Genomic DNA, 72,089 nt, shown 5'->3' with positions numbered 1-72,089 from the left:
CCAATAAGTTGGTTGCTCGCTCCATTGTTCCTGAGAGCGGAGTCTTGGTCATTTTACCCATGAGGCATGGTTCGCACGTGTCAAATGATTCGTAATCAAGAGACTCTAAAAGTCCATCTGCATGGAGCTTCTTCATGCGTTTGACACCTATGTGACCAAGGCGGCAGTGCCACAAGTATGTGGGACTATCATTATCAACCTTACATCTTTTGGTATTCACACTATGAATATGTGTAACATTACGCTCGAGATTCATTAAGAATAAACCATTCACCAACGGAGCATGACCATAAAACATATCTCTCATATAAATAGAACAACCATTATTCTCGGATTTAAATGAGTAGCCATCTCGAATTAAACGAGATCCTGATATAATGTTCATGCTCAAAGCTGGCACTAAATAACAATTATTGAGGTTTAAAACTAATCCCGTAGGTAAATGTAGAGGCAGCGTGCCGACGGCGATCACATCGACCTTGGAACCATTCCCGACGCGCATCGTCACCTCGTCCTTCGCTAGTCTCCGTTTATTCCACAGCTCCTGCTTTGAGTTACAAATGTGAGCAGCCGCACCGGTATCAAATACCCAGGAGCTACTATGAGTACTGGTAAGGTACACATCAATTACATGTATATCACATATACCTTTAGTGTTGCCGGCCTTCTTGTCTGCTAAGTATTTGGGGCAGTTCCGCTTCCAGTGACCACTTCCCTTGCAATAAAAACACTCAGTCTCGGGCTTGGGTCCATTCTTTGGCTTCTTCCCCGCAGCTTGCTTACCGGGCGCGGCAACTCCCTTGTCGTCCTTCTTGAAGTTCTTTTTACCCTTGCCTTTCTTGAACTTAGTGGTTTTATTCACCATCAACACTTGATGTTCCTTTTTGATTTCCACCTCTGCTGATTTCAGCATTGAATACACCTCAGGAATGGTCTTTTCCATCCCCTGCATATTGAAGTTCATCACAAAGCTTTTGTAGCTCGGTGGAAGCGACTGAAGGATTCTGTCAATGACCGCGTCATCCAGGAGATTAACTCCCAGCTGAGTCAAGCGGTTATGCAACCCAGACATTCTGAGTATGTGCTCACTGACAGAACTATTTTCCTCCATCTTACAGCTGAAGAACTTGTCGGAGACTTCATATCTCTCGACCCGGGCATGAGCTTGAAAAACCATTTTCAGCTCTTCGAACATCTCATATGCTCTGTGTCTCTCAAAACGCTTTTGGAGCCAAGGTTCTAAACTGTAAAGCATGCCGCACTGAACGAGGGAGTAATCATCAGCACGTGACTGCCAAGAGTTCATAACGTCTTGGTTCTCTGGGACAGGTGCGTCACCTAGCGGTGCTTCTAGGACATAATCTTTCTTGGCAGCTATGAGGATGATCCTCAGATTCTGGACCCAGTCTGTATAGTTGCTACCATCGTCTTTCAGCTTGGTTTTCTCTAGGAACGCGTGGAAGTTGAGGACAACGTGGGCCATTTGATCTACAAGACATATTGTAAATATTTTAGACTAAGTTCATGATAATTAAGTTCATCTAATCAAATTATTCAATGAACTCCCACTCAGATAGACATCCCTCCAGTCATCTAAGTGAAACATGATCCGAGTTAACTAGGTCGTGTCCGATCATCACGTGAGACGGACTAGCCAACATCGGTGAACATCTTCATGTTGATCGTATCTTCTATACGACTCATGCTCGACCTTTCGGTCTTCCGTGTTCCGAGGCCATGTCTGTACATGCTAGGCTCGTCAAGTCAACCTAAGTGTATTGCGTGTGTAAATCTGGCTTACACCCGTTGTATTCAAACGTTAGAATCTATCACACCCGATCATCACGTGGTGCTTCAAAACAATGAACCTTCGCAATGGTGCACAGTTAGGGGGGACACTTTCTTGAAATTATTACGAGGGATCATCTTATTTAAGCTACCGTCGTTCTAAGCAAATAAGATGTAAAACATGATAAACATCACATGCAATCAAATAATGACATGATATGGCCAATATCATTTGCTCCTTTTGATCTCCATCTTCGGGGCTTCATGATCATCGTTGTCACCGGCATGACACCATGATCTCCATCATCGTGTCTTCTTGAAGTTGTCTCGTCATCTATTACTACTAAGGCTAACACTTTAGCAATAAAGTAAAGTAATTACATGACGTTTATGTTGACACGCAGGTCATAAATAAATAAAGACAACTCCTATGGCTCCTGCCGGTTGTCATACTCATCGACATGCAAGTCGTGATTCCTATTACAAGAACATGATCATCTCATACATCACATATATCGTTCATCACATCCTTTGGCCATATCACATCACAAAACACTTGCTGCAAAAACAAGTTAGACGTCCTCTAATTGTTGTTGCAAGTTTTTACGTGGCTGCTAAAGGTTTCTAGCAAGAACATTTCTTACCTACGCCAAAACCACAACGTGAATTGCCAATTTCTATTTACCCTTCATAAGGACCCTGTTCACCGAATCCGATCCGACAAAAGTGGGAGAGACAGACACCCGCCAGCCACCTTATGCAACTAGTGCATATCAATCGGTGGAACCAGTCTCACGTAAGCGTACGTGTAAGGTCGGTCCGGGCCGCTTCATCCCGCGATGCCACCGAATCAAGATAAGACTAGTAACGGCAAGCAAATTGACAATATCGACGCCCACAACTACTTTGTGTTCTACTCGTGCATAGTAACTACGCATAGACCTAGCTCATGATGCCACTGTTGGGGAACGTAGCAGAATTTTAAAATTTTCTACGCATCACCAAGATCAATCTATGGAGTCATCTAGCAACGAGGGAGAGAGGAGTGCATCTACATACCCTTGCAGATCGCGTGCGGAAGCGTTCAAGAGAACAGGGTTGATGGAGTCGTACTCGACGTGATCCAAATCACCGATGACCAAGTGTCGAACGAACAGCATCTCCGCGTTCAACACATGTATGATTGGGAGACGTATCCTCCTTCTTGATCCAGCAGGGGGAAAGGAGAGGTTGATGAAGATCCAGCAGCACGACGGCGTGGTGGTGGATGCAGCAGGATCCCGGCAGGGCTTCGCCAAGCGCAAGCGGGAAGGAGAGGTGTAATGGAGGGAGAGGGAGGCTCCAAGAGCAAGGGGTGCGGCTGCCCTCCCTCCCCCCCTCTTTATATAGGGGCCTTGGGGGGGCCCTAGGGAGATGGATCTCCAAGGGGCGGCGGCCAAGGGGTGGCTTCCCCCCCAAGCCAAGTGGGGGGCGCCCCCACCCCTAGGGTTTCCCAACCCTAGGCGCAGGGGAGGCCCAAGGGGGGCGCACCAGCCCACTAGGGGCTGGTTCCCCACCCAACTCAGCCCATGGGGCCCTCCGGGATGGGTGGACCCACCCGGTGGACCCCCGGGACCCTTCCGGTGGTCCCGGTACAATACCGGTGACCCCTGAAACCTTCCCGATGGCCGAAACCGGACTTCCTATATATAAATATTTACCTCCGGACCATTCCGGAACTCCTCGTGACGTCTGGGATCTCATCCGGGACTCAGAACAACTTTTGGCTTACTGCATACTAATATCTCTACAACCCTAGCGTCACCGAAGCTTAAGTGTGTAGACCCTACGGGTTCGGGAGACATGCAAACATGACCGAGACGCCTCTCCGGTCAATAACCAACAGCGGGATCTGGATACCCATGTTGGCTCCCATATGCTCCATGATGATCTCATCGGATGAACCACGATGTCGAGGATTCAATCAATCCGTATACAATTCCCTTTGTCAATCGGTATGTTACTTGCCCGAGACTCAATCGTCGGTATCCCAATACCTCGTTCAATCTCGTTACCGGCAAGTCACTTTACTCATACCGTAATGCATGATCCCATGATCAACCACTTGGTCACATTGAGCTCATTATGATGATGCATTACCGAGTGGGCCCAGAGATACCTCTCCGTCATACGGAGTGACAAATCCCAGTCTCGATTCGTGCCAACCCAACAAACACTTTCGGAGATACCTGTAATGTACCTTTATAGTCACCCAGTTACGTTGTGACGTTTGGCACACCCAAGGCACTCCTACGGTATCCGGGAGTTGCACAATCTCATGGTCTAAGGAAATGATACTTGACATTCAGAAAATCTACAACAAACGAACTACACGATCTTTGAGCTATGCTTAGGATTGGGTCTTGTCCATCACATCATTCTCCTAATGATGTGATCCTGTTATCAATGACATCCAATGTCCATAGTCAGGAAACCATGACTATCTTTTGATCAACGAGCTAGTCAACTAGAGGCTCACTAGGGACGTGTTGTGGTCTATGTATTCACACATGTATTACGATTTCCGGATAGCACAATTATAGCATGAACAATATACAATTATCATGAACAAAGAAATATAATAATAACCATTTTATTATTGCCTCTAGGGCATATTTCCAATAGCGTGTGCATAGGAAATTTTTTGAAATTACTACGTTCCCCATCACACGGCGCACGTACTCCCGTCTCTTTCCCAACCACACCCGCGTGGGTACACGGTGGAGCTCATTTCGGTACGAAAAAGGCAGCCCACGTGGTAATTTGGCACGTGTACTGGCTGTCCACTTGGTGGAGGGAGGATCGTCTACCACGGGTGAACAAACAAATTGCAACTTGACGCGTTATGTTAAATTAAAAAAAGAGGCAAACCATGTGGGGCCTACCTTAGAGACAAGGCTCTATACACCGGAGTACTTTTGATGTGTCCCGTCAACTCGCAGAACAAGGAGAAGCTTGCTTAGTACGCCGTCTCCCCCGCCCACGGGCGCGGTGGCTCGCAGGATGAGGTGAAGCTTGCTTACCACGCCTTACGCCCGCTCCCTCGCCCACGCAGCCCGAGGAGAAATTTTTACTACTCCCTCCGTTTACTCCTCGTCCCTACTACGTACTTTGGTTAGTACTCCCTCCATTTACTTATACAAGGCCACTATAAAAAATACATTTTGCATCTATACAAGGCCACAAATAGTAATTGAGACAAAAGTTACTACTCCCTCCTTTTTAGTTTATGGCTCAATTTCAAAATCTCTCCAACCAAGGTAGACGGTGAGTGGTCGAATTAATTTTGTAGTTTGCACAAGTAATTAGTACGCTCATTTTTCTCAAGAAGTTGTGTTTACCGAGGCATTAATTAGAACGAATGCATGAATGACCACTAAATTTCCATGAACTTGTACATGCATTGATTAGTTTCCTCTTGACATTGCTTGCGTCGGGTGATCTAACGCACCTCGAAATCCAACATGTAATGGTACTACTACTAGTATAGTACTCCCTCTGTCCCAGAATATAAGAACGTTTTTGATACTATGTTAGTGTTAAAAACGTTCTTATATTTTGGGACGGAGGGAGTAGAATTGAGACTTATCAAACGAAAAAACTAATGTTTTTTAGATGAGCCCTATAAACCCTAGTGGGTACGTACTCCGTAAAAACAGATTTTTTCCAAAACTAAGTCGCTCCCTTTCATGAATTCTGTAGTAGTATACTCCTCCGTCGACGCTCCCTTTCATGAATTCTGTACTTCCTGTCGCCGACATGTGGGACATATAGCAACTGGGTCGACGTGTCAAGCACCAAATAATAGTGCAGAACAGCAGGGGGGACGCACCCCACTCGTACCGGCCTAGTAGTAGTAATGAGCAATGAGACGTCAAATCACAATGCCGCACTTCCCCAGACGGACGAAGCAACCCTTATTTCACACTTCGGTTCGCCATCATCTCAAACAACGTACTAGTATGGATTCTGCCTCAAGAGGGACACGCGCATTGCCTTGGTACATCATGACACGTGGGACCGCATGACAGGCCATGCTCCCCCGCCGATCGCTCGGTAAAATCACCTCATTTTTATTATACTTCCTCCGTATCGGTTTACTACATGGCATGCACGTCGTTCTAGGTTGAGAATTTAACTGGCTATATATGTGATGAACAGTACTCTAGCCTTTTAAAAAATGTATACTCTTGTACAGTAGTACTATCGATGGATTGCGCCATGGAGCAAAACTTGAAATTAAAAGAAAGGTGGTACATATAGAGAGCGCTCGTCGCCAAATTATGCATATAGTACTATTAAAAAAGCTAGTACGTGCTTAATTGGGGTGCTAAATTCAATTGAAGAAATACTAGTAGTATGTACATACTGAAGAGTTAAAGTAACGAGAAGAAACATAACATAGTTCCACTGGGGGTTAGCACAACACACCCCTCAAATTAAACTAAGCACACCTGAAATTAAACTATGCAAGTAATCCGGTAGACACTGCATTAGAAGTTTAGAACCACCATGAGCAACGACACTGCCACCTTACTCGGAGTCCTCGTCCACGTCCTCAACTTCGTCCTTGTCCCTATTCCTCTAGGCCGATACTTCTTTGCTTGAACCGCACACTTGGCTGTTGCTCTTCATCCAACCCTTGTAGATATTGAAGCAAAGGTAGCCATCCATTGCAGCATAGTGGATGTGGTCTATATCTAGTACATTCCGCTGCCATGCATGACGATGAAACGTGTATGGAGGTTTCACCAGTTTACCGTACGAAGGATGAACCATGGCTCATGCCAGGGTCAGCATTGAAGGCTGACGAGAGGGCACCAGCTGATTCTTCTGGAGGTCGAAGGGGTTGCCTACAACGAGGCCTATCCGACCCAGGATTTCTTTGTCGTTACCAAAGTCTACAGTAACGAATTTGACTAGGTTGCTCCCGAGGAAGTCCTTAAAATCCTGGCACTCAACGTCGGCATGGCATATGTGGTAGACCAAGCATAAGTCATGCACGCAAACCTGGATCACGGCGGGCTTCTTCCTCTCTTCATCCTTTAGATCCTTCTCTCGTCCCAGGACTGTGGTGTACTCAACATCTAGCCCAGCGACCCACTCATCATCTGAGTTTTTGAACATGCGTCTGAAGTGAGAAAGGCATCCTTTCACCGTCGCGGAAGAACGGGTGTAGATGACGTCGAACTCATCGCCGGTGATGGTTCTAACCTTGTACTCACCGCCGATCATGGATATTTGGATGCCATGGATTTGGGAGGAGGGTTAGGATTAGTGGAACTGCCATAATGTGAATGGACGGGACGACTAGGAGCGAACCGCCGTAGTATTGAAGGACGTGCGGGGATGAGTAGGAGCAAACTGCCAACGTGCGAACGGTAGGGTAGTGGCTTTCCATTCTCCCATGATGCGGGCTTCCGAGAGCCCTTGGATCTGAGATCGAACGGTTGCATGGCGTGATTCTAGACCTATGGGTGAATATCCTATCCTGGAGGGTTATTCTGCAAATTTTCAGCAACTTAGCATGCGACCGTTTGATCTCAGATCCAAGGGCTGCCAGCAGCCCGTATCATGGTCGCGCCTACCACAACCGTTGCGTCGCTCGCGCGGTCGCGCCCTTGGAGATTTAACACGGTGAGTTAGGCTATCTGATGTTGGCATGTCATACATAGTCATCACTTAGTCACTCATACTACAACAAGGTTGGCTATAAGTGTATTTTTTGTTACTCCTCTCTATCTCTTTCTTCCTACTCAAGGAATAAACGATGCTAGTAAGCGCGTGTATTTATTGCATTTGCCAAGGAGTGACCTATTCCAATGAAATGGTGTTGCTAAGTTTGCTTCATTTAATTAGCTATAGACTCAAAATTGTCTTTTCACCTAGGTACACGCGCTTAGCACCGTTTCTTCCTTGGGTCACCAAACTAGTCTCTCTCTTCTTGATTAACTTGCCACATCAGACTTTATGCCTATGTGGCAAGCTTAAGCACCTGTAGGAGCAAGTAAAAGTAAGTACAATAGTGCGCTTTACATGGCATTTTTGCATATGTGGAGGAAAGAGAGGCAAGGAAAAAGTGGAGAAGTGGGCTCTCATGCAAGAGCCAGCCTCTACTACATGGTGAAGCATTGGGAGAGGCACTTGTATGGAGGTGGTCAGGAATCTGGGAGACTCACGCCGGTCGTAGCGCCGCAGTTAAAATGATAATGGCAAGTCAAATCACGGGGCCCCACCTGCCAGCAGTAACTCGCTGTCAAATTACACAGCCCTACGTTTGCAGCAGCTACTCCCTCGTCTTCTCACATCTTTGTCGAACCGAGTAGGTGGAACTGCCCCGCCGCCTACCGCGCAGGAAAAGCCCCGCCCTCGACTTTTAAATACAACTACATCCGCTTAAGAATCCAATGATATACTTTTTGTGACATAGTAACTCCTATTTAGTTAGTCAAATGGATGACCTAGAACTACGTGCAAGCCCTATAAACCGAGATGCCTAAAAATAAAAAAACTGAGACGGAGAGGGTAGTTCAGCACGTATCTTTTTAGATAAATATAGTCGGGATTCACCAAGGAGCAAAACCAAGTGGTAGGCTGCTCCTGTCGTGTTGGCGTAGCAACTCAAGCAGGGTCAGTCCACACACGAAATGGCGACACACTTAACAGGACCCCTTTGGCCGACATGTGGCTCATCCACCGTCTTGTTCCACGTGCAATGCACCAAATTACAGTTCAGAGTAGCGGTTGGAATTGGAGGCACCCCGGTCGTAGCGCCGCAGTAGTAGAAAATGAGCGGCGAGGGGTCAAATCACAAAGCCCCACCTTTCCCGCATTAAGCTGGACGGACGAAGCAACCATCATTTCACTCTAGGGCGCAAGAGCATAAAGAAAAGAGAAAACAATGATGCATGCGGCAGCTACCTAGGGCACCCTAGGGTAGGGGTCTCCACTGCAGATCCTTTTTTCTGAAAGCGCCTCCACTACAAATCGGCTTCTCCCTCGTCCTCTTGAAGAAAACCGATGGTGAGTGCGGCGGTAGGGTTTGTAGGAGTACTACAGCGTGCGGGGCCACGTCGTAGTAAACGGGTTCAAGCCGACACCTTAAATATGTGTGGGCCGCTTGGTTTTACGGGAACGAGGTAGCATTTTGGGTTTGGGGACCAGTGGAGATATAGTACGTACAAAAAATTGTGGACGTAGGTTCGACCGAAAGGCAATGATGCATGGGCCCTGCATTTTGATATACCCGGGGCCGCGTGAAATTTGCTACTCTACTCAAAACTACTAGTAAGGTACTCCCTCCGTCCATGAATAAGTGTACTTCTAGCTTTTGTCTTAAGTCAAAGTTTTAAAACCTTGACCAACTTTATAGGGAAAAGTAGCAGCATTTATGACACTAAATTAGTATCACTAGATTCATTTTGAATTGTAATTTCATAATATATCAATTTTATGTCATATATGTTACTACTCTTTTGTATATATTTGGTCAAAATTTTAAAACTTTGACTTAGAACAAAGGCTAGAAGTACACTTATTCGCGGACGGAGGGAGTACACATGTATTGAACGTATGAGATTTCGAAACCAAATTATGAATAAATACACACTATAGCATGTAAAGCTTTAAGTCATATATGCATGATGTAGATGTTCGTTTAGTTCTTATAGTTCATCTCATTCAAAATCAATAAGTTTTATAAAAATGTTAAGATTCATGGGGTTGTGCATTGTACTCCCTCCGTTCCAAAATAAATGACCCAACTTTGCACTAACTTTGAGTTAGTGCAAAGTTGAGTCATCTATTTTGCAACGGAGGGAGTAAATCATAAAGTAAAAAAATGGCAATTCATTTAGAAAAAAATAATCAATTATGATACAGAAGATTCTAGAACAAAGGAGAAGTGCTTGTGTTTTGAGGTTTGTGCATTATGCTTAAGTTCAACCATGGAGTCTTCTAAATTGTACATGTGGCAGATCTGCTGGAATGTTGATGATATCCAAAGGCCAGTAGTGCTCGGATTTGCCTATCTCTGCACTATCGGGTTAGCTTCATCCAGCGACCATCTTTCAAAGTTATTGACACACTATATAGTTCTTGTGCCATAGTTGCATGTTTTGGAAAAAAGCTACTAGTGGGTTGTACTATCTATTTAGGAATAGAAGATGTATACATGGAAGTTGTAGGGAAAGAGATGACATGGAGCATCTCAATTCCTATGAGTAGGGATTGGAAAAGAGATGTCATTTGGTTCACATCATAGGAACTTTTTTATTGAATCTAGAGATGACATGTATCTCAATTCCTATGAGGAGGGATTAGAAAAGAGATGTAATTTGGTTCATATCATAGGAACTTTTCTATTGAATATATGCTAATGTTTATTTTCTTTTGAAATTAAGGGAGTGTAGGAATCCATTCATATGAACCAAGTGGCTCTAAAGCTATAGAAATGATATCATGTTTATTTCCTTTGAAATGTGGAGTATATGAATATATTCCTATGAACCAATTGGCTCTAAAGGAAAAAATCCTATAAAAATCATATCATATAGAGTTCATATGATATTCCTCGACACTAAAGGATGCTTGAAATTGTTGCGGGTGATACGATGGTCTTTCTTTTTAGACTCCTCACCCAACTTTATAGTTACCTCTCGAAGATGAATGAAATGACATATACATGGTATTCTACATGTGCAATTTGGTACACGAAAACTCGGTAAAAGTTTGCAAGGTTCGAATTTTCAATAAAGCTATATGCACTGCATTTCGGAATGGATGGAGCATACGACAGTTGCTAACACTCACGTGGAAGATTTGTGTGTAGGAGGAGTGGCTGTTCTGTTAAATGACATGGCAAAACTGACACTGTCGGATGCCGATCTAACGGTTCTTACGGCGTTCGTCAGGAAAAGGCTTGTGGCAAACGTTTGTCGGATAATGATTTACGGACACATGCATTGCATTGATACGTGCCCCCCTCTCTCTCACGCACACGCACCCTCACGAGTCACGACTCTCCCGAGTCCTCTCGTAGACTCGCACGTCGCACCCACCGTCTATCTGCAGGTAGACGTCACGCACATATGTGCTCTTCACACCCTACCCTCAGAGCTTCTAAAAAACAAAAGACGGCGCGCACATTTTATTTTAGCTCACACGTCACACACTTGTACTATTACTCTTGCGGCGAACGTTCTTTGGGCATAGTATATTGTACTCTCACGAAGAGAAGCGGTGCATGAACGCACTAGTTCTCTCACACCCACTCGCGGATACACGTAGGAGCGCATTTTTTTGAAGCTGGTACAACAAAATCACTCCACTATATATAAAAGCAAGAGCCTTAGCGCTTGCTTTACTAGGGTTCCTCTCGTTCACTCTCTCATGCTCTCCAGATCTAAGCAACACATAGGTGGCCACACTCTCTCTCAGCTCATGGCTGGTCACAAATCCGGCCGGACAACCTCGACCGGGGCAGGGGTGTAGGTGCATCGTTCACGCTGTCGTCGGCGGCGAGGGAGGAGACCAATGGCTGCCCGCGCGTCCCGATCGGCGACCGTGCCGTTCTCTCTGAGAGAGCGCCGGCTCAGGAGGGCCTCCGATCCCTTCTTCCTCCCTGTGGTATTATGGCCAAGATGCGGCCTCCCGACGCCGTCTTTGCGACATGCCGACGACCCTCATGTATATATTCCTTCGAAACCTACCTTGCTCTACTGCCCTAGCTCCCTTCGTGTGGATCCTTTTCTACTTTCGTCCGTTGTTCCAAAGCCACCTAGACTTCTACTATTATCAGAAGTAAAGCCATTTCATACAGTCGACTCAAAGCGTTGGTTCAAACAGGGAAGAAAGTGGGAAAAGCTGTAGCATGAATCTAGGACTTGGTTCTAAGAGGAAACAGGGGAAGTAGTAATATCTGTCACTGTTTAAATAATCGTAGTTCTTATTTGCGCAAACAGGGATGTCTGTCTCCATATCGTTTCGGGATGTCTGTCTCCATATCGTTTCTATCCGCGCAATCAAAAGCACACACCTCAGTTTTAGTACAACTGCGCAAAATGACATGGCTATCCCTCATTGCCGTCGTCTAACCTCCCGTCTTCAAGGTATCCCTACATTGGTAGTAACTAAGGTAGAATGACCAACGCAATCTAAAAGAAGCTGATTCGTACGTTTTACTTCCTGATTGCAGTGTAGGGACGAGCGAAAACAACTGCATCCTAGTCCGGAATGCACTTTCTACCAGTTCATCCATGGACCGAGGACTAGCTGGCACGGCGGTTTTTTGGACAGGTGCGCGGACAAGAGGCATTGTGGTATGCTTATTTCTGAAAATAGCGGTGCTTAAATTTAGTGGAATGCACAAGAATTTCACCTGGTCAGTACATTGCATGGTTCAGTTCAGCATTCCAGCTGAGACCACAATTATAATTGGTTATTCTGGAATGAGAGAACCTAACCCTGAATGGTGGCAACAAGAAAAAACCAGAGTGAACTCCAGGAAATTTAAGCCTGTCGGGAGGCCCTTTGCTCAGAGAGAAGCCCTGCTTGTTTTTTCCTGATTTGTAAACCTTCTCACAACTTTGTCTTTTGCTGTGAACTAGTATATGTTTGATATGTTCTATGAATCATTGAGATGTATAAAATTGTTGAACTTATGCTTTTCAAGTTTTTTATGAAGACGAGTTTAATGTGAGTGTTCCACATGAGTGCTGGACTAGCGTGTGAACGTTTGGAATTTATTACATTGTGGCCTCAATTAACTGCATGAACCACTGTAACAAGATACATAGTTGCTTATATGTTAGACAGCAGATTGTTGATTGTTAGCTGGTCGATAGCCTAGTGTTGAAGCGAGCTGAGCCAATGTGCCGTGTTTTGCACAACTGCTTACAAGTGGGGTAGCACCAATAGTGTTTACAAGTACTTATGTATACGTCGGCGCACGGTTCTCGAACGAGTGCTCTATTTCATCAAAACACACTGCTCGTATGATAAACCGTGACAACTTATGTCTTACCATGCCATATTCATGAAAAAACTAGTGAGGACGCATCTGTTTCGGAAACAATTACGATGGTTCTCACATGATTCACGGGCACACAAAAGTAGCAACAGTTCCCATAGATGGATTCAAACAGAGTACTATCCCCAAAGGGGTCGATAACAGGCAAGGTTCGGATAATTAGACACAATCCAAACTACTATTAAACAGTAGCTAGGGTAACTATTTCATGCCTCGATCTAATTTGGGCTGGACACAAGACGGACCTTGCCATGAACATCATCGAGGACGTCCCGCAGTAGCTCAATCCTGTGAACCTTCATGAAGATAACCTTGTGGCCTTGCCACTGATAAACTTGTTTGTGGAGGCATGCCACGTCATCTTCCTGCGTAATCTTGACAAGAACAGTATTCCTCACAAACGAAGGAGTAGCTTTGAACTTCTTGTGCTTCAGTACACCCTGGACAACACGCCTGATAACAGTGAGGCTGGAATACAACTCTTCATTGGTATAACCGCAAATGGCTTCCAGGATCCAACAACCTAAGAACTCTGTTTTCCTAGTGCGTATATTCAGGTCGTCCGCCTCATAGCGAGTGACATGTACAACCACACAATCCTTGTGTGCATCAGGGCTCTAATTGAAATAGAAACAAATTCTGAATTACTTTTCAGTATAAGAAACACAAGTTATTTAAACCACTACGTATACCATGGCATCGAAGCTAATAAAATTTTGCATTATTAATCACCACATACTTACTTTTCTAAAAAATCACCACATACTTAGATGAAAAACCACAATCGAGATCGGCAAAGAAGGAAATCACCTTGGGCAGCTCAGTGGGGAGGGGGGACACATCCTCGAAGGGGGAAAACTGCTCCTGCAGTGCCACGGGGGCTGTAACCTCAAACGGGGAGTTGACCATCTCAGTATCTGGGGTCGCCTTGGTGGTTGCCTCCATCTTCTTGGAGCTCTCTGTCTCGTGGGGATCAGCCTCCTGCGTCTGCTCCAATATAGATGCTCTTTGCCTAGTTCTCCTTGGTCCATCATGAAATTGACGAATACTAGGAGACCACTGAAAGGAAAACACAATCACAATGACAATGAAACAAAAAAGAGAGTGAGGATCGGTTATTGCTTTGCAAAAGATCTTTTTTTCCTCTGAACGAAAATATACCAACATCACGGATCCGCTTACCTTCCCTTCGTTCGGAGAGAAGAATAGTGGCAGATGCAAGTGTTGCTTGAAGACGGTGAGGGAGAAGGGGATTCAGCAAAGAGTGAAATGATGGTTGCTTCATCCATCAAACTTAGACTGCGGGGAGGTGGGGTTTTGTGATACGATGGCTCGTTACTGCCGCGCTACGACCGGGGTGACTCTCCGCCTGCATACTGCCTTCTAATTTGGTGGATGGCATTTGGGCCCGCACGCTGCATGGCCCGCATGTCGGTGAACAAAAGTATAACGACATTCAGTAGAGGGAGACGTTTCAATGACCTAGGAGGAGCCAGAAGCGGTAGAGTGTCTCCACTGTACTGGTAGTAATTGTTTTTCTGGCTAGCTGTAGAGTGTCTCCACTATACTAGTAGTAATTGTTTCTCGGGTCCCAAGACAAAACAGCCCATCCACACTAGTAAATAGTAAAATCAATTCAAAAGCCCATATATTTACTGAATGAGATGCGCTACCCACACCCAGCACACCCACCCCCCAAAAAAACCTGGGTGCTCTTCTTCCTCCTCGCTCCTACAGAAAACCCCAGCTCCCCTTCTTCCTCACTCCTACAGAAAACCCCCAGCTCCCCTTCTTCTTCGCTCGCACTACAACTAGGCTCGTCATTTGTTACTCTGCTCAAATCCGTGAGCGCGACGCCCTTGAGGAAAATGGAGTCGGCTGACCCCAGCGCCAAGAAGATGAGGCTCCCGCCAGCGGCGACGCCTGTTGTAGATCCTGCACCCGGCAGCGCGGGGAGAAGCGGCGACCCCGCCCCCATCGGATCCCAGGAACCCGTAGAATCTCGGGTGGACCGCAACAGCGATCTCCTGGACGCCATCCTTGGGGAGATCATCTCGCTTCTCCCCACCAAGGATTGCTGCCGCACCCAAATCCTCTCAATTCGGTGGTGCCCTCTATGGCGCGCCATTCCCCTTAATCTCGACTGTCATCAGCTATCTCTCTTCAATGATTTTGAAATCCCCAGAGCCATCATCTCCTCCCACCAGGGCTCCGTTCAAAGCCTCTGCATCCCGTCATGCTACCTGAGCAAGCATACCATGCCCTGCACAGTGGACGCCTGGCTGGAATCCCCTGAATTCACAGAACTACAGCTGCTTGAGTTCTACTATTCCCCTGGAAATCACATACCACATACCGAACGCCATGAACTTGTTCCCTCAGCACTGATGTCCATCTCGGGTTTTCGTCCTCTCTCCACACCGCCACCTTTGCGCAGTGCTACCTACCAGACAATCTGGTACTAAACCTTCGACTCCCATTTCTCAAGAAACTTTCACTTGTGCGGGTTCGTATATCGGAGGCCTCATTGCACAACATCATCCACTCCAGTTGCCCTGCGCTGGAGTGCTTGGTGCTTGTTTTCACAGTTAGAATCGGTTGTCTCCAAATAAAGTCGCCTAACCTTGTAAGAATTGGAATTTCTTTTGACGGAAGGCAGCTCATCATCCAAGATGCCCCTTCACTTCAAAGGTTGATCCTTGATTCTAGTTATTCATCGTTGCAAATAACCGTCCTCTCTGCGCCTAAACTGGAGACCTTGGGTGTAATACATGATCTCTGTGCTTATTTCAATATGGTGTTTGGCTCCACAGTTCTTCAGGTACTTTATATTATCATCTACACTTGTAACCATAAGCTGCATTTTATATTTTTGTGCATAATTTATATATCATCTTGGAGTACACATTTTGTACTAATATTATGTTCTATGCTCAATGAAGAGTTTCTCCATGGATGGCCTATCAATGGTGCTGGATTCTGTCAAGATCTTATATATCCAAATGAATAGTTTTGATCTGAACAAGATTATTGGCTTGCTGCAATGCTTTCCATGTTTGGAGAAGTTGTATATAAAGGTGATAATTTCACGCACATTGGAAGCCTGCATATAGTGTACTAGAATTAAGCGTTCAGCTGTTGCTCTTTCGACACTCTTCTTTTGGACCTTAACTGTTTTCAATCTTCATGTCTATTTAGGCAACAGGACGGGGTAAGGAAGTTATAACCAATCAGTGGATTCGTAAGCATTGGGATTTTCTCACTTCTCATGAGATTCGATTGAAGACAATAACGCTAGAACGATATGTAGCCAACCGTGCAAACACAAGATTTGTCACATTCTTCCTGCTGAATGCGAGGTTACTATTGTCCATCAGGCTTAAGTTTATCAACAGCATGGTTTTGACGGATGGGTATGTCGAAGAGAAAAAAAAGGAGTTTCAGGTGGGCAAAAGAGCTTCTGAACATGCCGGGCTTCTATTTACAACATATTGTGGTCATAATCCAGTAAATTTTACGACCCAGGATGTTCATTCTATGGACCTGACCGATCCATTTAACTGTGACTGCCAAAAACAATGTTGGAGTTAGATGTTATTGCCCTTCTCAATCTGGTTTTTTTTGTAAACCTGATGAACAATTAACCCTCGTGCTTTTGTATAGTTTGTAAGCTGGAGTTAGATGTTCCTGCCCTTTTCAACTCGGCTGTGACTGTCATATTTTCTTTGAAACAAGGCAAATGGCTTGCCATTTGTTTAATTTAGAGTGAAATATTGTAACAAATCCAAACCATGGGAAATAACATCACTCTAGCCGGCTGCTTGAGCTCACTGTGCATTACAGAAGCCAAGTGATTAGCCCCCCACCAGCACCCACAAACTTATTTCGAACTAGCACATCAAATGGGCTCTAAATTTTCATAGGAAAGGCTGGACATCTGGGGCTCACGCCATTGTCAACGTAGTCAATAAACGAGAGAATTACACTACGAGCGGCTGACACCAGGGACCCAGCAAGTCGCACAGTTTTTTTTTTGAGGAACAAGCAGTTGTTATTTATACTAGTTTTAGCGACGGATCAGGGTAACAACTGTTGGGTTTCGTAGTAATTTCAAAAAATTTCCTACGCACACGCAAGATCATGGTGATGCATAGCAACGAGAGGGGAGAGTGTGATCTACGTACCCTTGTAGATCGACAACGGAAGCGTTAACTTGGTTGATGTAGTCGTACGTCTTCACGGCCCGACCGATCAAGTACCGAAACTACGGCACCTCCGAGTTCTAGCACACGTTCAGCTCGATGACGATCCCCGGACTCCGATCCAGCAAAGTGTCAGGGAAGAGTTCCTCAGCACAACGGCATGGTGACGATCTTGATGTACTACCGTCGCAGGGCTTCGCCTAAGCACCGCTACAATATTATTGAGGACTATGGTGGAAGGGGGCACCGCACACGGCTAAGAATATGATCACGTGGATCAACTTGTGTCTCTAGGGGTGCCCCTTGCCTCCGTATATAAAGGCTCAAAGGGGGGGTGGCCGGCCAAGGAGGCGCGCCAGGAGGAGTCCTACTCCCTCTGGGAGTAGGACTCCCCCCCTTTCCTAGTTGGAATAGGATTCACGGACGTGGGAAAGAGGACAGAGAGGAGGAAGGGGGGGCGGCCCCCTCTCCTTGTCCTATTCGGACCAAGGGGGGAGGGGTGCGCGGCCCATCTCTGGCCACCTCTCCTCTCTTCCACTAAGGCCCACTAAGGCCCATATACCTCTCGGGGGGTTCCGGTAACCTCCTAGTACTCCGGTAAAATCCCGATTTCACCCGGAACACTTCCGATATCCAAAAATAGGCTTCCAATATATCAATCTTTATGTCTCGACCATTTCGAGACTCTTCGTCATGTCCGTGATCACATCCGGGACTCCGAACAAACTTCGGTACATCAAAATGCATAAACTCATAATATAACTGTCATCGTAACCTTAAGCGTGTGGACCCTACGGGTTCGAGAACAATGTAGACATGACCGAGACACGTCTCCGGTCAATAACCAATAGCGGAACCTGGATGCTCATATTGGCTCCTACATATTCTATGAAGATCTTTTATCGGTCAGACCGCATAACAACATACGTTGTTCCCTTTGTCATCGGTATGTTACTTGCCCGAGATTCGATCGTCGGTATCCCATACCTGGTTTAATCTCGTTACCGGCAAGTCTCTTTACTCGTTCCGTAATACATCATCCCGCAACTAACTCATTAGTTGCAATGCTTGCAAGGCTTCAATGATGTGCATTACCGAGAGGGCCCAGAGATACCTCTCCGACAATCGGAGTGACAAATCCTAATCTCGAAATACGCCAACCCAACATGTACCTTTGGAGACACCTGTAGAGCTCCTTTATAATCACCCAGTTACGTTGTGACGTTCACCCAGTTACATTGTGACGTTTGGTAGCACACAAAGTGTTCCTCCGGCAAACGGGAGTTTCATAATCTCATAGTCATAGGAACATGTATAAGTCATGAAGAAAGCAATAGCAGCATACTAAACGATCGGGTGCTAAGCTAATGGAATGGGTCATGTCAATTAGATCATTCAACTAATGATGTGATCCCGTTAATCAAATGACAACTCTTTGTCCATGGTTAGGAAACATAACCATCTTTGATTAATGAGCTAGTCAAGTAGAGGCATACTAGTGACACTCTATTTGTCTATGTATTCACACATGTATTACGTTTCCGGTTAATACAATTCTAGCATGAATAATAAACATTTATCATGATATAAGGAAATAAATAATAACTTTATTATTGCCTCTAGGGCATATTTCCTTCAGTCTCCCACTTGCACTAGAGTCAATAATCTAGATTATACTGTAATGATTCTAACACCCATGGAGCCTTGGTGCTGATCATGTTTTGCTCGTGGAAGAGGCTTAGTCAATGAGTCTGCTACATTCAGATCCATATGTATCTTGCAAATCTCTATGTCTCCCACCTGGACTAGATCCCGGATGGAATTGAAGCGTCTCTTGATGTGCTTGGTTCTCTTGTGAAATCTGGATTCCTTTGCTAAGGCAATTGCACCAGTATTGTCACAAAAGATTTTCATTGGACCCGAAGCACTAGGTATGACACCTAGATCGGATATGAACTCCTTCATCCAGACTCCTTCGTTTGCTGCTTCCGAAGCAGCTATGTACTCCGCTTCACATGTAGATCCCGCCACGATGCTTTGTTTAGAACTGCACCAACTGACAACTCCACCGTTTAATGTAAACATGTATCCGGTTTGCGATTTAGAATCGTCCGGATCAGTGTCAAAGCTTGCATCAACGTAACCGTTTACGATGAGCTCTTTGTCACCTCCATATACGAGAAACATATCCTTAGTCCTTTTAAGGTACTTCAGGATGTTCTTGACCGATGTCCAGTGATCCACTCCTGGATTACTTTGGTACCTCCCTGCTAGACTTATAGCAAGGCACACATCAGGTCCGGTACACAACATTGCATACATGATAGAGCCTATGGCTGAAGCATAGGGAACATCTTTCATTTTCTCTCTATCTTCTACAGTGGTCGGGCATTGAGTCTGACTCAACTTCACACCTTGTAACACAGGCAAGAACCCTTTCTTTGCTTGATCCATTTTTAACTCCTTCAAAACTTTGTCAAGGTATGTGCTTTGTGAAAGTCCAATTAAGCGTCTTGATCTATCTCTATAGATCTTAATGCCTAATATGTAAGCAGCTTCACCGAGGTCTTTCATTGAAAAACTCTTATTCAAGTATCCCTTTATGCTATCCAGAAATTCGATATCATTTTCAATCAGTAATATGTCATCCACATATAATATCAGAAATGCTACAGAGCTCCCACTCACTTTCTTGTAAATACAGGCTTCTCTGAAAGTCTGTATAAAACCAAATGCTTTGATCACACTATCAAAGCGTTTATTCCAACTCCGAGTGGCTTGCACCAGTCCATAAATGGATCGCTGGAGCTTGCATACTTTGTTAGCTCCCTTTGGATTGACAAAACCTTCTGGTTGCATCATATACAACTCTTCTTCCAGAAATCCATTCAGGAATGCAGTTTTGACATCCATCTACCAAATTTCATAATCATAAAATGCGGAAATTGCTAACATGATTCGGACAGACTTAAGCATCGCTACGGGTGAGAAGGTCTCATCGTAGTCAATCCCTTGAACTTGCCGAAAACCTTTTGCGACAAGTCAAGCTTTGTAGACAGTAATATTACCGTCAGCGTCAGTCTTCTTCTTGAAGATCTATTTATTCTCAATCGCTTTTCGATCATTAGGCAAGTCAACCAAAGTCCATACTTTGTTCTCATACATGGATCCCATCTCAGATTTCATGGCTTCAAGCCATTTTGCGGAATCTGGGCTCACCATCGCTTCTTCATAGTTCGTAGGTTCATCATGATCTAGTAGCATGACTTCCAGAACAGGATTACCGTACCACTCTGGTGCGGATCTCACTCTGGTTGATCTAAGAGGTTCAGTAGTATCTTGTTCTGAAGTTTCATGATCATTATCATTAGCTTCCTCACTAATTGGTGTAGGTGTCACAGAAACAGGTTTCTGTGATGCACTACTTTCCAATAAGGGATCAGGTACAGTTACCTCATCAAGTTCTACTTTCCTCCCACTCACTTCTTTCGAGAGAAACTCCTTCTCCAGAAAGTTTCCGAACTTAGCAACAAAAGTCTTGCCTTCAGATCTGTGATAGAAGGCGTATCCAATAGTCTCCTTTGGATATCCTATGAAGACACATTTCTCTGATTTGGGTTCGAGCTTATCAGGTTGAAGCTTTTTCACATAAGCATCGCAGCCCCAAACTTTCAGAAACGACAACTTTGGTTTCTTGCCAAACCATAGTTCATAAGGCGTCGTCTCAATGGATTTTGATGGTGCCCTATTTAACGTGAATGCGGCCGTCTCCAAAGCATAACCCCAAAATGATAGCGGTAAATCAGCAAGAGACATCATAGATCGCACCATATCTAGTAAAGTACGATTACGACGTTCGGATACACCATTACGTTGTGGTGTTCCGGGTGGCGTGAGTTGCGAAACTATTCCGCATTGTTTCAAATGTACACCAAACTCGTAACTCAAATATTCTCCTCCACGATCAGATCGTAGAAACTTTATTTTCTTGTTACGATGATTTTCAACTTCACTCTGAAATTCTTTGAACTTTTCAAACGTTTCAGACTTATGTTTTATTAAGTAGATATACCCATATCTGCTTAAGTCATCTGTGAAGGTGAGAAAATAACGATATCCGCCATGAGCCTCAACATTCATCGGACCACATACATCTGTATGTATGATTTCCAACAAATCTGTTGCTCTCTCCATAGTACCGGAGAACGGCGTTTTAGTCATCTTGCCCATGAGACATGGTTCGCAAGTACCAAGTGATTCATAATCAAGTGGTTCCAAAAGTCCATCAGTATGGAGTTTCTTCATGCGCTTTACACCGATAGGACCTAAACGGCAGTGCCACAAATAAGTTGTACTATCATTATCAACTCTGCATCTTTTGGCTTCAACATTATGAATATGTGTGTTACTACTATCAAGATTCAATAAGAATAGACCACTCTTCAAGGGTGCATGACCATAAAAGATATTACTCATATAAATAGAACAACCATTATTCTCTGATTTAAATGAATAACCGTCTCGCATCAAACAAGATCCAGATATAAAGTTCATGCTTAACACTGGCACCAAATAACAATTATTTAGGTCTAATATTAATCTCGAAGGTGGATGTAGAGGTAGCGTGCCGACCGCGATCACATCGACTTTGGAACCGTTTCCCACGCGCATCGTCACCTCGTCCTTAGCCAATCTTCGCTTAATCCGTAATCCCTGTTTCGAGTTGCAAATATTAGCAACATAACCAGTATTAAATACCCAGGTGCTACTGCGAGCATTAGTAAGGTACACATCAATAACATGCATATCACATATACCTTTGTACACCTTGCCATCCTTCTTATCCGCCAAATACTTGGGGCAGTTCCGCTTCCAGTGACCAGTCTGCTTGCAGTAGAAGCACTCAGTTTCAGGCTTAGGTCCAGACTTGGGTTTCTTCTCTCGAGCAGCAACTTGCTTGTTGTTCTTCTTGAAGTTCCCCTTCTTCTTCCCTTTGCCCTTTTTCTTGAAACTAGTGGTCTTGTTGACCATCAACACTTGATGCTCCTTCTTGATTTCTACCTCCGCAGCTTTCAGCATTGCGAAGAGCTCGAGAATAGTCTTATTCATCCCTTGCATATTATAGTTCATCACGAAGCTCTTGTAGCTTGGTGGAAGTGATTGGAGAATTCTGTCAATGACGCTATCATCCGGAAGATTAACTCCCAATTGAATCAAGTGATTACAATACCCAGACATCTTGAGTATATGCTCACTGACAGAACTGTTCTCCTCCATCTTGCAGCTATAGAACTTATTAGAGACTTCATATCTCTCAATCCGGGCATTTGCTTGAAATATTAACTTCAACTCCTGGAACATCTCATATGCCCCATGACGTTCAAAACGTCGTTGAAGTCCCGGTTCTAAGCCGTAAAGCATGGCACATTGAACTATCGAGTAGTCATCAGCTTTGCTCTGCCAGATGTTCATAACATCTGGTGTTGCTCCAGCAGCAGGCCTGGCACCCGGCGGTGCTTCCAGGACGTAATTCTTCTGTGCAGCAATGAGGATAATCCTCAAGTTACGGACCCAGTCCGTGTAATTGCTACCATCATCTTTCAACTTTGCTTTCTCAAGGAACGCATTAAAATTCAACGGAACAACAGCACGGGCCATCTATCTACAATCAAACATACATAAGCAAGATACTATCAGGTACTAAGTTCATGATAAATTTAGGTTTAATTAATCATATTACTTAAAGAACTCCCACTTAGATAGACATCCCTCTAATCCTCTAAGTGATTACGTGATCCAAATCAACTAAACCATGTCCGATCATCACGTGAGATGGAGTAGTTTCATTGGTGAACATCACTATGTTGATCATATCTACTATATGATTCACGCTCGACCTTTCGATCTCCGTGTTCCGAGGCCATATCTGTATATGCTTGGCTCATCAAGTATAACCTGAGTATTCTGCGTGTGCAACTGTTTTGCACCCGTTGTATTTGAACGTAGAGCCTATCACACCCGATCATCATGTGGTGTCTCAGCATGAAGAACTTTCGCAAAAGTGCATACTCAGGGAGAACACTTCTTGATAATTAGTGAGAGATCATCTTATAATGCTACCGTCAATCAAAGCAAGATAAGATGCATAAACGATAAACATCACATGCAATCAATATAAGTGATATGATATGGCCATCATCATCTTGTGCTTGTGATCTCCATCTCCGAAGCACCGTCGTGATCACCATCATCACCGGCGCGACACCTTGATCTCCATCGTAGCATCATTGTCGTCTCGCCAATCTTATGCTTCCACGACTATCGCTACCGCTTAGTGATAAAGTAAAGCATTACAGCGCGATTGCATTGCATACAATAAAGCGACAACCATATGGCTCCTGCCAGTTGCCGATAACTCAGTTACAAAACATGATCATCTCATACAATAAAATTTAGCATCATGTCTTGACCATATCACATCACAACATGCCCTGCAAAAACAAGTTAGACGTCCTCTACTTTGTTGTTGCAAGTTTTACGTGGCTGCTACGGGCTTAAGCAAGAACCAATCTCACCTACGCATCAAAACCACAACGATAGTTTGTCAAGTTGGTGCTGTTTTAACCTTCGCAAGGACCGGGCATAGCCACACTCGGTTCAACTAAAGTTGGAGAAACTGTCACCCGCTAGCCACCTTTGTGCAAAGCACGTCGGGAGAACCGGTCTCGCGTAAGCGTACGCGTAATGTCGGTCCGGGCCGCTTCGTCCAACAATACTGCCGAACCAAAGTATGACATGCTGGTAAGCAGTATGAATTATATCGCCCACAACTCACTTGTGTTCTACTCGTGCATATAACATCAACACATAAAACCTAGGCTCGGATGCCACTGTTGGGTTTCGTAGTAATTTCAAAAAATTTCCTACGCACACGCAAGATCATGGTGATGCATAACAACGAGAGGCGAGAGTGTGATCTACGTACCCTTGTAGATCGACAACGGAAGTGTTAACTTGGTTGATGTAGTCGTACGTCTTCACGGCCCGACCGATCAAGTACCGAAACTACGGCACCTTCGAGTTCTAGCACACGTTCAGCTCGATGACGATCCCCGGACTCCGATCCAGCAAAGTGTCGGGGAAGAGTTCCGTCAGCACAACGGCGTGGTGACGATCTTGATGTACTACTGTTGCAGGGCTTCGCCTAAGCACCGCTACAATATTATCGAGGACTATGGTGGAAGGGGGCACCGCACACGGCTAAGAATATGATCACGTGGATCAACTTGTGTCTCTAGGGGTGCCCCTTGCCTCCGTATATAAAGGCTCAAAGGGGGGGGCGGCCAAGGGCAGGCGCGCCAGGAGGAGTCCTACTCCCTCCGGGAGTAGGACTCCCCCCCTTTCCTAGTTGGAATAGGATTCGCGGAGGTGGGAAAGAGGAGAGAGAGGAGGAAGGGGGCCGGCCCCCTCTCCTTGTCCTATTCGGACCAAGGGGGGAGGGGCGCGCGGCCCATCTCTGGCCACCTCTCCTCTCTTCCACTAAGGCCCACTGAGGCCCATATACCTCCCGGGGGGTTCCAGTAACCTCCCGGTACTCCGGTAAAATCCCGATTTCACTCGGAACACTTCCGATATCCAAACATAGGCTTCCAATATATCAATCTTTATGTCTCGACCATTTCGAGACTCCTCGTCATGTCCGTGATCACATCCGGGACTCCGAACAAACTTCGGTACATCAAAATGCATAAACTCATAATATAATTGTCATCGTAACCTTAAGCGTGCGGACCCTACGGGTTCGAGAACAATGTAGACATGACCGAGACACGTCTCCGGTCAATAACCAATAGCGGAACCTGGATGCTCATATTGGCTCCTACATATTCTACGAAGATCTTTTATCGGTCAGACCGCATAACAACATACGTTGTTCCCTTTGTCATCGGTATGTTACTTGCCCGAGATTCGATCGTCGGTATCCCATACCTAGTTCAATCTCATTACTGGCAAGTCTCTTTACTCGTTCCGTAATACATCATCCTGCAACTAACTCATTAGTTGCAATGCTTGCAAGGCTTCAGTGATGTGCATTACCGAGAGGGCCCAGAGATACCTCTCCGACAATCGGAGTGACAAATCCTAATCTCGAAATACGCCAACCCAACATGTACCTTTGGAGACACCTGTAGAGCTCCTTTATAATCACCCAGTTACGTTGTGACGTTTGGTAGCACACAAAGTGTTCCTCCGGCAAACGGGAGTTGCATAATCTCATAGTCATAGGAACATGTATAAGTCATGAAGAAAGCAATAGCAACATAGTAAACAATCGGGTGCTAAGCTAATGGAATGGGTCATGTCAATCAGATCATTCAACTAATGATGTGATCCCGTTAATCAAATGACAACTCTTTGTCCATGGTTAGGAAACATAATCATCTTTGATTAACGAGCTAGTCAAGTAGAGGCATACTAGTGACACTCTGTTTGTCTATGTATTCACACATGTATTATGTTTCCGGTTAATACAATTCTAGCATGAATAATAAACATTTATCATGATATAAGGAAATAAATAATAACTTTATTATTGCCTCTAGGGCATATTTCCTTCAACAACAGGGCTGTGCGGGGGCTGTGGCCCGTCTAGCCAGAGTTTTATTTATGTTTACCACATCATGAGCCTAGTTGTGTTTTTTTCTTGCTGAAAAAACAAGGCCTACTTGCTTTATCGGCCCTGCTGGGCTGCAAATCTTTCAAGACGAGGAGAGTTTCATTCGGTTTGCCCAGAAATGGGCTGTACATTTTTAAAACACATCAATCCGGGAAAGTTTCGATTTTTTTTTCATTACAAGATCTTAAATTCCATTGATTTTTATGCGTGGACAATTATTTGGATTTTATATTTATATAAATTATTTTTCAAAATAGTTTGAATGTGAATCGATATTTCTGGATTAAAAACAGTTGACCGCACCGAAATATGCAAAATTTCGTATACTTTTTAACCGTGGCCACAATATGGGGTGTGATGCTAACAAAAAGAAGATGGGCTCCAAAAAAATTCTTAAGAATTAGCAAATGGGCTGTACATTATTAGAAATAATGGCAGATGGGTTGTATGCTGTTTTCCACATATTTGAGGCTGACTTGTGCGCCTACTACAGGTTGACGCGTATGCTTTCATAAAAAAAAGGTTGACGCACATGCAACGCCCTGTCAACTTAGTCAACACACGAGAGCAGTGACTGTTGGATGTCCATCCAACGACTGTCGTGCTTCTTCAATCTCTGCTCTTCATGCTCAAGCCGCTCAAACAAGCGCTGGCGGGACTGCCTGCTCCCTCCTCCGCGCGGCCGGCTATGCTGCCGCGCAGGCCTCACCGCCCGACCGTACTCCCATCACTGGCCTAGCCATCCCTCTACTCATCCACACTTGCTGTTATTCTCCGGCGACGGCAGACGAACCAGTAAACCCTCGTACAGTCGTACTCCCCTCCGCGTGGGAAACAACTGCCGAGTATTCCCTGGCTCCGTGTCGTTCCCTTCCTAGGCCTCACTGTCGTCCATCGCCCTGGTGCTCTCGGTGTGGCCTGGTCAACATGGTCAATGAACGACATTCATCGGAAGTGGACTGTACGTGGAGAGGCTGACAGCTGGGTCCATGGCCGCACGCAAGGAAATGCCTCCTTATTATGCGCAAAATAATGATTCATCCACCTGACAGCTAGGACCCACAGGAAGGGCCTCTGTATTTCACGAAAAAACCGTTCCCCCCGCTGACAGGTCGGACCCACCATCTATATCTTCGCACGCAAGGAAGTGCCTCCTTATTATGCCCATAAAAATGAATACCCCCTGCTAGCTGGGACCCACCATATTGTTGGGCTGACTTGTGGGCCTACTAAGTTGACAGGGACAGAGAGCTTTGTCAACTTAGTCAATACTCCAGTGACCGTATGATGTCCATCCAACGGCCATAGTGCTTCTTCAACCTCTGTTCTACTTGCTCCAGCCGCCCAAAGCAGCGCCGGTCGTGCCGACTGCTCCTGTATCCCGTGGCCGGTTGTGCTACCACGGAGGCATCACCGCCCCCATACTACTCCCACCACTGGCTAGGCCATCCCTCCACTCACCCAGACGCCCTGTTATTCTGCAGTGACGGCAGCCTCACACCGAAACCGAACCAGTGAACGCTCGTACTCCTCTCCGCGTGGGCATCCACTGCCGCGTCTTGCATGGCTTCGCGTCGTCCCCTTCCCAGGCCTCGCCGTCGTCCACCGTCATGGTGCTCTCGGCGCGGCGTGGTCAATGTGGTCAACGACCGACTTCCATCGGAAGAGTACTGTATGTGGAGAGGCTGACAGCCGGGTCCACGGCAGCCGCAAGGAAGTGCCTCCTTATTACGCAGAAAATAATTATTCCTCCACCTGACAGCGGGGACCCACCGGACGGGCCACCATTATTTTGCAAAAAAATCATTTCCCCCTGACTGCTGGGACCCACCGGACGGGCCACCGTATTTTGCGAAAAAAACGTTCCTCCCGCTGTCAGCTCGGACCCACCGGAAGTGCCTCCTTATTACGCATAAAAAATGAATACTCCCCCGGCTAGCTGGGACCCACCTTGCTGGGAGGCTGACTTGTGGGCCTACTAAGTTGACGGGGACGAAGGGTTTGTCAACTTAGTCAATATGAACGATTCTAGCTCCAGTGACTGTACGATGTCCATCCAATGGCCGTAGTGCTTCTTCAACCTCTGGTCTTCTTGCTCCAGCCGCCCAAAGCAGCGCCGGTCGTGCCGCATGCTCCTGCCTCCCATGGCCGATTGTGCTGCCGCAGAGGCCTCACCGTCCCCTACTATTCCCACTGCCGGCCAGGCCCTGCGGCGACGGCAGCCTCACACCACAGCCGAACCAGTGAACCCTTGTAGTCCTCTCCGCACGGGCTTCCACTGCCGCGTCGTCCCCTTCCTAGGCCTCGCCGTCGTCCACCGCCGTGGTGCTCTCGGCGCGGCGTGGTCAAGGAACGACTTCCATCAGAAGAGTACTGTACGTGGAGAGGCTGACAGCTGGGTCCACGGCCACAGCCCAGTTTTTTTGTGATTTGCCAAGTAAGTCGCTTTGTCACGCCTGTTGGGCTGCAAATCTTTCAAGACGAGGAGAGTTTTCATTCGATTGGACGAGAAAATGGCCCATCAGTAATGAGAAATGGGTTGTACATTTTTAAAACACATCAAACCGGCAATTAGTTTCAAATATCTTTTTTTCATTTCAAGATTTTAAATGACATTAATTTTTATGCGTGGAGAATTTGTTGGATTTTATATTGATATACATTTATTTTTAAAATTAGTTTGAATGTGAGTCGAAATTTCGGAATTAAAAACAGTTCAAACCGCACCGAAATATGCAAAATTTTGTATAATTTTTTAACCGTTGCCACAATATGGGCGTAATGCTAACAAAAAGAATATGGGCTCCAAAGAAAACCTTAAGAATTAGCAAATGGGCTGTAAATTATTAGAAATAATGGCAGATGGGCTGTATGTTGTTTTCCACAGATTTGATGCTTTCCTAAAAAAAGGTTGACGCACATGCACTGACTGTTGGATGTCCATCCAACGGCCGTTGTGCTTCTTCAATCTCTGCTCTTTCTGCTCCAGCCGCTCAAACAAGCGCCGGCGGGACTACCTGCTCCCTCCTCCGCGCGGCCGGCTGTGCTGTCGCGCAGGCCTCACCGCCCGACCGTACTCCCATCGCTGGCCTAGCCATCCCTCTACTCACCCACACCTGTTGTTATTCTCCGGCGACGGCAGACGAACCAGTAAACCCTCGTATAGTCGTACTCCCCTCCGCGTGGGAAACAACTACCGAGTCTTCCCTACCTCCGTGTCGTCCCCTTCCTAGGCCTCGCCATCGTCCACCACCCTGGTGCTCTCGGCATGGCGTGGTCAACGTGGTTAAGGAACAACTTCCATCGGACGTGGACTGTACGTGGAGAGGCTGACAGCTGGGTCCACGGCGGCAGCAAGGAAGTGCCTCCTTATTACGCGGAAAATAATGATTCCTCCACCTGACAGCAGGGACCCACCGGACAGGCCACCATATTTCGTGAAAAAAAACGTTTCCCCCCTGACTGCTGGGACCCACCAGCTACACCTTCGCACGCAAGGAAGTGCGTCCGGGCAAAAAAACGATTCGCACCCCTAACTGCTGGGACGCACCAGCTACATCTTCGCACGCAAGGAAGTGCGTCCGGGCAAAAAAAACCAAAACGATTCGCCCCCTGACTGTTGGGACCCACCAGCCCCTCGACTGCTGGGACCCACCAGCTACATCTTCGCACACAAGGAAGTGCGTCCGGGCAAAAAAAAACGATTCGCCCCCTGACTGCTGGGACCCACCAGCTACATCTTCGCAGGCAAGGAAGTGCCTGACAGTCGGGACCCACCTGGTCGAAGCGTACGTAGCATTGACATTCTGGTCACGAACGTGTACGTACATACTGGTCGATGTAGAGGCGCGCACGTGTCGTAGTAGAGGCGCGCACGTAGCATGTACACGTACGTATAGCGGCCAGGGTGCAAGAAAGAAACTACGGCCACGTATGTGTACATACGGGCGGGGTCTCGAACGCCTCGCGCATACGTACAGCGAGGGCTCGTGTACATGGCTGGGTCAGAACGGAGAAACATCATCGTCGTCGTGTTCATGGGTCGGAACGGAATGCGTGGTCATGTTCATCGGGAGGGCTTGGACGGAAGAGGCGATAGAAACGAGGCCTGGCGTACCGCACAACGAAGGAAATAGACCTCCTACGGTCGAAACGTGGGTCCTGTTGATTAGGAGGGGTGTGGCGTACCGCAAAACGGAGGAAACAGATCTCCTACGGTCGAACAAGGGTCCTGTTGATCGGGAGGGGTGTGGCGTACCGCAAAACGGAGGAAATGGACCTCCTATGATGGAAACGGGGTCCTGTTGATCGGGAGGGGTGTGGCGTACCGCAAAACGGAGGAAACGGACTTGTGTTGGAGCGTTACGGTCGAAATGGGGGTCCTGTTCAAAGGGAGGGGTGTGGCGTACCGTAAAACGGGACTCCACGGGATACTGTTCATCTCCACCGTCGACCCCCTCCAGCCTCCACGAGCTACTATTCATCCACCGTCGACCTCCTCCAACCTCCACGGGCTCCTGTTCATCCAGCCTCCACCGCGCGCTACTCTACCGGCTACTATTCAACCACCCCTCCACTGTTACTATTCATCCAGCCCTCCACACCACGGGGTCCTGTTCAACCACCCCTCCACGGGCACCCCTCCACCGTCTACTGTTTATCCTGCCCTCCACACCACGGGGTCCTGTTCATCCACCCCTCCACGGGCACCCCTCCACCGTCTACTGTTCATCCAGCCCTCCACCACACCACGGGGTCCTGTTCATCCAGAGGCAACGCCACCGCTCACTGTTCATCCAACCCCCCCTGCAACGCTCACTGTTCATCCCATCGATCGGCTTCAGTTAGCAGCAGTAGCCAAGGAATCGCTCGATCGGGTTCAGTTAACAGCCATCGATCGATCGCTCGGGTTCAATAACGCGTAGCCTGCAGTGCAATTGCTCGGGTTCAGTTAGAGCCCAACGCCTCGCTTGGGTTCAGTTAGAGCCAACGCCTCGCACACACGCGCGTACGTGTACGAGAGAAACACGCATCGCTCGGCCCCCGACCTCCCACCGTAACCGGGAACTCCCCGAAATTTTCCTCCCCCTCGCTTCTACCACGGTTTTTTCCGTCATGGATGGCCCAAAGAATGTCATGCAGCTGCGTCTCCGGCCCGCCCAGGACGAAAAGCCCATTTTCTGTCATGATTTTTTGTCATAGAAGTAGGAGCCCACCACATCTATGATGATACTGGGTTTTGTCACAATTATCGTCATAGAAGTGTCATATGTATGATAGAAAAAAAATTTGTTCGGCCCAAAATGTCACGGATGTGTCTTTTTTTGTAGTGCGGGTCTATTCTCCATTATATTAATCCTCCGTCAACAAGCTATTTCTATTACCTTTTATTTTGCAATCTTTACTTTTAATCTTTATCATAAAAATACCAAAAAAATTATCTTATCATCTCTATTAGATCTCACTCTCGTAAGTGACTGTGAAGGGATTGACAACCCCTTTATCGCGTTGGTTGCGAGATTCTTATTTGTTTGTGTAGGTACGAGGGACTTGTGTGTGGCCTCCTACTGGATTGATACCTTGGTTCTCAAAAACTGATGGAAATACTTACGCTACTTTGCTGCATCACCCTTTCCTCTTTAAGGGAAAAATGCTCAAGAGGTAGCACCTCTCCTTATTATATACAAATATTTTTTGCTTCCTCCTAGTTTCATGACATCACGGTCCCACACCATTGTCAACCTATATAGTCAATAAACGAGAGAATTGCCCAAGGAGCAGCCGATAGGTGGGACCGAGCAGCTCGACCAGTATTTGTTTTTTAAGGTGTGAGCAGAGTTTTTCTTGAGCGATGTTTTTGTTGTTGTTTAGAGGAGTGGGGTATCAACTGGGCGGGCTGTGGCCCGTCTAGCCTAGGGTATTATTTTATGTCGACCAAATATCCAGCCCAGATATTAATTTTACAAGGTGAAAATGGCTAGCTCAGCTATACTTTTTTGCGGAATACCCAACCCATGTCAACTTGTTATTCTCCGCTCCACATTAGGCTTGCCAAGAAAAGGGCTTTAAGAAATAATAAATGGGCTGTAATTATAAAAATTGGGCTTTAAATATATAAAAACACACTGAATAGGTAATTAGTTTCAAAAATACTATTTTTGGATTTTAATTTTTTTTATTTCATTACTTGTTGCGAGGGAAAAATTTTGTTGGACTTTTACCTAATACAAATTTATTTTGAAACTATATTTAATCTGACTCAAAATTTCGAGATAAAAAATATTTCAGATCCCATCAAAATGTGGGAAATTTTGTTGGTTTTTTTAACGGTTGGTTGAAATTATTAACCGTTGTCCTAGCTAGAAAATGGGTTGTAATTTAACAAACAGTAAACGAGCTGCAGTAAATTCCATTAGAATTCAAAAATAGCTTGTACATTATAACAAATCGCAAATGGGCTATATGTTCTCTGCCACATATGTGATGGTCACTTGTGGGCCTACTAAGTTGACGCGCATGCAAGGCTTTGTCAATTTATAGTCAACATGTAATTTTAGTAGCAGTGGCCGTTGGATGTCCATCCAACGGTTGTGGTGCTTCTTCAATCTCGGATATTCATATTTCAGCCGCCCAAACCACCACCGGCGGTACCGCCTCCCATGGCTGGCTGTGCTGAGGCACTGGCCTCACCGGATCCTACTCCCATTGCTGTTAAGGCCATTCCTCTACTCACCAACACCTCCTATTATTTTTCGGGGATGGTAGCCTCACATCGCAGCCGAACCGGCGAACCCTCGTACTCCCCTTCACGTGGGCATCCACTGATGTGTCTTTATCGGCTCCGGGTCGTTCCTTTCCTAGGCCTCGCCATCGTCCACCGCATTGGTTCTCTCGGTGTGGCGTGTTCAACTTTGTCAACAAATGACAGGCATGGAAAGACGCATGTACGTGGAGTGGCTGACAGTAGGGACCCACATGGCCCATGGCCGCACGCAAGCAAGTCCCTCCTTATTATGTGAAAACAAATGATTTCTTTCCTTGACAGGTTTGACCAACCAGCTATATCTTCACATGCAAGGAAGTGCTTCCTTTATTACGCGGAAAAAAAGTTACCTCTCCTTGACAGCTAGGACCTACCAGCTTTATTATGACCCGTTTTGCGAAATTATAGATCGTACCAAAGATGCTAAATTGTTTTCTTTTATTCTAACTCAAAAAAGAAGAAATTAAAAAAAGCAGAAAACATCTTCGCACGCAAGGAAGTGCCACATTATTATGAGTAAAAAAATGATTTCCCCTACTAGCTGGGACCCACCAAATTTGGAGGCTGACTTGTGGGTCTACTAAGTTGACGTGTACGCAAGGCTTTGTTAACTTAGTCAAAACGATTCTAGCTGCACTGACCGTTGGATGTTAAATCAACGGCCGTGCTACGTCTTCAACCTTTGGTCTTCTTGCTCCAGCAGCCAAACCAGCGCCCGCCGTACCGCCTGCTCCAGCCTCTCGTGGTCGGTGGTGCTGCCGCGCACGCCTCACTGCCCGACCATACTACCACTGGCCAAGCCTTCCCTCTACTCACCCACATCCCCTGTTATTCTCTGGCGACGGCAGCATTACACAGCAGCCGAACCAGTGAACCCTCGTACTCCCCTCCGCGTGGGCATCCACCTACCTCGTTTTCTCTGGCTCCGCGTCATTCCCTTCCTAGGCCTCGCCGTCGTCCACCGTCTAGATGCTCTCGACACGGCGTGGTTAACATGCTCAACGAACGACAACCATCGAAAGAGGACTTTAGGCGGTGAGGCTGACAGTTGGACCCACTAGCTACATCTTCGAACACAAGAAAGTGCCTCCTTATTACTCGCAAAATAAAAATGATTCCTTTTCCTGACAGTTGGGACCCAACAGCTATATCTTTACATGCAAGAAAGTGTGTCCTTATCCTCCCTAATAGCTGGGACCCACCCGGTCGAAGCGTATATAGCATTGTCTGTCTGGTCTCGAACGTGTACATACATACTGGTCGATCGGTCTCTCTACAATGATGAACCGTGGCTGAGAAAGCGGCATCACATGTAGTAGTAGAGCCCCCGACGTAGCAGTTGAGGCAGTCAAGTCTAAATCGTATATACGTACATACAACCACATGCCAAAAATACTGCAATATACATACATACGGGTGGGGTCTCGAACACCTTCTCACGCATACGTACGACAGGGCTCATGTACATGAAGAGGCAGCGGACGGCAGCAACGACGTCCTATTCATCGGCAGGCAAACGACTGGGTTAGGACGGAGAAACTGCGTCGTGTTCATCGGGAGGCAATGAAATGCGTCGTGTTCATTGGGAGCCAATCGGCTTGGACGGAACAACTGAAACGAGGCCTAGCGTACCGCAGAACGGAGGAAACGGACTTCTGCTCGACCGCCTACAGTTGAAACGAGATCCTGTTCGGTGTCTAGCGTACCGCAAAACAGAGGAAACAGACTTCTGTTCGGGCGCCTATGGTGGAAACGGGGTCATGTTGATCGGGAGGGGTGTGGCGTAACGCAAAACGGAAGAAACAGACTTCTATTGGAGCGCCTATCGTTGAAATGGGGTCTTGTTCATCGGGAGGGGTGTAGGGTACCGCAAAACAGAACTCCACGGGCTACTGTTCATCCACCATCAACTGCCTCTTGCTCTAGCCTCCACGGGGTATTGTTCATCCACCATCGTCCTTTAGCCTCCACCGGCTACTATTCATGGAGCCTCCACGGGGTCCTGTTCATCCACCCCAACCGACTGGGGTGTGGCGGCCTCCTCGGGGTCCTGTTCATCCAACGGCAATGGCCTACTACCACGGGGTCCTGTTCATCCAACCCCCACCGGAAACTGTTCATCCACAGCCAACCAACCGGCTCGACTCACCACGTCTCGACTTGTTCTACGTACCACGTGCATGGTGGCAATGGTCATTGTTCATTGAAAGGCAACCCAACATCGGCTGGCTACGTCTCGCACGGGGGCTCGATCGGCTTCAGTAAGCAGCAGCGGTGATCGATCGCTCGGGTTCAGTTAGCAGTAGAAGCAAAGGAATTGCTTGGGTTCAGTCAGTAGCGAATGAATCGCTCGGTTTCAGTTACTAGTCAAGGGATTGATCGCTCGAATTCAGTAACATAGCTAGTGCGATCGCTCGGGTTTAGTTAGCCAACGCCTCGCACACACGCACGTACATGAGATAACCGCGCAAACCATAGTGCATGGCTCGACGCCGACCACCCACCGTAACCGGGAACTCCTCGATATTTTCCTCGCCCTCGCTTCTACCATGATTTTTTCCGTCATGAACGGCCCAAAGAATGTCATGCAGATGCGTTCCCGACCAGCCCAGGACAAAAAACCCATTTTCTGTCATGATTTTTTTATCATAGAAGTAGGATCCCACCACATCTATGATGATACGTGTTTTTGTCACAATTATCACCATAGAAGTGTCATAACCATAACAGGAAAAAAAATCCGTTCAGGCCAAAATGTCACGAATGTGTCTTTTTTGTAGTGTCTCATATACTACTAGGTGAGAGGGAGAGAGATGGAGAGAGTTGGGAGAGAAGGAATGATCACGTGTGTGGGCCCCTCCTATGCATACCAACGGCCGCACGGTCCCCTCAACACGCTCCTACAAGTGGTCGGCATGACAACATGGTAGTTGGATGACAAAAAAATCCAACGAAGTATAGTGAACATAGTAGGTTGCATATTAAATTTGGGGAAACGTTTGGGGCCGGGGCACCGGCCGAACCACTCGGCCGGTCCCGCGCGACCTGTGCGATCCCCTTCCATCGGCCCACAAATCGCTCGCCATTAACGCCCCACGCGGCTGCGCTGCTTCCTCTCTCTTTCTATTTCATCTCGCCGGTCCCTATCTCAGTTGGCCGTCGCCGTTCGCCGCCCCCGCCGGCCGTCCTCATCGCCGGTGGCCACCCGCGCCGGCCGTCCCCGTCGCCGTTCGCCGTCCTTGCTCGCCGGCCCCGGCGGAAGCTGTAACCGCGTCGTGGCCTGCTGCAACCGGTGCCCAGGAGAGCTGCCATCATGGATGGCAAGCATGGTGACGGCGAGCTGCAAGGAGGGCGGAGCTCGCGCTGCAGACATGGCGGAGGCATTGCAGAACCTGCCGCACGCCCTCATGCTACAACGGTTTAATAAAATGCTTCAAACCAAGATGAAAAAAGCTTCAACCAGATACATCAAAAGCTGCAAGCAGTCATTGCCATGGCGGAGTGCTACAACCGTCGACATAAAATGCTACAACCCTTGATGAAAAAGCTTCAACCCGAAACAATATAGAAAGCATTAACCAAGGCTGCCATAAAGAAAAAAGTTGCAACCGTTTGATAGAAAAGCTTCGACCGTAGATGAAAAAAAGCTACAATCATTCAAAAAGAAAGCTACAACCATACACTGCATAACCAGAAAAGTTGCATCCGTTATAGAGAAAGCTTCATTCGTATGTGCGAAATGCTTCAACCTGCGCGTGTCGCCAACGAGCCGCAATCACACAGTGGATGGCTGACGGCCGTCGTCGACGCAATTTCGTGCAGCGATGAGCATCAACAACGAGGGGCGGCGGCGGAGCTACAATCGGGGAGAGCTACAAGCGTCGCCGCTGCAAGCTGCAACCGCATATGTAGTTGTTTCATGTGTCGCGGCGACGATGAGGACGGCTGGTGAGGGTTGGAAGCGGCGACGGGGACGGGTGGCGAGGGTTGGAAGCGGCGACGGGGACGGGCGGCGAGGGTGTGGATGGGCGGCGAGGGATAGGAGGCGCAGCGCGGCGCAGCCCGAGCGAGGGGATCGAGCCGAGGAAGAAGAAGAAGCTGGGGACGAGTTTTTTTTTGCTCCAGATCCAACCGCGCGCAGCTCGCATCGAACGGCTAGGGCTGGACCGGCCGAAACGTTCGGCCGGTGCACCGGCGCCTAGCATCGCCCTTAAATTTGGTTAACATAGTGTCCAAATGTTAACCATAGCCCGCCCAGGACATTCCATAGTGACCATAGGAGAGATTAACCCTCCCATGACTAAAGGTTGCATATATGGCATATCTTTGACCAACAATTACTCTACAACCTGATATTTTGTATGATATGGAGTTTATATGATCAATTATCGAACAAAGGGTCCAGGAATTAACCTTTTCACGATCAAAGGTCTGCTCATGTAACAAGACTTTTGCTAATGGTCACTATATTACTATGCATTTTCTATGCATTTTCTATAATTTATATAATTATTTTTTATATTCCAAATTGCTTCTTTCTCCTTTTGATTAACAAAATTTTTATACTAACTAGCTAATTGCCCATGTGTTGCAACGTGGGCATGTACATATTATAAAGTTTCAAAACCAATTGTGCATGATATATACCTTACATGCACCATATTAAAAAAATTGGTAAGATTTTATTTGATTCAATTATGTGCAGGGTAAGGTAATAAAAGTGTTGGTTTAACTAAAGTTATGTCAATATTTGATTTGATTTAGGTATGGTAGGGGAAGGAAAATATGTTTTTTTGATTCAGTTGAGGTTTGAGTAATATTTAATTTGATGATGACTTAATGCAAGGCATGGTTTTTGTAAGATTTGATTGATTTTTTGCGACAAACTTCCAATCTATTAATCTTCAATCATGGCTATACAACGAACACTAGAAATAATAAAAATTACATCCTAGTCTGTAGACCATCTAGCGACGACTACAAGTACTGAAGCGAGCCAAAGGCGCGCCGCCGTCATCGCCCTCCCTCGCCGGAGCCGGGCAAAACTTGTTGCAGTAGACAGTCAAGAAGTCGTCGTGCTAAGGCCCCGGAGGACCAGCACAACAGAACAACAACCGCCGACGATGAAGAGTAGCGTAGATCGGAAGGATCCAACCTGAAGAAACACAAACGTAGATGAACTACGACCAGATCCGAGCAAATCCAACAAGGATAGATCCGTTAGAGACACACCTTCACACGCCCATCGACGATGCTAGACACACCATCGGAATGGGGGATAGGCGGGGAAGACCTTATTCCATCTTCAGGGAGCCGCCGACGTCTCCTCTTTCTGAGCAGGACACAAACCCTAACAAAATTTGAAGAAACATCTAAAAACGGAGCCCTCCCACTGTCAAGGGTCGGGATCCACCATGCCGCCATGACCCTAAGGCCACCGGAGACGAGGCAGATCGGCGGCGACGCCGGCGAGAGGCAAAGGAACCCTAAGATTTGATTGATTTAATGCGGGACATGGTTTTCAGTAGGACAAGAAAAAGAAAATATCGATCTGGTTTAGATTAAAAACCAACATGGAGGGCCGAGGGAAACAATTGGTTTTTTGTGGGAGGGAGAACAGACAAGCGTGTAGTGGTGACGGGAGGTGAGGAGAACCTACAAACTCCCATCTAATAGCAGAGATAATTGCCCATGCGTTACAACATGGGCATATACATATCATGGTGTCAAAACCAATCGTGCCTGATATATACCTTACATGCACCATATTACAATTTGGTAAGCTTTTATTTGTGTTCAGTATGCGTAGGGGAAGGTAATAAAAGTTTTGATTTAGCTGAAGTTCTGGTAAGATTTGAATTGATTTAGGTGTGGTAGGGAAGGAAGAGAAAGTTTTTGATTTAGTTGAGGTTTTGGTAAGATTTGGTTCGATGACTTAATGCAAGACATAGTTTTGGTGAGATTTCATTGATTTAACGTAGGACATAGTTTTCAGTAGGACAAGGAAAGGAAATACGGATCTGATTTGGATTATTCCAAACAGGGAGGTGTGAGGAGGAAAAACTAAGGTAGGCGGATGGGAAAAACCAACATGGAGGGTCGAGGGAATCACTTGGTTTTTCTGTGGGAGGGAGAACAAACAAGCGTGGAGGGTGATGGGAGGTGACACGAACCTACGAACTCCCATATAATAGTAGAGATATGGGTCAAAAAGTTGCAATAGCAAAATTTAATATGCAATGAATTTTGAGCGGAAAGAGCACCATGAAGCTAAATGCAGAAGAGGATGATCAAATATTTCATTTGTATAATCTTGATCTTACACAAAGAAAATTGATATTGGAAACTCCGCACGAACGAAAGTAGAAAAAAAAGATGCATATGTGCTCCTGCCATATGTTTGAGGGTGTGTGCTTCCCATAGGTTTTGAGTGTGTGCACGTCCCACATTAGGACAGAGAGAGTTGAAAGAGAAGGAATGACAACGTGCGTGGGGTCCTCTTACATGTACTGACAACTGCATAGTCCCCTGAGCACGTTCTTGTGAGTGATCGGGTGTGAGAATGAGGGGCATAAATTTTTTCCTAACTATTTTGTTGTTGTATAAACATGAGCACTTCCCTCGCAAAATAGGGCACTACTCAAAGAGAAAACTGATACTACTATATACCCGGAAGATAAGATGGAAAACCAATATACGTACCGGCTAGCAATCGACATCTAGGAGATCTCCCCCATGAACCGTCCTTGAACTACTCGCTGACGCACGAGCCCCATGACCCCTTACCCATCCGCCTCTCAACTGCCCATCGCCACCACACTGGAACCACACATATATTTTCGTTTTCCATTTTCTCTCCCATGTCCCATGAATAACTTTTCTTCCTCGTCATCCATACGCCACACTCCTCCAAACCCCCATTCCGCCAAAAGCAACCACACCACCCACCTATACACAATAGTCCCGCTACGAGTACTAACGCTTTAAGATGCATATTTGATGAAGTGATTGATTGAATATGAACGGATACATGACCATAAAGCCGCAAATACACACATAAATACATGGAGTGGGCTAGAAAGCATATTTGGCAATAAATGCAAGCCAATGTCACGTCAGAGGCGATATGATATGTCTATCGTCTCCACCTACCCACCCTTCTCTCTTTCCCTCCCTCTCACGGTGAAGGGGTCAAAAGGGCGTGGAAGCAAGTGGAGCAAATAGGAGGAACACTCTAAGGGGATGACACAGTGAGGCTACACATGGCGAGGAAGAGAAGTTGGGTGTTCTCTCAAATGTTGGCAAAATCCAGTGAGAGATGTTGCCGCTAGAGAAGTGGCCCCATAATCGATGGGGCAATTCGCCAACCAGTGTTATGAACCATTTAATCGATGGGGCAATTCGCCAACCAGTGTTATGTTATGTATAGGATCCCAACCAGACAATCGAATAAGTAAACGACATTTGAGATAATATGGGCAGGTTTGTTGCTGCCAGAAACTTGAAAAATCTTTGCAGTTTATGATGTTGTGACAGCTGAATCTGTGGCACTAACGGATGGTCTCTTGCTGGTTGCAGGGATGGGATGTAACCGGTTGATTATTAGTTATGATAGCACTGAAGTGATTGAGGCCATGAAGAGTGACATGCATGATGCGGCAGTGATCTTTGCTACTTCATGTCTAGAGAGTTTGTGGAAGTTTCCCTTGAACATGAGAACCGAGAGGAAAATAGGATTGCTCATGAACTTGCCCAGCTTGCTAGGTATAATGATTCTAGCACATGGATAGATGTTCCTCCTCCCTCAATTGTATCTCTTTTAGTCAGTGATGTACCATATTTTCCAATAAATAAAGAGACGCCTTTGATTGTCAAAAAAGAAGAAGATGTAAACAACACTCATCTAAGTGCATTTTTCCAAGTAATGTCTGCTGTGCTAATCGTAATAAGCATAATAACCAGTTCCCTATTCTATCGTGGGCCAGCTGTTCCTACGGAGGAACACATGAAAACGAGGGATGAACTATTTATGCGAAGCGACCGGGGAGAAGAGGGCTTGAGCGAGCCGAGAAGGGGGGTGGGTGAGGGGAGAAAAGAGATGGAGCGACGACTGGCTATTGATGATAAAGGGAGGATCACATTATTGTTGTCGTTTGGTGGTGCAGGTTTTCGGTGGGGGAGGGGAATGGGCTGGAGGGACTCGCCTGCGTAAATGCGGGGCGAGTTGTGACGAAGCCGACCAGTCAAACGAAATTAATGCGTAGGTGGTATGTAGGTGATATGCACGACAAATATACGGATATACTAGATACTCTCAAAATAAGCAAAACAAAATAAAACGTGAGCACTACTCAAAGAGAAGACCGATACTACTACTACTACCTGCAAAAATATGAAGGAAAAGTGGAAAACCAATATACGTACCAGCTGGCGACCGAAATCCCTCCCACGAACCGCTCGCTGACGCGCGGGCCCCACGACCCCACACCCCACCGCTCCGCCTCCCAACTGCCCCACCGAAGACACCGCGCGTATTCCCAACGTTTTCTCTCTCCCACGTCCCGTAGAAATAAACTTCTCCTCCCCCGTCATCCATACGGGTACGGCACACTCCCACCCCCCGTCCCACCGCGCCACCCACCCGCCTGCCCGCAGCGGTTCCGCTACGGGTACTCGCCATTCCTCCCCGCCGCCTCGCCTCCCCTCCCCTCCCTCTCCACGCTCCCCGAGGAGAAACAGACACGCGGCCGCCAGCCAGGCCGGGCCATGTCCGGCGGCGCCGCCCTAGCCTCCCAGCCCCAGCCCTCCGCGCCCCAGTCGCAGGCGCAGCCCCAGCCCCAGCAGCAGCAGCAGCAGCAGGCCAGGGAGCAGCTGAAGAAGGCGGTGGAGATGAACGCGGTCCGCCTCCAGGCCATCGGCGAGCGGATCAGGGGCCACTTCCGCGGCGGCTCCTACGCGCTCGCCCCCGCCGACCTCTCCCACCTCGTTTACGCCCTCGCCAGGTCCGTCCCTTCCCCCCACCTCCGCCTCCTCCCCCCACCGGCATTACCCCCCTAATTCTCCCTAGGGTTTTTGGTCGCGGCGACGCGGCGCGGTGGCTCTTCGCCTAATTTTTTTTCCTACCGTGCGCGCGTGCGTGCTTGCAGGGGGATCGATTACGCGCTGTCGGGCGGTGACATTCCTAAGATCGCGGGTGAAATACCAGACACTCTGAGAAAGGTAAAATTGCGTCTGTCCCCTTCCTCGGCCGGACAAATTCCCCTTGTTTTGTTCCGCGCAGTCTCCTCAATTTCTGTTGTCTTTTGGTCGGTACGTATAGGACTGGTGAAACGGACATGGCAGTTTCTGATGGCGAGTCCAATTATTAGACCATAACCGCCCTTCCTTCCTTACTTATGATTTTTGTTCGTGTGGCTTACTACAGCAGTTACAAATTATGATTACCTTAGTGTATGTATTGTAGAAGTGGAATGCACATTTGGTGTGACGGCAGTTGATTTTTTTTTATTGTAAGCTAGGTATTTTTTTACCCTTGGACCTTCTGCGAATGTGCGTCCTTTTGTCTAAAATTGCAATGTTTAGCAAATGGGAGTAACACTTGTTTTGTTCTGCGCAGTCTTCTCAATTTCTGTTGTCTTTTGGCCGGTCCGTATAGTGGTGAAACGGACATGGCAGTTTCTGCTGGCGAGTCCAATTATTAGACCATAACCGCCCTTCCTTCCTTACTTATGATTCACTGCTCGTGTGACTCACTACAGCAGTTACAAGTTATCATCAACTTAATCCATTATAGAAGTGGAATGCGCATTTGGTGTAATGGCAATTGAGTTTTTCATTGTATAAGCTAGCATTTTTTATCCTTTGGTCTTCTGCGAATGCGCTTGCTTTTGTCTAACATTGCAATGTTAAGCAAATGGGAGTAACACAATATATATAGGTTGTGAGTGCAAGCTGTGTAATTGTGGAACCTAAATGAATGAATGGTAGTTTGGTATATTTTCTCTGAAACATCTCTTTGGAAGGGTCACAGCCTCAGCAGTGTGCTTTGTAATTCAAGTACACCAACTTCATAGCATAGAGATAACTAGTTGACCACCAAAGTTAAGGAAACTCATATGATAGTCTAATTTTAACTTAAAAAGTGAAGTGACATTACTTCCCCTTTCAAGTACTATAATAGCGGATACTCTTCGGAGGATTCTAGTTCCTAATTTCACAGGAAATTATGTTAAATTTGTGATTCTGTTGCTCATATGCCTTCTCTGGTAATAAGTGACCTAATCAAGGGGGTAATATAGTCTTTGCCAGGCATCATTTGGTTTTGTGCAATACCCGAAACTGCCCGTCTATTCAGGATATGGGTGAATATATTTTGTATTTTCGAACTTCTTTAATTCTTCTTCTTCTGGGGAACACATCCTAACATTGTTATTTTCTAGATTTGTTGTATGAGGTAATTAGCATATGAGCTGTACACTTATGAATTTCGACCTTGAATTATGTTCTCCATTCGTTGTGGGTGGATAATTTGTTTATGCGGTAAGTTAAGTTGTGGTCAACATTTTGCGTACTTCTGTGCTATTAATTTTAACTCTACCACTATTTACCAGGTATATGAGCTGAGGAAGGATCCATTTCTACAATCTTCTGTCATGGTACTGATCATATCATGCAAGGTAAATTACCTTTCATGCCAGTCATGTGTTAGTACCACTTAGAAACTTTTTCCCAAACCAGAACACAATTACATATGAGGAATTATCTCTTTATATAGTCTTGTTTCGCTCATGTTGGTTTATTTGAAAAAGTCAATTGTAAACAGACTTATAGAGAAGAACACGTTTTCTTCCGTGACTGCATATATGATTATATGTATTCATCAACATGTTATTTGCTTCAACCCAATGTTTTGCTGGTCTGCCCAATGTTTTGTTATAAAGCAATTACCATCTATCCATTGATCCTACCCATGTATGTTAGTTTTCTTCAACTGTATAATTTACCTTCGAGTCGTTTCAAGCGATTCAAAGTGTTACATGCATATGTTGATTAGGTTATATGCCAAGGTTACAATTTTCATGCATCTGTTGATTATGTTATACGCCAAGGTTACAATTTGTCTCTTGAGCTTGTTTTTCAAACATAATATGGCGCTCTCCCACTAAAAAGTTAATCTGGTAATGCACATGCTGTTTTGCAGAATGCTTGTAAAAACAAATGGTTTCAGCCTTCAGATTTCATTGATATTCTCAGGATGGCTGATGAGGTGTGTATGAAATGCTTTGTTTATTCTTTTATGTTCATTGTTCTTTGCATGTCTGTAGTCTTGGGTGGTGGCATGGCCATATCATCTTACCTAGTTATAATTTATCTTGGCATGAAGCTATCTGGCAGCTTCTGCACGAACAGTAGCGAGCCAGCTAATGACAGCACCGTGCTTGAAATCATTTCAACAGTAATGCCAAGGTAAGGAGGGAGTCATTATATTTCAAAATTTTAAGCTATTAAATTTAAAATGTCAATTTCCCATTTTCAGTTGTTTAGGTTAGTATTCACAAGACAAATTTAAATAAATATATTTGAACCCATTGGTTATAATATGATCAACCGAAGTCATTCATTAGCTTCATGACACATTTTATTTGTTTTGACGTGGTCCTGCTTGTAGGTATTATCCTAAGTTGAAGTTCGACCGTCTAATCACTTCGCTGGAAGCAAAGGTGGTCAATCTGTGCAATTAAAATATCTTATATGTGCTATTCTTCCTGATAAAGTTCTCTAATTTTTTATAATCACTCGCGCCCACTTTTTTGCATTCTTACATTCTCATGTGGGAGGACATCTATTGATAAACGACAAAGCTTTGTTTCATAACTGTAGCCTGGCTTTGATATACCTGTCTGTACTTACAGGTTGGATATGATATTTTGATGGCCGACTTCTTTATTCATAGAAATCTACCTAAACATGAAAAGATTGTAAGTACCATTCCAGGGAAAATATTTATTTTACTAAATTTCAGTGTTGATGCTATTAAACTGCCTGTGTACTGATTTAAACAAGTGTTGATGCTATTTAAACTGCTCATGTACTGATTTAAACAAGTGTTGATGCTATTTAAGTATTTTACTTGGCTGTGTCAACAAGTGTTGATGCTACTTAAACTGCCCATGTGCTGATTTAAACAAGTGTTGATGCCATTTAAGTATTCTGCATGGCTTGTCTTAACAAGTGTTTAATGTTATTTAAACTGCTCATGTACTGATTTTCTTGTTTTGCTATTATACTATTCACTTAATTATATCTTTTTCTTTTGAGTTTCTTGACCAAAAGTTTGACAAAGTGGCAACCCTCTTAGGTATTTTTACAATGCTACACATAACACTATGTAGCATCATGTTCTGTTCACATCGGTTAGTATTGCATTAATGTCTCTTGCATTTGGCTTCATACTGGGCAACTGAATATTTGTAAATTTGGTGTGTCTTCATGTTGCCCACTGCCGTCCTGTTTACTTCACCGTGATACCTCTTCTGGAATAGTGTCCATAAGATTTTGGGACCAACTTGTTTAGTTTCTAGCTGTCAGTAACAACTAATAGTTGCACAGATTCTGCTTGTATGCTAATTATTCCAAAATCTCTGATCTGTATGCCCTTGTTGTTTATTGAGTGATCGGATAGTACAACGCTATTGTGGGAGTTCGGTAGCACTTCATGACTACTCCCTTCGTTTCAAATTATTTGTATTTCTAATCCAACTCAAACCTCTTTAAGTTTGACCAAGTCTATGAAAAACTATACCAATATCTACAACACCAAATTAGTTTGATTGGATTCATCATAAAATATATTTCTGTATTATTATCTACTTGATGTTTTAAAATATTAGCACGTTTTTCTATATACTTGGTTGAATAAGGGAAGCATGACTTGAGAGAAGTATAACTCAAAATAATTTGGAACGGATGGAGTATATATTATAATTCTCTTATTGATTTTGTCTTTCAATGTCATTGTCTCATGATTTTATATCCAGTATATTTATTGGTTGTCTCACCTTCTGCAGTGTCTAGTTGTTGTCCAAAAGGAAAAATTAGATGTCTCATCATGTATCGCGAGCCCCCAGCATGTGAGGTGCATTACTTTCTTTGCTTTGATGCTTGATATGTTATGCCAAGAGACATGTGCCTTATGGTTTTTATGTTTCAGCTTTTTAGTAAACGGAAAAGGTGTGGACAAGAGGACTAATGTTTCAATGGTTAGTGTTCCACTTCCTTGACTAAATTACTTTTTGTTTGAAGAAAAACCGTTGCCTTCCACTTCCTGCCATTTTTTTTGCCTTTATCACAAAGCCTTGTGGACCCTGTGGACAGTGGTTAATCTTCAATTCTCAAACAAGCTTAGTTCACACATTTCAAATAATTAACAGGAAACAGGACCCCAGTTCCCCACAGATATCACTAAGATGCTCAAATATGGTGCAAACATTGTACAAGCTGTTGGGTATTTTACTGGTATGTTTGGTGATGATGTTTTGTGTGTTTCCCTTTCTTCTCCAGAAGCACACATCAAATTCTATTATGTGCTGATTTAGCTTTATATTGCAGCTAATTACATCATAGCTGTGGCAGTTGTGAACAATTTGATGTCTTTTGATGCTCCAAAACTCAGTGACTATGCCCAACCAGTCACAACAGATCTTCCTGGTAGTTCATTAAATTTTAGTTCTTATAATTTTATGTTATGCTTTGACAATTTCTTGACTCAAATCTGGAATAACATTTTTTTTGCATTCCTCATTGCGAACTTTTATGTAGATTCAGATTCAGATATGCTACTGGAAGGGCCATCAAGAGTTTCCCTAAAGTGCCCCATAAGGTACTGTATGTTCATGACATGTACTCCCCTCCATTCCAAATTACTTGTCGCAGAAATGGATGTATCTAGAACTAAAATACATCTAGATACATCCATACCTGCGACAAGTAATTCGGAACGGAGGGAGTACTTTGCTGTATTATGTTTGAACTCACTTATTCTAAATTGATAAAACTTGGGCGCCTAGCCGCCTGCAATCCTGTTATGTTATATACATACTCCCTCTTTTCCTGAATATAAGGTGCATAAATTTCCGTGCAAGTCAAACATATGTATGTTTGACCAAGATTATAGAGCAAAATATAAATGTCCACAATACTAAATAAATAAAATATGAAAATCCTTTTCATGATGAATCTAATGATGCAAATTTGGTATTATAGATATTAATACATTTTCTTATAACTTGGTCAAACATGCACAAGTTTGACTTCTGAAAAAACTTATGCCTTATATTTTGGAATGGAGGGAATATATTACAAGGGCCCAAGTAAGCTCTTGCATGTAATACGACAAAGAACCTTTATACAACCTATTCTTTGTCATCAACCTCCATTAATTAATTTAATTCTGTTATGTGTCTGGTTGCCAATGTTGAAGCTGCAATTGTTTATCATGCATGTGTATGTGACTATGTAGCAATTTTACACAAACTCAATTTGGACAATTTATTCACATTGTAATGATTACTCTGATACTCCATGTGTCTGTCTAGACTGTTGTTTATTCGGTTTTGTAAATTCAACCTCTGCTTATTTGAATGGAAAATGCTAATGATCTGCAGTTGAAAATGTTTTTTGTTCGTTATTGCAGTTTTAGGCGTGTGCAAACCCCAGTTAAAGGGCGGCTATGCAAACACCATCAGGTACAGATTCTATCTGTTTATTTGTATTCATGGGTTGAGCCTTTTCCTTCTTGACAGAAATAATAATATGGCCTGTATTGTGTAGTGTTTTGATTATGACAGTTACATGGATATTAACTCGAGGAAACCAACCTGGCGCTGTCCATGTTGTAATACTCCTTCAAATTTCATTGACATTCGAATTGATCAAGAGATGGCCAAGGCAAGTTGTATAATGTATCTGTAGTTCTGTACATGTTTTCATCTGATTATGTTTTCCTATGTGATTGATCTCCTTTTTGTTTCAGATTTTACAAGAGACTGGTAATGATATCATGGATGTTCTTGTATTCCCTGATGGATCTTGGAAAGCTGTTTCAGTTCATGATGAGAAATCAGATAAACATGGTGATGCAATTCAGCAGAACGGGAATACTGTAGAAACTGATGCAACTCCTTCGGATGTTATAGACCTAATAAACAAGGATGATGATGGTGATCTGCCTATGAGCTCGGCATCTCCCTCGGAAGATTTGAAGCCTGTGTTGAATAGTCAAGATATATCTGTCATGGACTATCTTCCGGATTTCCCTCTAAGCACAGCCGCTCAGTCAGAAGATATGTATGTAGGAGGTGGAACTTCAACTTCTGGCCAAAATTCGTTACCTTCATCTAGTGGCGGACCTGGCACTAGTTCAATTGGGACCTTGGAGTCTATTCTCCCTAGAGATATCCTGCAAATGCTACCTGCTACCACACGTGCCATCTCTCCTTCTGAAACCTCCAATTTAACATCTGCCATGCAACAAGTTTCACAAGGATACCCCAATATTATGCAGATGCAATCACAGCTAGATTCTTTACTTCGATCAGCACATCATACTAGAAATGTCAGGAGAGAGCCTGTAGCAGTCCAGGCTCTGGCAGTGCCACAACATAATTCATCTAGAAGGGTGCAGGCAAATGTCTCGAATTGTCCACCTCCCACCCCGCAGTCCATTTCACCTTCTTCAAACTACCAAGCACATCATGTGACAAATGCAGACAGTGTAATCACATCGATGGTTAATGGTGTTGGGCCACTCTCAAGGGCTCCTGATGGTTCCTCACCATTCCATCTACAGTCGACACAACAGGTAACTTTACTCTTCTGAAGGCCATATGGGATATTTACCAACATAGTGTAGGATTGCATTGTTTTATCGTGCAATAAAATTACTGTACATATCATATTAAATACTCCCTCTGTAAACAAATGTAAGACGTTTTAGATCACTAAATGTAAGACGTTTTAGATTAGTGATCTAAAACGTCTTATTGTAAGACGTTTTAGATTAGTGATCTAAAACGTCTTATATTTGTTTACAGAAGGAATATATATTTACTCACATTAAAACTAGTTAATGACTTTGCTTTTATGCAAAACCAAGTGATAAGTCACCGGAGCTCCATAAGTGGTACTCCCTCCTTCCATCTATATAGGGCCTAATGCGTTTTTTAAGACAACGTTTGACTATTGATAAGATTAATAATACATAAGATGTATAATGTGAAAATTATATCATTGGAATCTCCTTTCACATACGAATTTGACAGTATGCTTTGTGTAACTTGCATGTCATATATATTATTGCTCTAACATTTAGTCAAAGTTGGCCTCGAAAAACGCATTAGGCCCTATATAGATGGAAGGAGGGAGTATAGTGTTTGAATGTTGAAAAATGTCTCATTTGGTTCCGAGTTATTTGAAAAGTACCATCTCGCTTTGGTGCCTAGTCATTTGAAAAGATCCAGGCCTATTACATAATTGTATACTATCTCGCTTGTGTTTTGCAACCGCACAAAGTATTTAGTGTATGATAGTACCTATTTTTGGCAATTAGCTGTTAGCTGCATTAGGATGTCAGTTGGCATAAGCACCTACAATAATGACATTGTTGAGTAACACTACTGTAGACTGCAAGTTCAGTGCCAGCCAGTTTCAACTTATTAGCAACAAGTAGAACCAATTTTTCTCTGTATTTTTGCTTGGATTTAACTTATCTTGATAAACAACATTTCTTGATGGACTTGTGTAATGCTGGCAGGATATGCGCAACATGCCAAACCATCAACGTGGTCGGGTTATGGGCCTTGCTGCAAATCCCTACATGCATATGAGACCGCCGACAGGAGGCCCAGGACAGGGTAGAGGTGCTAATGCCTATGGAGGTCCCTACCCTCAACAGTATCAGCAATATGACCAGCGACAGTTTGACAATCTAATAGGCCAACTGGTGAACCGAGGCGGGCCAGTTAGTCAGGCCACACCAGGCCATCTCTATGTTCCCCAGCAGAGCCAGGCAATGAGAACGCAAGCATTGTCCCGACCGTCAACTCCAGCAGTGCAACCGCGCGTGCAGTCTCCTGGTCTAGCACCTACAGCTCCGCGTGTGCAGTCTCCTGGCCTAGCACCTACCGTTCCGCGTGTGCAGTCTCCTGGCCTAGCACCTACTGCTCCGCGTGTGCAGTCTCCTGGCCTAGCACCTACTGCTCCACGTGTGCAGTCTCCTGGCCTAGCACCCACTGTTCCACGTGTGCAGTCTCCTGGTCTACCACCTTCTCCGACTCCCGCTACGCCCCTCCTCGAGGACTCCGATGTCCCGGAGATTGAGATGGATCCGAACTGGCAGCCCACGGGGCAGATGAGGGGGAGCCTGGTAGGCTCTGCTTACGATCAAGCAATCGAACGGTATCTGCAGCCTGGTGGTGGTCAGCGGACAAATCAGTCTCGGCCACCAGGCAGGTAAACATACACTCGTCAGGTGTTGTGGGTGGCTCTGGATTTAGAGAGGCTAACATGGATCCACGTTTGTGGGTGGCTCTGAATTGTGAACTTCTGATCTGCGGTTAGATATTAGCGTCCTTAATTATGTTACGTTAGGTTGCAAATGTAGGGAGTACTGATTGTGCTGCTTAGCGTTAGCGTACATCTGTTGTTGTGAAATGGAACGAAGTATATAATATTTTATGTCACCTCTTCTGGGCGTTGGCATTCATTCTGTTCTGTTCGGATGTGCATGCAGGTCGCGCCCATTTCATGTAGTTTGAATTTGAATTTGCACTTGGATAAATTGCCCATAGAGTTAGTAGTTCACATTCTTAAAGTTTGAACTGCATAATATACGTTGCACCCTGGGTTCTTATTCATATGCAGTTCAGTTAAATAGTAACAAAACCGGCCTGTTTGTGGCACGTTTGTGTGACAAGGGAGTCAAAGTACTTTGAATTGGATGTGATGTAACAGCCAGCACCTCGTTAAGTCCATTTAGCGGTTGTTGAACTGTACCGGTCCTCTAATCCGGTTATGATAAACTTTAGACTAATTATGTCAAATAAAAACTGTGCCGTGCTGCATTGCTGGAGTTCAGTTTTTTTCTTACCTGTGCATATTACTCAAAGCGTTTAACAAATTAGACAAGCAAAAAAATTACATGGCACGCCAGGAAGCAGGAGGCAGCCTTGTTGCTTGGTTCCTTGAATCGATGAGTGAGGTGAAGTCCTTGAAGCAAGAGATCGTCGTCGTGTTAGACCTTGGTGTTCCTACCAGCTTGCGGGGCATTCCAATGCACGTTCAATATCCAACAATACCAGGGAAATCTTGCACTAGAAGAAAAGATGCCCTACCCGTTTTCTTGACCGATCTGAGTCTATGATACCACGATCTACACCGGATGGGATGTGCTCTCGATTTGGAAGGTAATTCAATACAATGCTTTTAGTAAGAAATGGGAAGGAAAACCAGAGAGCTAAGGGAGGAGGGATTACAACAAGGGGATAAGAGACGAGAGCTGAATGCCTGTATTCGTTCTTCCCACACGGATTGCGTGCTTAAGTAGCTGCAAATTGCAAAGTAGACCTGATTTTATAGTGTAATAAAGATCCCGTTTATTCGAACACAATGTCCAGGGGTACAAAGGCTATCTTTGGTGGAGACATGAACTACACTTATCGCCCCCATTTGAGAGAGATGTTGCGGCTTTAGCTAAGTTGTGTGCTTCCACATTTTCTTCCCAATGTCACAACTTGAAAGCACCGATCGAAAGCTCATCTTCTCATCTCCGCCTTATGGAGGGAGGCTCCAAATGATGACATGTCGCACCTGGTGATACTCTTCACCACCTCTTAACAAAACAGGAAACTATATCAACATGTTCCTCGTCCAAATCTGCTTCGGGAGCAAGAGCTCCAGCACACTCAACACCTTCAAGAACCAACGGAGAGGGGCAGTCCTGGTATGGACCGGTGATCAAGAGGGAGCCAATTGTGTTCCTATATACGTGTTCCTTTTGCATTGACAATCTGTTTGATCAAACCATGCTTCAAATCAACTTGTCCTGCAATCAGAGAACACCATATCTCATATTTGGTAGGGCCACCCTCCCAGCTCTGCTTCTAAGACATCTGACTTCAGAAAATACATCGCCTTCAGAACATACGAGGCGAGAGCTTGAGGATCTTGTACAACCCACCACATTAGCTTTGCCAACAAAGCCAAATTGAAAATTTCAACATGGTGAAAGCCTAAGCCTCCCATGTATTTTGGCTTAGTCTTGGTGTCCCAAGTAACCCCTGCCGTTTTCCTCTTGCCTGTTCTACTTCCCCAACAAAGTTTCTGCAATAGTCCATTAATTTGTCAACATGGACTCCGAGGCAATTTGAAGCATCCGATTGAGTTAGGGAATAGCCTTTGCCATTGATTTAATGGACAATTCTTTGTCTCTGAAGAGTATTTTTTCTTCGTCCACCCTTGAACACGGCTCCATACTCCTTCAAATACTTGAAGGCTCCATTTCTTGACGTGCGTACATCAATAGGCATACCCAAACATGTAATCACTTTTGATGGTCCGGATAGGTGTTTATGTGGTAGTATTGCTCCAAAATCCCGATAAGTATGCTACCATTAACATCGTTCTTTATACGTCCTTTTTTGTTCTAGTTTCAATACACGCACACCAATCACTACACCTTTTGGGATTAAGGAGATACATCGAATTCTACAAGTTAGATTTTGTTGTGAATCTTTGTTCTGAAATTGTGGAGGCCCCTCAGAATATGGGCTTACATATCATCCTTGTAATTGCAACTAGCTTGGACATATACGATAGATGAAAAGAAAATCTAGCAGCCCTGCTACGTGCGGGTAAAAAATTCACCACTCATTACTTGGTGGAGATTGGTACCAGCTGTGCACATATAACTCGACAACTAATGAATTTAGTGATGCATGTTGCTATACATCGAAATACATGTTATGCTTTCTCTTTGTATCAGCTTTTGCCAGTAGGAGTATCGAAGAGAGAGAAGGCACATGCAACTTCTCATCGTATCTCTCCCCATAAAAGCATTTATTTATTTAGTGCTTTTTTAGACGATTGATATCTTTTCACTCAAAATTACGCTTTCAAAAATTTTATATGTTTAAATTTCTAACAACAAGACCTTTAAAACAAGATCATTCTTCAACACATTTGAAGCTAGTTTGGATTTCAGTCATATCTTCAGTTGAATTCCACAAAGAACTGATTTCATTTCTTTCACTATTTCACAAACTAAAGCAAAATCTATTTCTCACATTTCCGTTTTACATATAAAAAAGTAATCTATTTCACATATCTCATAAATGTGTTTAACACATTCAAACAAAATTTGTTTCACATGCATATTGAAACATCTCGCTTTCACATGTGTAAAACTGAGTTTTCTTCAATTTGTGAAATTGGTATTTTCACTCTCTGAAACCGATTTTACATGTGTGATACCGATTTCAGTATTGGGTATTTTCAATTTATGAAATTGATGATTCCAGTATGTGGAATAGATTATTTCAGTGTGTGAAATTGATAATTACAATACACAAAATTGATCTTGTACGTACCTAGGGATTTAATTTTGTTAAAAAACAGAACTTGTGTTTAAAGGTATGGACCATCTTAAATTCTGCCTAAGCCAAACAGATCCAGCCAGTGCCGACACGAAAGACCTACACCCGCCATCACTGGCGGAGCTATGGAGGAAGTTTGGGGGGAGGGGGGGGGGGGTTGATAAAACATGCATACCTGAGGAAGCCAAATACTAAATTTATCCTCATCTAAACCCTCTAAAAAAATTTCCTTCACACTTTTTGCTAAGGCTGGGGGGGGGGGGGGGGGGCATATCTATCACAGCGGGCTTCAGACACCAATTGATGACAATGGCAAGATCCACCACGATGGCGACCGCACCGTGCCGCCCATCTTCAATGCCAGGAACCCCTATAGTGAGGTAAGCGTAATTCCCTTAACTCTATGTGTGTATGTGCACGTGTGTGTGTGTGTGTGTGTGTGTGTGTCCTTCATGATTATGGTTTTATGTTGCATGATTTGACACCCCCCCTCCCAAGTTCTTCATCAGATGGATAGCCTCCCATGCTCCTAAAATTGAAATGTAACGAAATATTTTGGTTGTGGAATATATTGAAATATTGATCCAATGGAAGTGAAAATCTGTGAAATCAAATGAAATATTTCAGTTGTGGAATAGACTGAAATATTCATCCAATGGAAGTGAAAATCTAAAATTGAAATCAAGTGAAGATTTGGAACTGATTATGTGATATATGTTAAATGTTGTTCTTAAATCAAAATTGGTATGTAGATATGTGAAACAGACATATGTGATGTGCACTTTAGATCTCTGAAACTGATATCTATGGTGTGAAACTTATATTTGTGATGTGAAACCATTTTTAATTGGAATGGATGTTAATATTTGTCTGACATGAGAATGAATGGTCAATACTAAAATATGGACTAGTTAATTGCACGAGCATTCAATACCAATATTGTCTAACGTACACTTCCCCATGAATGATTGATTCCTTTCCGTGATAGTAGAGATAGATATAGAGGCCTGAAAGGAAGGATAACCGACTGTAGTTGATTCCTTCCCGTGAATTTACTGTGCTACCAAATAATTACTGATTGTGATTGATTCCTTCAGGTGAATTTATTTTGTTAGCAAATATCTATTTTCAAAGAAGAGATTGATTACCGACTGCAGATTTATTGCGTTCACAAATATTGATCTGATTTGGTCGGCTAGATAAAAACCGCTACCAAAGAAAATTGGGACGGATGAAAAAAAGGGTGGAATGGTGGATGTAATACAGACGGAGGGCAGACGAAGGATGGGTGGAAGAGAAGTTGACGTAAGATGGAACCTTACACCTTTCTTAGGTAGTACTCCCTCCATTCCACAATGTAGTGCCTATAGATTTTTATGAAAGTCAAGCTTTGCTAACTTTGACCAAGCGTATAAAGAAAATTGTCTACATCTAGAATATCAAACATGTACATTCTGAAAATATAACTCACGATGTATCCAATGATGTACATTTGGTATTCTAGATGTATCTACTTTTTTCTATAAATACGGTCAAAGTTTGTAATGTTTGACTTATGTAAAAATCTATAGGCACTACATTATGGAACAGAGGGAGTAGTGATTTCTTTTTTGAGATTGGAATGGATTCACGTTCTGAAATTGAAATGCGTATTCTGAAAGTGAATTTTTTTTGATCTTGTCCATGACATGAAGTATGAAATGTGAAAGTGAAACGTATCCTTTGTATATCATATTTGTAGTTGGTTTGCCAAATATGATTTTGTCTATTTATATGAGATGCATGTTTTGAAGTTGAATATGCATATTCTAAATTGAAATCACATTTTTAAGTTTCAAATTACTTTGTGATGTGCATATTTTGACATCAAATTTATCTCATGGAAGTGAAAATGTTGTTTTAGCCAGTGAAATAAAGTTATAAAAAAGTGATTCCAAATGTGCCAAACATTGGTAGTGTTTTAAAATTATTGTCGCTAGGATTCCAAATATATAACAAAAATTTAGAAATAGAGCTTTACTATAAAAGTTATGAACCATCTAAATTACCAAGAGGAAATTAATATAATGGATTTTGAGAGAGAGGAGAGATAACTCCACGGTCATGCCAAGCCATGCATATGTCCTTTAGTGTTGCACTCCAATTGACATTTAGTGATTTGATGTTAATCGATATAAGGGGAGTGGACAGTGCGACACACATCCATACAAAGAAAGTAGGCCACTGGAAGCACAAATCTCAACACGTTTGTAGGGTGGATCTTTTACCATAGGTACCGAAGCCGTTAGAGAGCACTTTGGCACACATGCACAAGATAATGATCAAAGATGTAGTTTTCTTTTCTCATAGGTTTCCGATTCCACTCTGTGGATTTCATAGGTTTAAAGGCGGCGACAATACATCTCCTTAGACGCCAGCGCAATCTTGTAAACTTGCCTTCATGGCCCTTTGAATAATATACATTTTAGTGGGGTCGTCTCCCTTGGTGATTGTAAAAAAAAACAATGTGGTTTCACATTATAGAAGGTTTGGAGTTGAAGTGAACTCAGTCGGGCAACTGCCTCTAGTGCACCAACACACGAGGACACAACTCTGTCCAAACCGAGTTTGTACATCGGATCATTGGTGACTGGAAGTCAAGAAAATAAAATTTTCTCTGACGCACAATTTCACTAGTATCGATCTCTGAATAAGGGCAAAAACATGGACGGACACAATTGATCTTCCTCTGAGAAGCTTCAAACTAACTTGATCAACAGTAGACCCGGCGCCATGGAGACATAGATCAATGCAAACACCGCCGTTAGTACCAGTGACACCTTGGTTGGCCTCATCGCACTTGTCGATCCACTTGATGTAGACGTTGATGGGCTCGGTGAGGGCGTGCGCCTTGGTGGAGAAGCTCTCCTCGTAGATGCCACATGTGGCCTGGGCGACCCTAAGTTTGAGGTCGATGCCGCCCTTGATTGTCAGAGTTGTTATAGAAGGGGTAGTGGAAGGACGTCTCTAGTTTCTTCCTAGCCGCCATCTTCGAGCTCGTCGACCTTGGTTCCCCATTGAACAAAATCAATTACCCGAATTTTCTGTAGGGGTGCAACTTTTTCAAAGATTGATTGAGAAAGGAGGAATAGAAATGGCAATGCCAACTAGGGAGCCATGGGTACATTTTTTTTACGCGGCCATGGGTACATTTATGGGAATGTATTGGGTGCACACAACCTTGTGGTGTTACCGGTGCACCGAGTGCTATAAAATGTTTTAAATATCTGAAAAATCTAGCGCAACACAACGCCGATGTATGTTGTTACAAAATTTCATAATAAAATTAGAAACATTGTTCGAGATATAAAAATGACAAATTTGACATCAATGTGATAATGAGCCAAATCTAAAACCAACTTATGTTAGATACTCCCTCCGTCTGAAAATATGTGTAGCTGCTTTAGTACAAAATTGAAATAGACCAGCGACACTATTTGGGACGGCGGGAGTACTATTTATTATCGAGATCTACCATTTGGCCCAAGCTTAGAGTCAGGCTCTACCATTGGGCCACACATTATGTGTCGGCAAAGTGATGGCTACACCCGAGTGCACTGCATCCTTGATAAACAGTAAAACCAAAACAAATCGAAAACATTTTGAAAAACATCTTTATTAAACTTTGTGCCTTTTATTATGACCGAATGTTTAGGTGTTTGAAAAATTTGGTGGCCAAATAACATCGAATGAGCTCCATACAAACAAAGTGCAAATTCCGCTCAGCAGTGCACACACGCACAATTTTTGTTAGTTTTTATACGAAGCTCCTCTGATGTCATTTGGCCATCAAATTTTGCAAGAAGTTAAATCATTTTCTCCCTCCTCAAGCCACCGCCATCCCTTTCCTCGCCCCTCCCTCACGATCTCCCTCTCGATCCAATTTAGGGCTTCGAGCCGCCGTCACCAAAGCTCCGCGGGGCAAAGCCCAGGGGGGTGATGGTGGCAGTGGGGCCTTCCTCCGTCGCGGCTCCGAGATGTGGTTGCGGTGGAGATCAGTGTGGGTGTCCTGGACGTGTGCGTCGTCTGGCATCGGCGACGCAACGGTGAGGGCCCCTTCACCATCGATGGCTCACCCATGCGGGGTGGCCGTGCGGCTCCAGTCGTATGGTTTCCCGACGGCCGACGTCACCATGGGCGTGCTAGATGACGGAGGAGGTTGATCTGGTGGTCCAGTTAGGGATGGGTGTGGATTTGCCAGCGAAAGCTTGGTTCGGCCTCGGCTAGAACCGCCAGGAAGGTGGGCTTTGAGTTGATCTATGTATTTATTTTGTAAGACCTTGTTAAATAATGCAATAAAGATAGTTGTATGCATCGCTCAATGCAGAGACATGGGGTAATCCTCTTTTTTGAAAAGAAAAAAAATACTCGAAGCCACAAATTTCACAAATTTTTTATTTTGTTTGCTATGTTTTGATTTCACTGTTCATAGTGTGTACAATGTACCTTTTTTTTCAGCAAATGTGTACAATGTACCTGGGTGTAGAAAAACCGAAAGGGTCGGCCCGGCGCCCAGCCCAGAATCCAGACGGCCTGACCTCCGTCGTCGGGTGATCGTGTTAGCCCAGGAGCGCGGTGCGACAAGTTTCAGGGCTCTCCCCTCCCTCGGGGAAAAAACGACCCGCCGCTCCCGTTCCATGCATCCAGCGCGCCGTCACGCATCACTCCTCGATCGATCGAGCTCGCCACAGGCTCACAGCTAGCCATGGCAGAGATCTCGCCGCTCCACCGGGTAATCGACGCCGCTCGCTGGGACGCAGAGCGCCTCCTCGGCCGCCTCATAATCGTCGTCCACGCCGCCTTCCTCGACACCGGCTTCGTCCTCCACGCCGACAGCGCCGGCAAGTCCGGGCGGGTCCCGACTCGGGCGGGCGCGACGGCCTCGAATCTGTCTCTCGTGTACGCCGCGTCGCTCCGGCGGGTTGCGGCAGTCCGGCTGCACATGCGCTCGCACGGCGCATGCACATCGTCTTCTACGTATGCGTGCCCAGATCCGCCCAAGACCGACGGCCAGAGGTGCACTGGGTGTGCGTGGACGCGCGCTCTGCAGCGCCGCTTCTGTCACGCAGCCTGGACGACACCGCGCGCGCTCTGACGGACGACGACGCCTGCACGGTGGGTGCACTCTGGAGGGAGCTCACCAAGGAGCTGTGCCGGAGTGCCCTCGTTGCCATATGCCCTGATAATTCCTTCTTGTTGCTGGAGATCCTGATTATTCCGGACTGAGGCGCATCGTGACCGACCACGACCACGACCGCGAGCTCTGGAAGCACAGGTATAAGGCCTTGCCCCTGTGCACATGGGCCGACGATAACTCATCCAATATGACGACTTGGATGTAGCGGTGGTGCAAAAGGAAAGAGTTTTTGGAGATCCCGTGGTATAAACGTCCAATACTTATTCTTTGGTGTATATATTATTAATTCAAATAATAAGTGCCACACGCGTGACACCAAGCAATCCGGCCCTGATTTTTTTTACAACTACACTTGCCATCTTAAAGGAAAAAACGACCCCCCCCCTCCCCCCAAAAAACTGAATTTTGCCCTCCGAAAAAAAGTTGTCATGTTTGACAACTAAAGATACCATCCTCCCGTCACTAAATTTTCCATGAAAAAGGTCGGAATAGCCATGTGTTCGTGCCACCCGCGTGACATTTACCAGGGTTCTTTGTTTTTATTATATCTATATACCTAATACCTAATACACATACCTATCTCTACTATTAAAGAAGAATCAAACGTTGTGGTTCGACCACCTCCCCACGTCCCCTTCGTACGAAAACCATTGCGCGAGGGCCACACCCGTAGCAGCCCAAAAATCCAACACCCTTGTTTTCCTTCGACCTCCCCCGCTCCCTCGCACGATTTCTCCGTTAAAACAATTAGCCGCGACCCACGCCCCTTCTTCTCTCAACCCCTCGCTCCCGATCCCCTCACCCTTGTGATGCCCACCCACGATCTCCTCTCCCCGCTCCCAACTCAACCTTTCACAGGGAGTCTACGAAGCAGTTTTGTCTTCCACCCCGTCGCCCACCGCTCGTCCCTTCTCTTCCCCTCCCCCCATCCTATCTTCTCGCGACTCGATCTCCTCATGGTCGCCGTCTCTCACCTTCGCCACCATCACCTGTACAAATCACGGGCCTCATCCCTCGCATACCTGCCTCCGTCCACAACTCCGTAACTACATGAACAGTGGTCTGACGGCTGACCATTTCCTTCTTGCCGTCAGTGGCCGCCTGCTGCCCCGGGCATGGACCACGCTCTCCGTGCCACTGCTCAGAGACGTGGTGATGCTATGCATGGCCATGTCGGTCATGGTGCTCTCCAAGAAGGTCTTCCCCAAGACAGCTAGCGCCATGGTGAAGATCAAACGGAGGCGACGGCGACGGCCGACCATTCTACGGCGCGCCACCTAGGCTTGTGGGGCCCTCTTGGACTTTCCCGACTCCGTTTTCTTCTCGATGACTTGTACTGCAAGATAAAAAATTCATTATACATATGTTTCGCTGTTTTGACCTCCCTATCGCAAGTGGCGGCCCCCTAATGAGGGTTGGCTCAAGGTTAACTCTGATGGAGCTGTGTCAAAAGGAGGAGACAAGGGTGGAGCTGTGTAACGCCCTTGATGCGGCTATAGCTCCCACGTGTCGAGGCACGACTTAGAGGCATAACCGCATTGAAAGCAATGTCGCAAGTTAGGCAATCTTCACAACATCCCATGTAATATAGATAATAAAAGGGGAGATACATAGTTGGCTTACACTCGCCACGTCAATCAAAGTACATAAATAGCATTACAACATTCAAACACTCATGGCCCGACTACGGCGCCAAAATGAAAGATAAACCCAACATGCGACACGGTCCCGATCGCCCCAACTGGGCGCCACTACTGATCATCAGGGAAAGACACGTAATATCGGCGTTAGTCCTCGTCGAACTCCCACTTGAGCTCAAGCGCGTCATCTGGAACGGAATCATCAGGCCCTGCATCTGGTTTGGAAGTAATCTGTGAGCCACAGGGACTCAGCAATCTCGCACCCTTGCGATCAAGACTATTTAAGCTTATAGGTAAGGCAAGGTAAAATATATGTGGAGCTGTAGCAAGCGACTAGCATATATGGTGGCTAACCTGTTAGCAAAAGAGAGCGAGAAGAGAGGGCAAAGCGCGAACGAATAACTAGAGAACAACCTGCGGCAAGCATTACTCCAACACCGTGTTCACTTCCCGGACTCCGCCGAGAAGAGACCATCACGGTAACTCACACAGTTGATTTATTTTAATTAAGTTAAGGTTCAAGTTATCTACAACCGGACGTTAATAAATTCCCATCTGCCCATAACCGTGGGCACGGCTTTCGAAAGTTCAAATCCCCACAGGGGAGTCCCAACTTAGCCCATGACAAGCTCTCACGGTCAACGAAGAAATAGACCTCCTCCCGAGACATTCCGATCAGACTCGGTAACCCGGTTCTACAAGACACTTCGACCAGTTAAAACAAATCCAGCAACACCGCCCGAATGTGCCAACAAATTCCGATAGGAGCTACACATATCTCGTTCTCAGGGCACACTCAAAAGAACACTACGTACAACTAAAACCAACCCTCGAGTTGCCCCGAGGTGGCACTGCAAGTGGCTCTGTTTGGACCAACACTCAGAGGAGCACTGGCCCGGGGGGGGGGGTTTAAAATAAGATGACCCTCGGGCTCCGAAAACCCAAAGGAAAAAGAGGCAAGGTGGCAAATGGTAAAACCAAGGTTGGGCATTGCTGGAAAAGCTTTAATCAAGGTGAACTATCAAGGGGTTCCCATTATCACCCAACCACGTAAGGAACGCAAAATTTGGGAACATAACACCGATATGACGGAAACTAGGGCGGCAAGAGTGGAATAAAACACTAGGCGAGAGGCCGAGCCTTCCACCCTTTACCAAGTATATAGGTGCATTGAGATAACAAGGCAATATAATGATATCCCAACAAGTAAATAATGTTCCAACAAGGAACGGTCTCTAATCTTCACCTGCAACTAGCAACGCTATAAGAGGGGCTGAGCAAAGCGGTAACATAGCCAATCAACGGTTTGCTAGGACATGGTGAGTTAGAGGTTTGACATGGCAATTTGGAAGGCATGATAAGAAAGTGGTAGGCATCGTAGCATAGGCATAGCAAAAGAGCGAGCATCTAGTAAAGCAAAGATAGTAGTGATTTCGAGGGTATGATCATCTTGCCTGCAAAGTTGTCAGAGTTGACTGGATCCTCGAAAGCACACTCAACGGGCTCCCCGTTAGCGAACTCATCTCTCAGATCTACCCAAACAAGACAAACAAGCAAACGGAACACAATCAACCACGTGCAAAGCTCAAACAATATGATGCAAACATGGTATGCTATGCGGGATGCGATATGCGATGCATATGCAAGATTTGACAAGGAATGCATGAACCTAGCCTCAACTTGGAAATCCAAGTGTGCCACTGGAAAGGGGAGATGAAATCGCTTGAAAACGATATAAAGATCACCGGAATCGGAGTTACGGTTTGGAAATGGCAAGCAATTCAAATATGGCACCGGTCTGCGATTTACAGCAAGTAGCCATCTAAATGCAACAAGATGAACATGCTACAGCACCCAAACATGGCAACAAAATACATGGAAGGGATCCACTCATGATGCTTAACAAAATACTAGCACTGAGCTACGGCCAATCCATCCATTAACAGGTTCAAACAAGCATGGCAAAAATGCATTTGATAAACAGATTTCAGACTTGGTGAAATTAACACTTGTTTGGAATTTCAGATCAGGTAGCACACTTTGGAGCATGAAAACTATATGCTACAGGACCTGAACATGGCAAAGTAAAGCATGGCATGGAGCTACTGAAAGAGCTTAACAAAAGTCCCTTAGTGACCTTGAGCCAAAAGGGATCAAAGAATACATTTGCAAGCATGTGAACATGGCAAAAACATAATCAGTTATCAGACTTAGTGAAAACTGGAGCATGCAAAATCAGATATCAAGTAGGCATGTTTACGAGCTCGATGCACTCACTATAGAGCAAGTCATGACAATCTAAGCATACACCCATCAAGAATACACATTATACAAGCTAGACATGGCAAGAACAATAACATAGCATACACGGATCAACTACAACATCCTCGGCAAAATCGCTAAGTAGACAATCTGCCCAGATTCACGAAATAGCAAAAGTAGAGCTCGATTGACTCAAGCTATGGTGCTCCATAATTGCAAACAAAGACATGGATGGATAGATCACTACAAGATTAACAAATCATCCTTACTGATCATCCTCAAAAGAGGCACGGATCACTAGGAAACAACATGAACATATGGCATAATGAGTTAAACAGATCAAGCACTTAGTGGAAATGCTAAGTCTCTGAAATCAGCATTAACGAATACCCCACTTTGCAAGCTTGTGCAAGTCACCACACACATCACAAAATACATGGGTTGCATCTCTGGAAAGATGGCAAAGCATATAACAAAACACATGTAGAGCTCAGGGGCATATCATGCACACAATAATCATGGCAAAAATGAAAAATATCTAATTGGAGCAGCAATCTGACAATTATCTCAAATAGCACTCTTCCAACAGCATTTCGGGCATCAAGATGAACTAAAATGAAAATGATGCAATGAGAAGAAATGATGTGCTCTTTGAGGCGAACATTTTGATATGCTATATGCCCAAAACGGAGCTACAGATGAGGAGTTACGATGTTGTGAAATATGCAAAAAAATATAGAAGAGAGGGAGAAAGTCAACCGCGCAAGATCTAGGGTTCCTTGGCACGCGAACCGAGGTAAGTCCGGCGAGAGCGCCGCGGCTCCGGCGAGGTCGATGGAGCGGCGGGGAGGCGAGGGAGAGGTAGATCCGGCCTCTCCCGGCCGGATCCGGCGGCGGGAAGGGCTCCGGCCACCGCGGGGAGGCGAGGAGGCGCGGGGGCGGCCGGCGACGAGCTCCCGCCGGCGAACGGAGAGCGGGGCGGCGGACGGCGACCTGGGCGGCGGAGGCGGCGATCGGACGCGAGGAGAGCGAGCGGCTCTCGGGCGGCAGCGGCTCCGGGCCGGGAGGGCCCTGCCTGGGCCCCGGCGGGCCGGCGCGGCGATGTGGGCGCGTGGGCGACGACAAACCGGACGTTGACACGTGGCGGCGGCGGGCGGACCGGACACGTCCGTCGGCGGCTTTTTTGTCCGGCGACGGCAGATGGAATGGATCTAGGGTTTCGGGGGGGGGGGGAGGAGAAGGAGAATTTCGGAGGGGTCTTTATATAGGCATAGGAGGAGGTAGGAGAGTCCATATGAGGTGCAGTTTTCGGCCACGCGATCGTGATCGAACGCTCTAGGTGATGGAGAGGGTTTTGGTGGGTTTTGTCCCAAATTGGAGGGGTGTTGGGCTGCAACACACACGAGGCCTTTTCGGTCCCTCAGTTAACCGTTGGAGCATCAAACGAAGTCCAAATGGTACGAAACTTGACTGGCGGTATACCGGTAGTAAACCAAGGCCGCTTGGCAAGTTTCGGTCCAATCTGAAAATGTTTAATCCCCACACACAAAAGAAAGGTAGAAATGACCACCGGAGGAGAACGAAGCGCCGGAATGCAAAACGGACAACGGGGAAAATGCTCGGATGCATGAGATGAACACGTATGCAAATGCAATGCACATGATGACATGATATGAGATGCATGACAACGATAACAACACACGGAGACAAAAACCCAAACCCGAGAAAATAAAATAACTTAACGCCGGAAACGGCAAGAGTTGGAGTACAAATTGGGTAAATCATATCCGGGGTGTTACAACACTCCACCACTACGAAAGGATCTCGTCCCGAGATCTAGGACTGAAAGAATGCTGGGTATTCGGAACGGAGGTGATCCTCGCGTTCCCAGGTAGCTTCACGGTCGGAATGGTGTGACCACTTGACTTTGAGGAATTTGATTGACTTGTTGCGAGTCTTGCGTTCAGTCTCTTCAAGAATAGCAACGGGGTGCTCACGATAAGAGAGATCTTCTTGGAGCTCGATGTCCTCGAAGTTGACGGTGCGGTCAGGAGTCTTGAAGCACTTTCGAAGCTGAGAGACATGGAACACGTCATGCACATTTGCAAAGTTTGAAGGAAGCTCGAGTTGATAGGCGAGATCGCCTCTCTTGCTGACGACCTTGAAAGGTCCCACGTATCTGGGGGCAAGCTTCCCTTTGATACCGCAGCGACGAGTACCTTTCATTGGAGAGACGCGGAGGTAAACATGATCTCCAATCTCGAAAGGCAAATCACGTTGCTTACTATCATAGTAGCTCTTCTGGCGGGATTGGGCTGCTTTGAGGTTATCTCGAATGACTTTGCACATTACCTCTGCCTCTGTGATTAAGTCATTACCCAAAAGCTGACGTTCACCGGTTTCGGACCAGTTGAGAGGGGTACGGCACTTTCTGCCATACAGAATTTCAAATGGGGCCTTGCCCAAACTTGCTTGAAAACTGTTGTTGTAGGAGAATTCAGCATAAGGAAGACAATCCTCCCACTTCATGCCGAAAGAGATCACACAAGCCCTGAGCATATCTTCAAGAATCTGGTTGACACGCTCGACTTGACCGCTAGTTTGAGGATGGAAAGCCGTGCTGAAGCGGATGTTGGTGCCCATGGCCTTTTGAAAAGAATCCCAAAACTTGGAGGTAAAGATGCTGCCACGGTCTGAAGAGATCACTTGTGGAATACCGTGCAGAGATACAATTCGAGAGGTATAGAGTTCCGCCAATTGAGCTGCAGTGATAGACTCTTTGATAGGCAGAAAATGAGCCACTTTAGTGAGTTTGTCGATGACAACGAATATAGCATCATTGCCATGTTTGGACTTTGGAAACCCAGTCACGAAGTCCATCTCAATGTGGTCAAACTTCCATTCTGGAATGGCAAGAGGTTGGAAGAGACCAGCTGGCCTTTGGTGTTCTGCCTTCACTCTTCTGCAGACATCACATTCATTCACGAACTGAGCAATCTCGTGCTTCATTCGAGTCCACCAATAAGCCTGCTTGAGGTCCTGATACATCTTCGTGCTCCCAGGGTGGATGGAGAGGAGAGAATTGTGAGCCTCGTTCATGATCACTTTACAAAGGTCACCTTTGGGCACAACAATACGATTCTCGAAGAAAAGAGTATCCTTGTCATCAAGGCGGTAGCACTTGTACTTGGGTTGACTCTTGGCAATCCCAATCTTCACCTTTTTCACCATAGCATCAAGAAGCTGGGCTTGGCGAATCTGGTCTTCCAAGGTAGGAGAGACTTGAAGGTTGACGAGGAAACCTTGAGGAACAACTTGCAGATTAAGTTTGCGGAAAGCTTCACAAAGCTCGGGTTGATAAGGCTTGAGAATCAGACTGTTGCAATAAGCCTTCCTGCTCAATGCGTCAGCGATCACATTGGCCTTGCCTGGAGTATACTCGATACTCGGATTATACTCTTGAATCATTTCGACCCATAGAGTTTGCCCGAGGTTGAGATTAGGCTGAGTGAAGATGTACTAGAGACTCTTGTGGTCAGTGAAAATGTCCACTTTTCTTCCCAATAAGAGATGTCTCCAAGTCAAAAGAGCATGCACAACTGCCGCCAACTCGAGGTCATGAGTGGGGTAGTTCTTCTCGTTGGGTTTCAACTGGCGAGAGGTATAAGTCACAACTTTCTTCTCTTGCATCAACACTGCGCCAAGACCTTGGAGAGAGGCATCGCAAAAGACCTCGTACGGTTTGGATTCATCAGGAGGAGTCAGAACTGGAGCAGTGACCAATTTCTCTTTCAAAGTGTTGAAAGCGATGTCACATTCCGGAGACCAAACGTACTTGACGTGCTTCTGGAGAAGATTTGAGAGAGACTTCGCGATCTTAGAAAAGTTTTCAACGAATCTTCGACAGTAGCTTGCGAGACCGAGGAAGCTATGGAGTTGCTTCACGTTCTGAGGTGGTTCCCAATTTACAATTGCAGACACCTTCTCAGGATTCACCGCAATGCCCTTGGCAGAGATGATATGACCAAGATAAAGAACCTCATCGAGCCAAAATTCACACTTGGAGAACTTGGCGTAGAACTTGTGTTCCCTGAGCTTATCGAGTACCAAACGCAAGTGCTTGGCATGATCTTCCTTGTTCTTCGAAAAGACCAGAATGTCGTCGAGATAGACCAAAACGAAGTCATTGGTGTAGGCGTTGAAGATGAAGTTCATCATGCGAGAGAACGTCGGAGGAGCGTTGACGAGGACAAAAGACATGACAGTGTATTCATATGAACCAAAGCTTGTCCTGAAGGCCGTCTTGGGAATATCTTGCTCACGGATTCAAATCTGGTGATAAGCCATACGGAGATCAAGCTTGAAGAATACTTGGGCACCTTTGAGTTGTTCGAACAGCTCGTTGATGTTGGGAAGTGGGTATTTGTTCTTGATGGTCTTCTTGTTCAATGGACGGTAATCAACACAAAGTCGGTCCGTTCCATCCTTCTTCTTCACAAAAAGAACACCACAACCCCACGGAGAAGAACTAGGCCGGATGAGACCCATTCTCTCTTGAATATCGAGTTGCTTCTTCAGCTCCTTCAACTCTTCAGGTCCGAGCTTCTAAGGACGCTTGCACACTGGTTCCGTGCCAGGCTCAAGATCGATGACGAATTCAACTGGCTGGTGCGGAGGCATTCCTGGAAGCTCTTCTGGAAAGACGTCTTGATATTCGCAAACGACTGGAATTTGCGAGATAGCATCCAGTTCATCCTTCTCATTGAGAGAAAATAGACGGATGGTATCATCACGAGCGGCAAAGACAATTACATCCTCAGACGAATGAGTCAATTGAATCTGCCTGGCTGCACAATCAAGATGCGCCTTGTGCTTAGTAAGCCAATCCATTCCGAGAATAAAGATCGATATCCGAGTTACCAAGAACCACCGGAGAAGAAAGAAACTTGTAATCGCCCAACGTGATAGAGACATCCTGGACGCAATTGTTAGAAGTCATTTGCTTGCCCGGAGACACAATCTTCAACGGGAAAGGAATCCTCTCGGTCACAAAATCATGCTTGGCAACAAATGGTGTTGAAATAAAAGAAAGCGATGCACCAATGTCAAAAAGAACTTTAGCTAGAATATCGTTAACATGAAGGTTACCCATGATGACATCTGGCGAATCCTCTGCCTGAGCTGCATTCAACAAGTTGACCTTGGCGTGCTTGGGGTTATGCTTGACCACATCTATACTTGCTGATCTCACAGGAGGAGGAGGAGGGAGACGCCTCTAATTGAAGCATTTGTTGGCATAGTGACCCTTCTGTTGGCACTTGTTGCACGTGACCTCTGAAAGCGGACGGTGATACGGAGCACTCGATCTTGGAGCTTGAGACGAAGTCTTGTTCTGAAAGCCAGGGTTGGGTGGGTGGGAAGATCCACTGCCACCTTTGCTCTTCTACTGGTACGGCTGACGAAATGGAGGAGGAGGAAGCCAATACTTTTGCTGCTTGGCCACTTGAGTAGAGGAAGAAGGAGTAGCATCTCTGACTCATTTCTTGGAAGCATCACACCTCAGTTGAGCGGCCTCTTGCTTCAATGCCATGTTGTAGAACTCATCGTACCTCAAGGGCTCAAAGAGAACAAGAGCTAGCTGAATTTCTTCTCTAAGACCACCCCTGAACTGGTATATCATGCTCTTCTCGTCAGGGACGTCCTTCTTAGCAAAGCGGGCGAGCTTCTGAAACAACTTGTTGTAGTCATAGACAGACAAAGAGCCTTGCTTCAGGTTACGGAATTCCTCACGCTTGCTTTCAACCACGCTCTGAGGGATATGATGAGCTTTGAAATCTTGACGGAATTCATCCCAGGTAATCACACGGCCTCCTCTGGAATCCTTGTACTGCTGGAACCATTCTGCAGCTTGGTCTTTGAGTTGGAAGGAAGCAAACTTGACGAAGTCCTCAGGCCTGGCGTTACTGCACTCGAAATGCTTGCACAGATCCACGAGCCAATCGTCAGCATCAGTTGCCCCAACACAATTGCTAAAAGTCTTTGGCCCGTTAGCAAGGAACTGGTTGAGTGTAGCAAAGTGATTCTGATTGTTGCCTTGGTTGCCTTGGTTCGCTTGATTGCGCTCTTGAAGAATTTGCATGATCAACTGCGTGTTTGCATTGGTTGCGGCCATCACAGCTTGCCATGCCTCCGGAGGAGGTGGAGGTGGTGGCGGATCCTGATTCTGATTCTGATTGGTGCTCTTAGCGGGAGCCATCCTGAAGAGGGTGACAACCGTTAGCACATTGACAGATAAAATGAAGCTGAATCAAATGGGTTGAAATTGCAACATATAGTCTTCACATCCGAACATAAGAACGAATGCATTCCACTTGAAATGGTCACATATCCATAAATTGAGAAGCCACTTAGAATTTAGGTAGAGGAATAAATCAACAAGGTACGGATCAAGAACGAATACTCGGTAAGAAATCCCAATCTCAAACCAAATATCCGTGGAAGAAGAACTAGAGCTACAAGAATTCCCACCTATGAAACTCCCGAACCTTTCCGGTTATGCAATCAGGTGTTGGGGATACAGGGGAAGCATAATATCTCACCCAAATCTAGCAAATCCTACATCCAGCTGTATCCATCCTTCAACACATAACCGAGAAAACTTCGGAAACCATCTATCTCAACCTTCGAAAAGCATCCGTTATACAAGTTATAGCGATACTCCCGAACTCCCGCCCTAGTACTGGGTGGCGTCGAGGTTATCTCACCAACGAACTGCATAAAAGAGATATTCGATGTCGGCGTACTAAACTCAGGTATTCCAGAACTGCAACGATAAAATTGTGACGACAACACCTCGGAGCTCAACTCCCCGGGACACTGCCACAACCCCTAAAGACAGGAGGCACCAAGAACAATGTTCTCGTCACAAAACCATCGGAACGATTCCAAGATACCCACGTGATCCTAAATTTTTTTTAGTGAAATTTGAGAAGAGAATAGTCAAAACTCTACGTCAAGATGTCTTACCAGAGCGATGAGGAGACTGGGGAGTAAAAAGAATTCCTAAACTCTCCGATATATAATTCCTAAATGACTCAAAACATTTTTCTAGACTCAACAACGGCTGCTAAAAACGATCAAGCAATGGGGGCTCCTAAGGTCGAGGAAGGCTCTGATACCAACTTGTAACGCCCTCGATGCGGCTATAGCTCCCACGTGTCGAGGCACGACTTAGAGGCATAACCGCATTGAAAGCAATGTCGCAAGTTAGGCAATCTTCACAACATCCCATGTAATATAGATAATAAAAGGGGAGATACATAGTTGGCTTACACTTGCCATGTCAATAAAAGTACATAAATAGCATTACAACATTCAAACACTCATGGCCCGACTATGGCGCCAAAATGAAAGATAAACCCAACATGCGACACGGTCCCGATCGCCCCAACTGGGCGCCACTACTGATCATCAGGGAAAGACACGTAATATCGGCGTGAGTCCTCGTCGAACTCCCACTTGAGCTCAAGCGCGTCATCTGGAACGGAATCATCAGGCCCTGCATCTGGTTTGGAAGTAATCTGTGAGCCACAGGGACTCAGCAATCTCGCACCCTTGCGATCAAGACTATTTAAGCTTATAGGTAAGGCAAGGTAAAATATATGTGGAGCTGCGGCAAGCGACTAGCATATATGGTGGCTAACCTGTTCGCAAAAGAGAGCGAGAAGAGAGGGCAAAGCGCGAACGAATAACTAGAGAACAACCTGCGGCAAGCATTACTCCAACACCGTGTTCACTTCCCGGACTCCGCCGAGAAGAGACCATCACGGTAACTCACACAGTTTATTTATTTTAATTAAGTTAAGGTTCAAGTTATCTACAACCGGACGTTAACAAATTCCCATCTGCCCATAACCGCGGGCACGGCTTTCGAAAGTTCAAATCCCTGCAGGGGAGTCCCAACTTAGCCCATGACAAGCTCTCATGGTCAACGAAGGAATAGACCTCCTCCCGAGACATTCCGATCAGACTCGGTAACCCGGTTCTACAAGACACTTCGACCAGTTAAAACAAATCCAGCAACACCGCCCGAATGTGCCGACAAATCCCGATAGGAGCTGCACATATCTCGTTCTCAGGGCACACTTAAATGAACACTACGTACAACTAAAACCAACCCTCGAGTTGCCCCGAGGTGGCGTTGCAAGTGGCTCTGTTTGGACCAACACTCAGAGGAGCACTGGCCCGGGGGGGTTTAAAATAAGATGACCCTCGGGCTCCGGAAACCCAAAGGAAAAAGAGGCAAGGTGGCAAATGGTAAAACCAAGGTTGGGCATTGCTGAAAAAGCTTTAATCAAGGCGAACTATCAAGGGGTTCCCATTATCACCCAACCACGTAAGGAACGCAAAATTCGGGAACATAACACCGATATGACGGAAACTAGGGCGGCAAGAGTGGAACAAAACACTAGGCGAGAGGCCGAGCCTTCCATCCTTTACCAAGTATATAGGTGCATTGAGATAACAAGGCAATATAATGATATCCCAACAAGTAAATAATGTTCCAACAAGGAACGGTCTCCAATCTTCACCTGCAACTAGCAACGCTATAAGAGGGGCTGAGCAAAGCGGTAACATAGCCAATCAACGGTTTGCCAGGACATGGTGAGTTAGAGGTTTGACATGGCAATTTTGAAGGCATGATAAGAAAGTGGTATGCATGGTAGCATAGGCATAGCAAAAGAGCGAGCATCTAGTAAAGCAAAGATAGTAGTGATTTCGAGGGTATGATCATCTTGCCTGCAAAGTTGTCAGAGTTGACTGGATCCTCGAAAGCACACTCAACGGGCTCCTCGTTAGCGAACTCATCTCTCGGATCTACCCAAACAAGACAAACAAGCAAACGGAACACAATCAACCACGTGCAAAGCTCAAATAATATGATGCAAACATGGTATGCTATGCGGGATGCGATATGCGATGCATATGCAAGATTTGACAAGGAATGCATGAACCTGGCCTCAACTTGAAAATCCAAGTGTGCCACTGGAAAGGGGAGATGAAATTGCTTGAAAACGATATAAAGATCACCGGAATCGGAGTTACGGTTTGGAAATGGCAAGCAATTCAAATATGACACCGGTCTGCGATTTACAGCAAGTAGCCATCTAAATGCAACAAGATGAACATGCTACAGCATCCAAACATGGCAACAAAATACATGGAAGGGATCCACTCATGATGCTTAACAAAATACTAGCACTGAGCTACGGCCAATCCATCCATTAACAGGTTCAAACAAGCATGGCAAAAATGCATTTGGTAAACAGATTTCAGACTTGGTGAAATTAACACTTGTTTGGAATTTCAGATCAGGTAGCACACTTTGGAGTATGAAAACTATATGATACAGGACCTGAACATGGCAAAGTAAAGCATGGCATGGAGCTACTGAAAAAGCTTAACAAAAGTCCCTTAGTGACCTTGAGCCAAAAGGGATCAGAGAATACATTTGCAAGCATGTGAACATGGCAAAAACATAATCAGTTCTCAGACTTAGTGAAAACTGGAGCATGCAAAATCAGATATCAAGTAGGCATGTTTACGAGCTCGATGCACTCACTACAGAGCAAGTCATGACAATCTAAGCATACACCCATCAAGAATACAAATTATACAAGCTAGACATGGCAAGAACAATAATATAGCATACACGGATCACCTACAACATCCTCATCAAAATCGCTAAGTAGACAATCTACCCAGATTCACGAAATAGCAAAAGTAGAGCTCGATTGACTCAAGCTATGGTGCTCCATAATTGCAAACAAAGACATGGATGGATAGATCACTACAAGATTAACAA

The 72,089-nt window shown here is 45.4% G+C and overlaps 1 protein-coding gene across 2 annotated transcripts; it reads left to right on the top strand.

Moving 5' to 3' along the window:
• Window positions 1-41,108: 41,108 nt before the first annotated feature.
• On the top strand, window positions 41,109-50,236 carry LOC123147520 (E4 SUMO-protein ligase PIAL2). 2 transcript variants are annotated; one of them, XM_044566797.1, is made up of 16 exons: window positions 41,109-41,500; window positions 41,645-41,717; window positions 43,109-43,174; window positions 43,699-43,764; window positions 43,882-43,964; window positions 44,167-44,218; window positions 44,411-44,476; window positions 45,566-45,633; window positions 45,709-45,757; window positions 45,929-46,013; window positions 46,107-46,205; window positions 46,317-46,377; window positions 47,191-47,242; window positions 47,328-47,444; window positions 47,530-48,357; window positions 49,309-50,236. In XM_044566797.1, exons 1-16 carry the CDS (start codon window positions 41,265-41,267, stop codon window positions 50,008-50,010), a joined length of 2,703 nt encoding a protein of 900 aa, XP_044422732.1. In that variant the 5' UTR covers window positions 41,109-41,264; the 3' UTR covers window positions 50,011-50,236. The 2 variants fall into 2 exon arrangements, with proteins under 2 accessions (XP_044422732.1, XP_044422731.1); XM_044566796.1 differs by having other exon boundaries at window positions 46,107-46,377.
• The last annotated feature ends 21,853 nt before the right edge of the window (window positions 50,237-72,089 follow it).

Source organism: Triticum aestivum, chromosome 7A (assembly GCF_018294505.1).
Source record: "Triticum aestivum cultivar Chinese Spring chromosome 7A, IWGSC CS RefSeq v2.1, whole genome shotgun sequence".
Taxonomy (NCBI): Eukaryota; Viridiplantae; Streptophyta; class Magnoliopsida; order Poales; family Poaceae; genus Triticum; species Triticum aestivum.
The sequence above is the reverse complement of the archived record's forward strand: the minus strand, read 5'-3'. Positions and strand labels throughout refer to the sequence as shown.

What these genes read in the sequence shown, in the direction of transcription:
- LOC123147520 (XM_044566796.1), top strand. Translation starts at nt 41,265, where the DNA reads ATGTCCGGCGGCGCCGCCCTAGCCTCCCAGCCCCAGCCCTCCGCGCCC. An exon ending in ATTTCAACAGTAATGCCAAG is followed by an intron (nt 43,965 to 44,166) that starts GTAAGGAGGGAG and finishes TCCTGCTTGTAG; the next exon opens with GTATTATCCTAAGTTGAAGT. An exon ending in GGCTATGCAAACACCATCAG is followed by an intron (nt 47,243 to 47,327) that starts GTACAGATTCTA and finishes TGTATTGTGTAG; the next exon opens with TGTTTTGATTATGACAGTTA.